The 67,663-nt window shown below is 57.1% G+C and overlaps 4 protein-coding genes across 7 annotated transcripts in view; 3 read left to right on the top strand and 1 right to left on the bottom strand.

Annotated features, from left to right (window-relative positions):
* Positions 1-759: 759 nt before the first annotated feature.
* LOC123369975 (bone marrow proteoglycan-like) lies at positions 760-3,557 on the top strand. Its single transcript, XM_045016101.1, has 4 exons — positions 760-999; positions 1,598-1,732; positions 2,252-2,363; positions 3,307-3,557. The coding sequence occupies exons 1-4, from the start codon at positions 922-924 to the stop codon at positions 3,363-3,365; spliced, it is 384 nt and encodes a 127-aa protein (XP_044872036.1). The 5' UTR covers positions 760-921; the 3' UTR covers positions 3,366-3,557.
* Positions 3,558-24,160: 20,603 nt separating this feature from the next.
* Positions 24,161-30,631, top strand: LOC123369974 (bone marrow proteoglycan-like). The gene is made up of 6 exons (XM_045016100.1): positions 24,161-24,212; positions 27,308-27,373; positions 27,816-27,997; positions 29,277-29,411; positions 29,880-29,991; positions 30,396-30,631. The coding sequence occupies exons 2-6, from the start codon at positions 27,319-27,321 to the stop codon at positions 30,452-30,454; spliced, it is 543 nt and encodes a 180-aa protein (XP_044872035.1). The 5' UTR covers positions 24,161-24,212; positions 27,308-27,318; the 3' UTR covers positions 30,455-30,631.
* A 13,661-nt stretch (positions 30,632-44,292) lies between these two features.
* P2RX3 (purinergic receptor P2X 3) lies at positions 44,293-58,993 on the bottom strand. 2 transcript variants are annotated; one of them, XM_045012241.1, is made up of 12 exons: positions 58,443-58,993; positions 55,789-55,924; positions 50,607-50,678; positions 50,293-50,359; positions 49,813-49,906; positions 48,761-48,838; positions 47,730-47,871; positions 47,329-47,465; positions 46,660-46,753; positions 45,978-46,043; positions 45,129-45,206; positions 44,293-44,668 (listed from the first exon to the last, which is right to left on the bottom strand). In XM_045012241.1, the coding sequence occupies exons 1-12, from the start codon at positions 58,580-58,582 to the stop codon at positions 44,555-44,557; spliced, it is 1,218 nt and encodes a 405-aa protein (XP_044868176.1). In that variant the 5' UTR covers positions 58,583-58,993; the 3' UTR covers positions 44,293-44,554. The 2 variants fall into 2 exon arrangements, 1 of the variants encoding a protein (XP_044868176.1); XR_006578643.1 differs by having other exon boundaries at positions 44,606-44,668; positions 46,634-46,753.
* A 1,978-nt stretch (positions 58,994-60,971) lies between these two features.
* SSRP1 (structure specific recognition protein 1) overlaps positions 60,972-67,663 on the top strand; it is a 16,276-nt gene continuing 9,584 nt past the window's right edge. For 2 of the 3 annotated variants that reach the window (XM_045016435.1, XM_045016433.1), the window contains exons 1-7: positions 60,972-61,051; positions 62,018-62,262; positions 63,472-63,657; positions 65,775-65,880; positions 66,742-66,932; positions 67,089-67,319; positions 67,629-67,663. The exon at positions 67,629-67,663 is cut by the window's right edge and continues 69 nt beyond it. In XM_045016435.1, coding sequence (XP_044872370.1) covers positions 62,209-62,262; positions 63,472-63,657; positions 65,775-65,880; positions 66,742-66,932; positions 67,089-67,319; positions 67,629-67,663 — 803 coding nt within the window. In that variant the 5' untranslated portion in view covers positions 60,972-61,051; positions 62,018-62,208. Of the gene's footprint in view, positions 61,052-61,088; positions 61,109-62,017; positions 62,263-63,471; positions 63,658-65,774; positions 65,881-66,741; positions 66,933-67,088; positions 67,320-67,628 lie in introns of those variants that run through there. The other variant, XM_045016434.1, reaches the window with a different exon arrangement.

The following is a 67,663-nucleotide window of genomic DNA, read 5'->3' as shown; positions in this document are numbered from 1 at the left end:
TGGGCTCTCTTCTTCACCCTTGCTTGGCCCAGCCCTACCTTAGCTGGGAAAGACTGCCTTGGTTGGAGGGTGGTCATCAGCACAAGGGAGTTTGGTGGTAGGGCAGGGTGCAGTGGCAGGAGGTCCCTAGGTGCAGGGGGGTCAGTGCGAGCTAAGTGGAGGAGGGGGATGGGCTCTAGGCAGGGGGGTCGGTATGGGCTCAGTGACTGGGGGAGGGGTTGGATGCGGGGGTCACTCTGTCTCTGTCTCACAGTGGTTTGCCACCCCAGGTCTGCCCGAGATGAAGCTGGTCCTGGTCCTGGCACTTGCCCTCCTGGGGGCCGTCTCTGCTCGCCAGCTCCGTAAGTCCTGGGGCCCAAGTCACCATGGCTACAGCCCCTCCCCCACCCTATGGGGAGCCTGACCTACAGCCACTGCCCTCAATGGGAACCTCCATGCCCCCCCCCGCAGCAGACACTGCACGGACCCCACGGGCTTGGGTCAGACACCAGCAAGCACAGTACAGGGCTCCGTTACCCCAGACCTGTGCTCTCACTAGCCCCCAGCCCCACTCTGTTCCAGCCACCTGGGGCGCCTGCCCTCAATAACCTCCACCTCTCTGCAGCCCGGACACCAGGGTCCCCTGGCCCCCCAGTAATCCTATGACCTGCTCCATCTGGGACACCAGGGTTCCCTAACCCCCCAGTGACACCCTGACCCCTTCTATCCCGGACACCTGTGTCCCCGGCCGCTAGATCTGCTCCCACCTCCAAGGATTGTTTGGGCTCTGGGCTGCGTCTTGCAGCTGGAAGGGCCAATTGGTGTCTCTTGCACCCAGCCTCAGATGAGGGCGCCCCGGAGCAGGAGGTACCAGCCGAACAGGGCGAGGAGGAGCCCGGGGAGCCAGAGCCACCGTGCCCCACGGAGAGCGAGAGCTTCAGGATGATAGTGCCTGGCCAGGAGGGGCACACCTGTCGCTATGTGTTTGTGAACAATTGCCAGCCGTTTTGGAGAGCCCAGGTGAGTAGGTCAGGGGCACAGGTGGTGGGGAGGACTCGCAGATGGGTCAGGAAGTGGGGTGAGAAGCCCATGGAGCTGGTGAATGGCCCATGGGGGCAGTGGAGGGAGCACACAGGTGACAGGGGGGGTCCATGGGGGAAGTGGAGGAGACATGGGGGTGGTGGAGGGGGCATGGGGTGGTGGAGGGGTGGCATGGGGGCAGTGGAGGGGGCACACAGGTGATGGGGGGCCCATGGGGGCAGTGGAGGGGCCATGGGGCGGTGGAGGAGACATGGGGGTGGTGGAGGGGGCATGGGGCGATGGAGGGGTGGCATGGGGGCAGTGGAGGGGGCACACAGGTGATGGGGGGCCCATGGGGGCAGTGGAGGGGCCATGGGGCGGTGGAGGAGACATGGTGGTGGTGGAGGGTGGCATAGGGGTAATGGGGGCACAGGCCCACCTCCCAGGGTGGAGGCAGTGGAGGAGGCGTGTGGGTGGTGGAGGCAGCATAGGGGCATGGAGGGGATGAAGGGGTGACATAGAGGCCATAGAGGCAGTAGATGGTGCATGGGGTGGTAGTTGGTGGATGCCCCATGTCCCCCTCACCCTCTCCCCACAGAGACTGTGTGCCCGCTGCTACCGCGGCCGCCTGGCCTCCATCCACAACTATGCGACCAACCATCGCCTGCGCTGCACGGCACGTGCCCGCACCAACCGGGGCCAGGTGTGGATCGGGGGCATCACCTCCCGCAGGGTAAGGAGAGTGTCCGGCCCAGCTGCCCCCATTCCCCCACTGCCTGGGCCTGGCCCAGAACCCACCCCCCCGACTCCCTCATCAGGGCCCTGCCAGCTCTGAGGCTGGCCTCCCCTCCAGTGCAGCGCGGACAGGGGGATCCATCCCCCACTGCGGCTCAGTGTGTGCCCAGCCGGGACCCCGCTCAGGGCTGCCCCAGACCACCCCTCCTTGCTCCCTGGGATGTGGGCCTGTGCGGCTCAGGCAGCTCTGGTGTGGGTCCAGCTGACCCTAGACGGCTGGGAGTCTTCTTGGGTCCTCTTGCCAGCACATGCTGGGTGCATCCTGCCCTAGTGCCTGACCCTCATCCCAGCGAATCCCGAACCCCTTACTATGGCCCCCAGCCACCAATGCATGAAGGGCTCCTGGCCCCAGCCCAAGCGATGGTCCCAGCCCCTCAGAGGTGGGGGGTGGGAGGGAGGTTCCCCGGTGCACCCTGCAGGTGGGACAGCACTGATCCTAACCCCCCCTCCCTCACAGCACCGGTGTCTGCGCTCCCACTGGATCGACCACAGTTCCTGGAACTACTCCAACTGGGCCAGAGGGAACCCCAGCCATGCTCGGCGAACGTGTGTCGCCCTGTGCACCGCAGGTGAGGAGCCCCCTGGGGCAGGACAGGGCGGAGGTGGGGATCTATTCACTGCTTAGGGAACAAGAGCCCTGGGGCAGGGGAACAGGGGATCTGTGGGCAGGGGATCCGGGGTTCATGGGGCCTGGAATAGGGGATCCAAGAGTAGGTGGGGCTGTGGGGTGTGGGGCAGGGGATCTGAGGGCAGGTGGGCCTGTGGGGTGTGGGGCAGGGGATCTGAGGGTAGGTGGGCCTGTGGGGTGTGGGGCAGGGGATCTGAGGGTAGGTGGGGCTGTGGGTGTGGGGCAGGGGATCTGAGGTCAGGTGGGTCTGTGGGGCCGTGGGGCAGGGGATCTGAGGGCAGGTGGGGCTGTGGGTGTGGGGCAGGGGGTCTGAGGGCAGGTGGGTCTGTGGGGCCGTGGGGCAGGGGATCTGAGGGCAGGTGGGGCTGTGGGTGTGGGGCAGGGGATCTGAGGGTAGGTGGGTCTGTGGGGCCGTGGGGCAGGGGATCTGAGGGCAGATGGGGCTGTGGGGCCGTGGGGCAGGGGATCCAAGAGTTGGTGAGTCTGTGGGGCCGTGGGGCAGGGGATCTGAGGGCAGGTGGGCCTGTGGGGTGTGGGGCAGGGGATCTGAGGGTAGGTGGGCCTGTGGGGTGTGGGGCAGGGGATCTGAGGGTAGGTGGGGCTGTGGGTGTGGGACAGGGGATCTGAGGGCAGGTGGGGCTGTGGGTGTGGGGCAGGGGATCTGAGGGTAGGTGGGGCTGTGGGTGTGGGGCAGGGGATCTGAGGGCAGGTGGGGCTGTGGGGCCGTGGGGCAGGGGATCTGAGGGTAGGTGGGGCTGTGGGTGTGGGGCAGGGGATCTGGCGTTAGTGGGGATATGGGGGTCTGGGGCAGGGGATCTAGGGTTTCCTGGGGGTTGCGTTCTAGGTGCCAGCGGGGAGGGCACTAACCCCTCTCTCTCTGCCAGGTGGTCAATGGAGAAGTGTGAACTGCCGGGCTCGCCTGCCCTTTATCTGCCAGTTCTGAGGGAGCTGCTCCCCGACAAGGCCCCGCTGCCCCCACCGCTCTGCTGGCCTGGGACTCCCTGCTCTGCCCTGCCGGAGGCGCCCCTGCTCCCTGGACTCGGCTCTGCTCCTGCCCCTGCCCCAGTTCCCTGCGCGGGGGGCAGTCTGCGCCCCCCCTACCCTTGATCAAAAATAAAAAGTGCTTCACTCATCACCCCCGGGTGTCGCTCCTTCCTGCCCCAGGACACTGAGGGCCCTGCACGCTCCACGGGGCTGGGCCGGTGGCGGGCGGGAGGGGGTGGGGGCGGACAAAAGGTGGCTGGGGGGGGAGGGGGCTGGGGGTTATCCCCACCCAGAGATGGAGTCAGGAGGGGGAGTTGATGCTATTACAGAGCCCCATAGCGGGGACCATGTCCAGTTCTGGGGTTCCCCTGCCCCTGGGACATTCCCAGCAAGCAAAGGGGAAGAAACGCCCAACCAGAATGAAGCTGAGAGCTGCAGCCTCCGTGTAACGATGCTGCCTTTGGTGGGACATTTCTCAAAGCATTCATTCAGGACAAATTGCTTAGAGCAGGGCAGTCACAGCCCCAGGCTGGTGGTTCTCCACCTCTAAGACACACCAAAGACACTCCAGTTTCCCAGTATCACCACCAGTGCCACTCGTTATCGGAACAAATGGTTATGAAAACCAATACCCCAGTAAAAGAAAAAAGGTTCTCTCGATCCCAAAGGACCAAGCCCCAGACCCAGGTCAATATACAAATCAGATCTTATCCACAAATCACGCTGTTGCCAGTCCTTTAGAATCTAAAATCTAAAGATTTATTCATAAAAAAAAAAGAAATATAGATGAGAGCTAGAACTGGTTAAATGGAATCAGTTACATACAGTAATGGCAAAGTTCTTGGTTCAGGCTTGTAGCAGTGATGGAGTAAACTGCAGGTTCAAATCAAGTCTCTGGAGTACATCCCCCGCTGGGATGGGTCATTCAGTTCTTTGTTCAGAGCTCCAGTTTGTAGCAAAGTCCCTTCAGAGGTCAGAAGCAGGATTGAAGACAAGATGGAGGAGCTGCAGCAGCCTTTTATAATCTCTTGCCATGTGGCCTCTGCTTTCTTTGTTTCGAAGAGACGCTATCCAGCACATGGCATGGAAAAACCTTAGCGTTCTGTCCATAGGCATGTCCCTGCATACCTTGCTGAGTCACAAGGCGTATCTGCCGTCTCTCAATGGGTCAGTTGTATGGCTGATGGTCCTTAATGGGCCATCAAGCAGGCTAGGCAGTGCTGATGCCAAACTGTCTGGGGGTGTCACCCAGAAGCAGAGCACAAGTTTGAAATACAGACAGTAAAGAGCCAATACTTATAATTTTAAATACAAAAATGATACATGCACACAGACAGCATAATCATAACCAGCAAATCATAACCTGGTCTTAGACACCTCACACGACTACCTTTGCTGCAAATATATAACACTGGTTGCAACAATGATCTATACGGTCACAGTTTATATCAATAACGTCACACCCCTGCCATAGGCCAGGAAGCGCCAGCCATTTCGCTCAGCTAAGAGCAGCTTTGCGGAGACTTGCCCCTTGTTGGGGAGAGGAGATTTCTCACAGCAGAGGCTCTTCTGTTTAGCACCCCTTTGTACAGACCCTGATACTCATGATGCCATCTGCCACTTACCTTCTGTGACAGGGTCTCACCCCGGGTGCAGTCTGGGAGCCGTGGGAACCGCTGCGCCTCTGTAAGACACCCAGCTAGGCTGGCCCTTTTCTCACACTGCTCAGTTGAGGGGTTCTCAAACTGGGGGTCGGGACCCCTCAGGGGGTCACGGGGTTACTACATGGGAGAGTCGCAAGCTGCCAACCTCTACCTCAAAACCCACTTTGCCTCCAGCATTTATAATAGTGTTAAATATATAAAAAAGTATTTTTAATTTATAAGGGGGGCAGATCACACTCAGAGGCTTCCTATGTGAAAGGGGTCCCCAGTACAAACATTTGTGAGCCACTGATCTATACGGCCCCAGTTTGTGTCAATGACGTCACAGTGGACAAGCCCCAAGACCAGGTCAAGGCCCCTCTCTGGCCAGTCCCCACCACTGAGGTTTCATTTCAACTGACCATGCTGCACTGACCATGCTGCACTAAAGTGGCTTCACACAGCCAAAGAGACTAACAAAAGACTTCTTCGGTGGAGTGTAGCTCTTCAGGGCTTTGATTTTGAGATCCAACACATTACAGGAGCCTCTAACAAAGTGGCTGATGCACTGTCCCGGGAAAGTTTCCCAGAATCAGCCATGTAAAAATGTCCCTTCATTCTAAGTCATTGTAGTCCTTGAAATGTAAAAAGTACAGTTTAGTTCTTCATGTAATTATTAGTGAAATTAGAGGTGCATGTAACTTATTAACTCTGTTTCCTAAACCTCCAGGACGAAATCCCGGTTTGTGTGGACCCGACCTGAACCAGGCTGGCCAGACCGTCTGTGATTTGGGGGGCGTGCGATAAATTAAGTGTGTGTGTGGGGGGGGGGGGGGTTAGCTCCCTTTTATGGACATCCAGCCAGTCAGTTATCTGGAAAATCCCTCTTGGTAGCTGTTCTCTGCTTGCTTTACCTGTAAAGGGGTTAAAAAGTCCCCCAGATAAAGAAAAGGAAGTGGGCACCTGACCAAAAGTGCCAATGGGAAGGTAGAACTTTTTAAAACTGGGAAAGAAACTTTCCCTTTTTTGTTCTCCGGAGAAGGAGATTCGGAGCAGCAATGCTATAAGCAGGAATGCTGTGTAAGGTCTGAACCAGGTATGAAAATGCTTAATTTTTGGAATTGCTCTTTTAAAATCTAGCAAAAGCCTAAATTCCAGATGTATTTTCTGTCTTTTTGTTTTTAATAAAGTTTACCTTTTTTAAGTGCCAGAGTGTGGAATCAGCCTTGACACACTCAGAGACAGACAGCCTATTTCCCATCTTCACAGGCTCGCCCCACCCCCCTGGAGTATAAACTAGCCATCGATTAATCCCAGTTAACTCATGCGATGAACTCAAAAAAATTAATCGCGATTTAAAAAGTAATCGTGATTAATGGCAGTTTTAATCTCACTCTTTAACAATAGAATACCAATGCAAATGTATTAAATATTTTGGATGTTTTTCTACATTTTCACAGATATTGTATTCTGTGTTATAACTGAAATCAAAGTGTGTATTATTTTTATTCCAAATATTTGCACTGTAAAAATGTGGAAGCAGAGTCAGAACGAACTCTCCCCTGACATCTGGTGGTGAGCTGTGGAAAAGGACTTCAGGGGCTGATCTCCTTTGCATGGGCTCACCCCATCCTGTCTAGCTGCTGGCCCAAATGGCCTCTTTGTCTGCCGTGGGATCCCCAGTCTCTTTGTTATCGGGGAGTAATAAAGGGTTATTATCCTGGTTGTGTGAATCAAGGACAGTAGAACTGTACTTGGCATTTTATGACTGAGGGACTGTAATGATGCTACCCTTGGTGGGACCCTTCTGAGAGAGTCAATTCAGGACAAATTGCTCAGAACAGGGCAGTTACAGCCCAAGGCTGGGGTTCCTTTGCACACCAAGGCAAACCAAACCAGCGAAACAGAGAGGACTTCGGTTTTACCCCACTGGCAAACCACAAGTCATACACGCAATTCCCTCCGACACTCCAGATGAGAGCTAGAACTGGTTAAATGGAATCAGTAACATACAGCAATGGCAAAGTTCTTGGTTCAGGCTTGTAGCCGTGATGGAATAAACCGCAGGTTCAAATCAAGTCTCTGAAGAACATCCCCCGCTGGGATGGGTCATTCAGTCCTTTGTTCAGAACTTCAGTTTGTAGCAAAGTCCCTCCAGAAGTAAGAAGCAGAATTGAAGACAAGATGGAGGAGCTGCAGCAGCCCTTTATAGTCTCTTGCCATGTGGTCTCTGCTTTCTTTGTCCCAAAGAGAAGCTACCCAGCACACAGCATGGAAAAACCTGAGAGTTCAGTCCATAGGCATGTGTCTGGCGCCCCTGCTCCCTGGACTCGGCTCTGCTCCCAGCCTTGCCCCAGGAGGGGCAGCCCCCGTCCCCTGCTCTCAGTCATTGCCTGTGACTCCCCACAATAAAACAGCCCTTCACTCGGGGGTGTCGCTCCTTCCTGCTCCCAGACCCTGAGGGCCCTGCAAGCTCCATGGGGCTGGGCCAGAGGGAAGTGGGGAAGGACGTGACCAGGCTGGGGAGGGAGGGCTGGGTCCCTAAGGGCTGCCTGTCAGCCTCTGCCTTGGCTCTAGCAGCTTCACCCCCAAGGTGGGAGCATCTGTCTGAGAGAAGGGAGCCAGGGGCAATGCAGGGGTGTGTGTGTGAGGTGTGTGTGTGTGGGGGGGGGTTGGGTGGTTGGCGGTTGGAGGCTTTAGGACAGCGGTTCTCAAACTTCACTGCACTGCGACTCCCTTCTGACAACAAAAATTACTACACGACCCCAGGAGCGGGACCGAAGCCTGAGCCCGCCCAAGCCCCATCGCCCTAGGCTGGGGGCCAAAGCCCAAAGGCTTCAGCCCTAGGCGCGGGGGGCTGTAACCTGAGCCCTGCCACCCAAGGCTGAAGCCCTCTGGCTTCAGCTTCAGCTTCGGCCCAGCAAGACTAACACCAGCCCTGGTGACACCATTAAAATGTGGTCCCGACCCGCAGTTAGAGAACTGCTGCTTTAGGGAGTGCGGGGGGCTGTAGATGACGGGGGAGTACACTGGGTGTGGGGGGTGTTGGGTGTATGGCGGTTGGAGGCTTTAGGGAGTGCGGGGGGGCTGTAGATGACAGGGGAGTACACTGGGTGTGGGGGGTGTTGGGTGTATGGCGGTTGGAGGCTTTAGGGAGTGCGGGGGGCAGAAGATGACGGGGGAGTACACTGGGTGTGGGGGGTGATGGGTGTTTGGAGGTTGGAGGCTTTAGGGAGTGCGGGGGGCTGTAGATGACGGGGGAGTACACTGGGTGTGGGGGGTGCTGGGTGTTCGGAGGTTGGAGGCTTTAGGGAGTGCGGGGGGCTGTAGATGACGGGGGAGTACACTGGGTGTGGGGGGTGCTGGGTGTTCGGAGGTTGGAGGCTTTAGGGAGTGCGGGGGGGCTGTAGATGATGGGGGAGTACACTGGGTGTGGGGGGTGCTGGGTGTTCGGAGGTTGGAGGCTTTAGGGAGTGCGGGGGGCTGTAGATGATGGGGGAGTACACTGGGTGTGGGGGGTGCTGGGTGTTTGGAGGTTGGAGGCTTTAGGGAGTGCGGGGGGCTGTATAAGAAGGGGGAGTACACTGGGTGTGGGGGGTGTTGGGTGTATGGCTGGTGGAGGCTTTAGGGAGTGCGGGGGGGCTGTAGATGACAGGGGAGTACACTGGGTGTGGGGGGTGTTGGGTGTATGGCGGTTGGAGGCTTTAGGGAGTGCGGGGGGCTGTAGATGACGGGGGAGTACACTGGGTGTGGGGGGTGTTGGGTGTTTGGAGGTTGGAGGCTTTAGGGAGTGCAGGGGGCTGTAGATGACGGGGGAGTACACTGGGTGTGGGGGGTGGTGGGTGTTCGGAGGTTGGAGGCTTTAGGGAGTGAGGGGGGCTGTAGATGAGGGGGGAGTACACTGGGTGTGGGGGGTGCTGGGTGTTCGGAGGTTGGAGGCTTTAGGGAGTGCGGGGGGGCTGTAGATGATGGGGGAGTACACTGGGTGTGGGGGGTGCTGGGTGTTCGGAGGTTGGAGGCTTTAGGGAGTGCGGGGGGCTGTAGATGATGGGGGAGTACACTGGGTGTGGGGGGTGCTGGGTGTTTGGAGGTTGGAGGCTTTAGGGAGTGCGGGGGGCTGTAGATGATGGGGGAGTACACTGGGTGTGGGGGGTGCTGGGTGTTTGGAGGTTGGAGGCTTTAGGGAGTGCGGGGGGCTGTAGATGATGGGGGAGTACACTGGGTGTGGGGGGTGCTGGGTGATGTGAGGTTGGAGGCTTTAGGGAGTGCGGGGGGCTGTAGATGACGTGGGAGTACACTGGGTGTGGGGGGTGCTGGGTGTTCGGAGGTTGGAGGCTTTAGGGAGTGCGGGGGGCTGTAGATGACGGGGGAGTACACTGGGTGTGGGGGGTGCTGGGTGTTTGGAGGTTGGAGGCTTTAGGGAGTGCGGGGGGCTATAGATGACGAGGGAGTACACTGGGTGTGGGGGGTGTTGGGTGTATGGTGGTTGGAGGCTTTAGGGAGTGCGGGGGGCTGTAGATGACAGGGGAGTACACTGGGTGTAGGGGGTGCTGGGTGTTTGGAGGTCGGAGGCTTTAGGGAGTGCGGGGGGCTGTAGATGATGATGGAATACACTGGGTGTGGGGGGTGTTGGGTGTATGGTGGTTGGAGGCTTTAGGGAGTGCGGGGGGCTGTAGATGACAGGGGAGTACACTGGGTGTAGGGGGTGGGGGGTGTTCGGAGATTGGAGGCTTTAGGGAGTGCGGGGGGCTGTAGATGATGGGGGAGTACACTGGGTGTGCGGGGTGTTGGGTGTTTGGAGGTTGGAGGCTTTAGGGAGTGTGGGGGGCTGTAGATGATGGGGGAGTACACTGGGTGTGCGGGGTGCTGGGTGTTCGGAGGTTGGAGGCTTTAGGGAGTGCGGGGGCTGTAGATGACAGGGGAGTACACTGGGTGTGCGGGGTGCTGGGTGTTCGGAGGTTGGAGGCTTTAGGGAGTGTGGGGGGCTGTAGATGACAGGGGAGTACACTGGGTGTGGGGTGTTGTGTATTTGGTTGTCATGGTTTTTGTTGCTATGGCAACTGAGTTAGATTATTATGGGTTAGCTCAACCGGTTTCAACCGGCTGAGTGAGCTCTGTATATCTGTAAATAAAATGGAGGTTTTGGTTAGCTGTTTGCTCTCTGGCCTCAAGTGATTGCATCCTACACCGGCTGCCCCAAGGATATAACACTGGCGACGAGGGTGGGATCCTGGTGCTGCTCCAGTAACAGAAGGAAGTAGAAGTCAAGGTAAAGAACAAACAAACAAAAAAAGCTGCTTGTTTGCACTGACTGTGAAAGTGAAACTAAAAATCATGGCTACTCTGACCAGGCCCCTGGAGCCTTTTGATGAGAATACAGAGCAGTGGCATGTGTATACTGAGCGTTTTGAGCTTTTTGGTATTGCAAATGACATTACAGAAGCGAAGAAGGTGCCAATATTCTTAACTGTTGTAGGGGCTAAAACCTACTCTCTGCTACGCAGCTTACTGCACCCTGTTAAGCCTGAGACTAAATCTTACAGTGACATTGTGGAAATCCTGGGGTCTCATTTCTCCCCAAAACCACTGGTAATTGCTGAAAGATATAGGTTCCACAAAAGAGACCAAAAGGAAGATGAAACAGTTGTATAATTTGTAGCCATTTTAAAAAAGCTAGCAGAACACTGTGAATTTAAAGAGATGTTAAATGATGCCCTGCGTGACAGGTTAGTGTGTGGCCTCTGCAGTGAAGCTATACGGAAGTGCCTACTGACAGAGGCTCAGCTTACATTACAGAAGGCTGTTGATATTGCTGTCTCCATGGAACTGGCTACAAGGGAGGCACAATACATCGGTGCATCCCCTAGGGTGCAAAAAGTGTCACAAGAACTGACCCACAAAACGGTGCAGAGTCAAGAATGTTACCGCTGTGGTAAGCTGGGTCACCAGGCATCAGAATGCTGGTGTAAGGACCTGGTGTGTCGACACTGTGGCAAAAAGGGACACATTGAGTATGCCTGTAAACAAAAGAAAAAGAGGCCTGTGGTCTGGCCGACAAAAAGAGGAACCTTGCATACCCTAGAGCAGACCCAGGATGATCAAGGTGACACCTCCTCACAAGAGGAAGTGCCACTGCATGTTTTGTCTTTGGCAGCGGGCTCACATGAATACTGGGTAACCCCTTTATTGGAGGGCAAACCTATACGCATGGAACTAGACACCGGTGCAGCTGTCTCGCTGGTTCCTGAGACTGTGTATAAGGAAAAGCTAAGCAAAGCAGAAACTAACTACGCCCAAATCGAACGTGAGGCATTAGGAATTGTTTTTGGAATTCGGAAGTTTCATCTTGCATCTGAAGAAGTGGGTATTCACCCACGAAAGCTCATGCTGCAAAACATCTGTTAGTCTATAAGGTGCCACAGGATTCTTTGCTGCTACTAAGGAAAAGCTACAGCATCTTCCGCTTAAGGCAACAAAAACTGTTCTGAAGACGTATACAGGTGAAGCTGTGCCCATGTTGGGCACTATTGATGTTAAGGTGGAGCTCAATGGACAGGCAGCTAAATTGTCACTGTTTGTGGTGAGAGGTGACTACCCAGCCTTAATGGGTAGATCTTGGCTTGGGAAGATTCAACTGAACTGGGCAGAAGTGCACCGGATGACTAAAGAAGAAACCAGTCTAACCCCTATTCTAAGGAAACATGCTGCTGTTTTTGGAGATGATTTGGGAAGTATGAAGGGAATCACTGTGACATTGAACATTAAACCTGACAGTCCACCAAAATATCTGAAAGCCCGAACTGTGCCATATGCCATCAGGCCAAAAGTTGAAGCAGACCTGGAGCGCCTGGTCACCAATGGAGTCCTAATACCAGTTACCCATAGCTCATGGGCCACTCCTATCGTTCCACTAGTGAAGAAAGATGGCTCTCTCCGGATTTGCGGTGATTTTAAAGTCACTGTCAACCCAGTGTTGTGTGCAGAGCAATACCCACTTCCCCGCATCGATGACCTCTTCGCAGGCCTGGCTGGGGGACAAAAGTTCAGTAAGATTGATCTGAGTCAAGCATATTTACAGATGCACGTCGATGAAAAGTCCCAAGAGCTGTTGACTATTGTGACTCATAAGGGGCTTTATCGATACTGTCGCCTACCCTTCGGAATAACATCTGCTCCCGCCCTGTTCCAGAGGGCTATGGACCAGATCTTGTGTGGCTTGTCAGGAGTTCAGTGCTATCTGGATGATATCCTGGTCACTGGAAGAAATGAAGAGGATCACTTAAAGAATTTAGAGGCTACCCTACAAAGACTGGAAGAGTATGGCCTACGAGTTCGCAAAGACAAGTGTGAATTCTTCAAGCCCTCTGTTGAATATTTGGGACACATCATTGATTCTGCAGGTCTTCAAAAGGCCCCTGCAAAAGTTAAAGCTATTGTGGAGGCTCCCCCACCTCGAAATGTAAGCCAGCTGCGCTCGTTTCTAGGACTCCTGAACTATTATGGAAAGTTCATCTCACAGTTAGCCACATTGCTAAAACCACTTCATGAGCTCCTTGGGCAGAACAAGGCCTGGAAGTGGACTGAAGCCTGTGATGTTGCGTTTAACAAAGCTAAGGATGCATTGCTAAATTCTGAAGTTCTAACGCACTTGGATCCATCCTTACCACTGCAATTGGCCTGCGATGCCTCCCCTTATGGAGTGGGAGCAGTCGTGTCACATATTATGCCTTCAGGAGAAGAGAGACCTATTGCTTTTGCTTCACGCACTCTAAGCAAAGCAGAAACTAACTACGCCCAAATCGAACGTGAGGCATTAGGAATTGTTTTTGGAATTCGGAAGTTTCATCAGTACCTGTTTGGGCGAAAATTTACTCTTCTCACAGACCATCGACCTCTGACATCAATTTTTGGACCCTACACAGGCATTCCCCCATTAGCTGCTAGTCGTATGCAACGTTGGGCATTGTTACTTTCAGCACACACATATGAAATCAAATATCGGAAATCCACTCTGCACGGCAATGCAGATGGCCTCTCAAGGTTGCCTTTGCCGGTCAAACACCAAGATAGTGCCCAAAAGGAAATCTTCTACTTTGAACAGGTAAAGAATACACCCATCACTGCTACTCAGATAAAGAAGGCAACTCGCGTTGACCCAGTATTGTCCCACGTTATGGACCTGGTGATGCATGGAAAATCTCGACAAACCTCTCCGGTCTCACCCGACCTTGTTCCCTACATGTCCAAGCGGACGGAGTTATCGGTCCAATCTGGTTGTTTGTTGTGGGGGAGACGTGTCATTATTCCACCACCACTGAGATCACAAATGTTAGAACAGCTACATTCCGGTCACTGTGGAATAGTGCGCATGAAGGAAATTGCACGAAGCTATTTTTGGTGGCCTGGACTGGACAGCGCTATTGAAGAGAAGGCAAAAGCTTGTATGACATGTCAGGGTGTGAGGAATGCACCCCAGTGGGCACCCCTACACCCATGGGACTGGCCTGAAAACCCGTGGCAACGTATTCACGTTGACTTTGCTGGCCCCCTTGAAGGAAGCATGTTCTTGGTGGCAATAGATGCCCATTCTAAATGGCCAGAAGTCTCTATAATGCAGTCCACTTCTGCAGAGAGTACTATCCAAAAATTACGAGGACTCTTTAGTCGTTTTGGTCTGCCAGAACAACTTGTGAGCGACAACGGACCGCAGTTCGTTTCTCAGGAGTTTCAAAATTTTATGAAGGCAAATGGGATACACCACATCACGTCAGCACCATATCATCCGTCCACCAACGGATTAGCTGAAAGATTTGTGCAGACAATGAAAAACGCTTTGAAATCAGCAAGGGGACAACACTCCATTCAAAAGCGTCTGGATACCTTTTTACTTTCCTACAGAAACACACCTCATGCTACGACCCACGCATCTCCGGCCTTTCTAATGATGGGACGACAGCTGCACACTTGCTTTGATCTGCTGAAACCTTCTGAACCCCGACAAATTGTGCAACATCAGCAGCAATATCAAGTCATCAGACGGGCACCCAGAGCAAAAGACCGAACCTTTAGCCCGGGACAGCCAGTTTTGGCTCGGAATTATACTTCCAGAGCTAAATGGGTTCCGGCCACAGTCATCACTCAAACAGGACCTGTTTCCTACACAGTCCGGACTGCAGAGAATCTTACCTGGCGGCGACATGTAGATCAGCTGTTGCCAGGTCATGCCAGTCCTCAGGACCCATCTGCAGTTGAGGGGTCTGACTTCACCTCTTCTAGTGAGGGACCGAATCACGAGTCACCTGTTTCTGACTGTTCTCCTCCATTACTGCCGGCGGCTGAGATACCCCTTTGCCCAGCACGAGCTGATACCACCTCCTCACCTGTTCGTGCTGCGGACCCTGAGCCCCTAGTGCTTTCGGGTGCAATAACACCAGAAGTTCGCCGTAATCCACCTAGAGACAGAAGGCCTCCTCATCGGCTGGATCTTTAGCAAGGGCGAACCCACGGTTATGGGGCAAAATAATCGCCAGGGTTTAGCCGGGAATGGAGGCAGTCTACCCTCCTTCTCTAGTCTAGTGTGTGTTTTATTTAGGGGATGTTCTTATTGGGGGGGAGGAATATGTTGTGTATTTGGTTGTCATGGTTTTTGTTGCTATGGCAACTGAGTTAGATTATTATGGGTTAGCTCAACCGGTTTCAACCGGCTGAGTGAGCTCTCTGTATATCTGTAAATAAAATGGAGGTTTTGGTTAGCTGTCTGCTCTCTGGCCTCAAGTGATTGCTTCCTACACCGGCTGCCCCAAGGATATAACATGGGGGGTGTTGGGTGTTTGGAGGTTGGAGGCTTTAGGGAGTGCAGGGGGCTGTAGATGACGAGGGAGTACACTGGGTGTGCGGGGTGCTGGGTGTTCGGAGGTTGGAGGCTTTAGGGAGTGCGGGGGGCTGTAGATGACGGGGGAGTACACTGGGTGTGGGGGGTGTTGGGTGTTTGGAGGTTGGAGGCTTTAGGGAGTGCGGGGGGCTGTAGATGACGGGGGAGTACACTGGGTGTGGGGGGTGTTGGGTGTTTGGAGGTTGGAGGCTTTAGGGAGTGTGGGGGGCTGTAGATGATGGGGGAGTACACTGGGTGTGCGGGGTGCTGGGTGTTCGGAGGTTGGAGGCTTTAGGGAGTGCGGGGGGCTGTAGATGACAGGGGAGTACACTGGGTGTGGTGGGTGCTGGGTGTTTGGAGGTTGGAGGCTTTAGGGAGTGCAGGGGGCTGTAGATGACGAGGGAGTACACTGGGTGTGGGGGGTGCTGGGTGTGTTGTAAGGTCTGTAAGAAGCAGAAAGCCATGTCGTCCCCTTCCATTTAAATTACACCAAAACAGTGTAGTATCAGGCCGTTAAGAAGGCTCCTGTCCTAAAGCACCCGCCATCACCAGCTAAAGAAACAGATCGTCAGATCTCTAAAGAAAACCTTGTTCAACACGTTCTGTCTGGCAAGAAACCACTTATCAGCAGTTGTGGTTGTGAGATCGATAAGTCTCTTGTTTTGCCATTGGGGTCCCCACTTCTCTATTGTTTATCTGTGGGGTCTGTCTGGTTCTTTGATTGTTTCTGTCTGTTGTGTTGCTGGCCCAAAAGGCCTGAGGCAGCAAACAGTGATTCGTTGCCCGGAGTGCCTCGCTCCAATTAGACACACCAGGGTGGAGAAGCAAAAAAAAAAGTTTATTTGAGATCTCAAAGCGCAGGATGCTTGGAGGAACACACCTCAGATCAAGCACACCCCAGAAAAACAGCTCTCTGTCTTTATACATGATCTTAGCTAAGCATGTCTATTACCCCCAATGCCCAGCTTTCCCCCTTCGCCCCCCTCTTCTCCCTCCTTTTTAGTTCCCATACAGCAAATACATTATGAAGCAGCAATTACTCTAAACAGGTTAGATCATTCTTGGCAAAAAACATATTATCTCGTTAGTAACTTTTCTTGACCGGTCATTCTGTTTCACTCCCTTTAGCCAGGTGCAAGCAGGCTGTATAATTGCCTCCTGGTACTGATAACTAGTTGCCACACATTCCATTCTTTCCATCTAGCCTGTGGGGTTAATTAAAGTTTAAACATGGAAGCGGTTCAGACAAGCAGAGGCCTAATACAGGGAGCCTTCATTGGCACTGTCATTTTCCACCCCTCTGTCAACACTGGGTCATGCCTGGTGCCACCAACAATTCCCTCCTTTGAGAATACTCAACAAACCTTTGGCTGAGTGTTCTCATATACTGTGGACAAAACGTAATTGAGTTCTATGGAGCTGGGGCTGTCAATGAGAGGGTACATAGGGACCTTCGGGGCACGGGGGGTACAAAGTTTACGGAGGAGCAGTTTAAAACAAGCAAGCAGGAGGAGGGTGACCAGGCACAGTATCACACCTGTGAGGAGGAGACGCACAAGGCCACTTCCCAGTCCTCCTAGGTTGGGCAACCAACTCCAAAGGGAATCAAAAATTGTGGGTTCCCTTTCCTGGGCCTTCCACTCCTCGAAAGCCTGTTTGGCTGACAGGATGTGTTCCCATAGCAAAGAGTAACATTGTGGCAAACCCTAGGCCTGGATCCATACTGGGCCAGTGATCCTAAGGCCTAACAATTACAATTCCCCAAATACCCACAAAATTACTACTACTAACAACAAGCAGATTAAAAACAAAAGGGACCAGGCCCACAGGTTAGGCTGGCCCTGTGAAAATAAACACAGCCAACGCTTAGAATGTTCACGGGGAGTGCGCTGTAACTGTCCAAAGGGGTCACAGGGCATTCCCAGCAGGCCTTACTGTCGCCTGAATAACAGCTTAAGTCCCAGATTGTCGTTGGCAGTCTTCTCCGCAGGTTGGACGGTCCACCGTTCAGGAGCTGGCACTGCTTTCAGACGGGAGTAGTGGATCCAGTTCTTGTATCCCTCAACCTTTGCTGCTGTGTGGGTGATCAGCAGGACGGTGTGAGGTCCCTTCCACTTCTCTTGGAGAGGCTCGTCCTTCCAGGTACGAACGAGAACGGAGTCACCAGGCTGCAGGGAGTGGACAGGGGCATCCAGCGGGAGAGGCTGCAAATCTTTGGTATACCTGTGGAGAGAACAGAGAACAGCAGACAGAGAGCACATGTACTGAGATAAGAAACCGCAGCCTACCTCCCACTCCCCTAACAGAACCGGTGTACCATTCATAGGCCATGCCCTCCCAAACATAATCTCGAAGGGACTAAGCCCTAACCTGCCCTTTGGGAGAGCACGAACTCGGAGCAAAACAAGGGGTAAGGCATCAGGCCACCGAAGAGAAGCCTCTTGGCAGACCTTTGAGAGATGCCGCTTGAGTGTCTGATTAGTACGTTCCACTACTCCACTGGCCTGTGGTCGCCATGGAGTGTGGAGCTTCCAGGTGATTTGTAGAACATCCGAAATCCCCTGAATGACTTGCGATGTGAAGTGTGTTCCATTGTCAGATTCCATCCACTGGGGGAGTCCAAAGCGAGGAATGATCTCCTTGACAAACTTGAGAGCCACTGTTCTGGCAGTGTTGTTTCGGCATGGGAAGGCTTCAGGCCATCCGCTGAATCGATCCACCATGACAAGGAGGTACCTGAACCCTTGGGTCCGGGGGAATTCAGTGAAGTCTACTTGCCACACCAATCCTGGCCCTGGGGTAGGTTCCAGAGTGGCTGGTGGCACTGACACTCCTGGTCGAGGGTTGTTCTTTTGACAGACTAAACACTCAGCCTGTACCTGGGAAGCCAGGGGTCTTAATCCAGAGGTTAGAAAATACTTATTCATAAGCTGGGTGAGAGCCTCCCTTCCAGCGTGAGTGGTCTGATGTAGTTTCTGTAGTACTGGCCGTATTAGGCTTTTAGGTAGGAGGATTTTTCCTTCTGTGGAGTGGAGCCATCCCTCCTTTTCCTGGAGCCCAAGGGAGTCGGCCAGATTCCTTTCTTCACGAGAGTACTGAGGGGCTGGGAGCTCACCCACTGATGGGATGAGGGCATGCACATGGGCCTCCTCAGCTTCCAATGGTTCCAGGGTGGCAGCCCGCTTGGCTTCCCTGTCGGCCCTGGCGTTGCCCTTGGCTACGTCCTGGTCTTCTCGTTGATGAGCTTTGCAGTGCACCACTGCTACCTCTGAGGGGAGCTGCACCGCTTCCAGAAGCCGGAGAATCTGTGTCCCATGCTTGACCGGGGACCCCTGAGCTGTAAGCATTCCCCTTTGTTTCCACAGACCAGCGTGAGCATGCAATACCCCAAAAGCATATTTTGAGTCAGTAAAAATATTAACCCGTTTGTTTTTTGCCAGTTCAAGTGCACGGGTTAATGCTACAAGTTCAGCAAGCTGGGCAGATGTTCCAGCAGGTAAACTCTCTGCTTCCACTGTATCGTAGAGGGTCACAACAGCATAGCCCGCCCTCCTTTGCCCATCTATGACAGCACTGCTCCCATCAGTATACCACTCACAGTCTGCATTTGAGAGCGGTTGATCTTTTAAATCTGGACGGCTGGAGTACTGGGCATCTATGATTTCTAAACAGTCATGTTTCTGCTCCTCTGTTTCTGGTAACATAGTGGCTGGGTTGAGGGAGGGGCAGGTCTGCAGGGTAACTTCAGGATTTTCTAGGAGTTTAGCCTGGTACCGAGCTACCCGAGCCTGCGTGAGCCAAAGACCACCCTTAGTGTCCAGCAGGGCTTGAACCATATGAGGGGTATACACCTGCACAGTCCCCCCCAAAGTCAGTTTCTTTGCTTCACCAAGCACTAGGGCAGTTGCCGCGACAGCTCGCAAGCAAGCTGGCCACCCCTTGGCAACTTGATCCAGTTGTTTAGAGAAATATGCCACAGGACGTTTCCAAGTGCCTAATAATTGAGTAAGCACCCCTAGAGCCACTCCCTTCCTTTCATGCACATACAGTTGAAACGGCTTAAAGAGGTCTGGAAGACCGAGTGCTGGAGCTTCCATTAGCTTTCTCTTTAACACTTTAAATGCCTTGTCAGCTTCTGAGGACCAGTGAAAGGGATCGTGGTCCATTCCCTTAACACATTCATACAAGGGCTTAGCCCACAGTCCGAACTCTGGGATCCATATTCTGCAAAAGCCTGCCATGCCCAGAAAAGCCCTGAGCTGTTTACGATTGCTTGGGATAGGAATTTGACAGATGGCTTCCTTCCTCTCGTTTGAAAGCTGTCTCTCCCCCTGTCTTATGTGAAATCCTAAGTACTGTACTTCTGAGAGGGCAATTTGAGCCTTGCTCTGAGCTACCCGGTATCCTCTGAGTCCAACAAAGTTCAGGAGGCTCACAGTGGCGTGGAGGCAAGGGGTTAATCCCACCGCCCCAATTAACAGGTCGTCCACATACTGCAGGAGGAGAATCCCGTCCGGAATATTCCACTCCTCCAGGTCTTTGGCCAGAGCCTGGCCGAAAAGCGTAGGGGAGTTCTTAAATCTCTGTGCTAACACAGTTTAGCAAAGCTGTTTCTTAACTCTTCGGTCGTCTTCCCACTCGAAGGAGAAAATCTCCTGAGATTGTGTGTCGACCGGAATTGTGAAGAAAGCATCTTTCAGGTCTAGGACTGAAAAGTGGGTGTACTGCCCCCCTATAGATGCCAACAGTGTATATGGGTTTGGAACAAGGGGGTGCAGAGTCTTAACCCGTTCATTAACTGCCCTCAGGTCCTGGACCAGCCGATAGGTGCCATTGGGCTTTCGAACAGGCAGGATGGGGGTGTTCCAGGCTGACTGGCATTCTCGCAGTACCCCGTACTTCAGAAACTGATTTATAGTTTCCTGCAGCCCTTCTCTGGCCTCCCTCTTTATCGGATACTGCTTGATCCGCACCGGACTTTTTCCTGGCAGGAGCTGAACTTTAATGGGGGTGTGATGTACTGCCTTTCCTGGGACCCCCGATGCCCATACTAGAGGAAAAACCTGGTCCTCCCACTGGCTCCACTCTGGGGCTTGCATGGCTGAGGGCTCAACTGCAAGAGTCATTATTCAGGCATTCTCTGGGGGCAAGGTGAGGGTGATTTCATCTTGGGTGAAGTGCAGGGTGGCACCTAAGCGACAAAGCAGATCCCGTCCCAGTAGAGGCGTTGGGCAGTCGGGGAGGTAAACCAGCTTGTGGGAGAGAGTTCTGTCTCCCAAAGCACATTCTGCTGGGGCATACACTGGACATTTGATTCCTTTTCCTGTAGCGCCGACCACAGTGAGGGAATCTGCCACAGGCAGCTGGAGGGGTTGATTTACAGCGGTTTGAGCTGCTCCAGAGTCTACTAAAAAGTCTATTTCAGAATTTCCCACCCGCATTTTTACTCGGGGTTCCGGGGGCAGGATAGTCCGTCTCCCCTGACACCCCTAGTCTTGATTCTCTGCTGCCATCATAGGGGTATCTTCCCTCTCGGGGCACTCATTTTTCCAGTGTCCCTCCTTTCGGCATATGGCACACTGATTGCGTCCCAAACGCCTTTCCTGTGAGCCAGGGCGCCCACGTCCACGACCTCTCATCCCCCGGCCCCTTCCACCACCTTCCTGAAACTTCCTCTTGTCACTGGCCTGTACTGCTGCAACCATCATCTTCACTTGCCTTTTTTCTTTTCTTCCTCCCTAAGGCTGTAACCTGATTCCTCTTCACTTCAGACAACAGGGTCCTCATAAGGATATTACAGTCATCCCAGTCAGGCTTGTGACTGGCAAAACATCCCTCAAAAACCGAAATAAACTTGCTGGGATTCGTGGAGAATTCCCCTGCCTGTGCCTTAAAGGCTGCTAAGTCCACTGGGTTAAAAGGCACATGTGAGTAAACTAGCATAGTAGTGGCCCGGCGCCCCTCTGCTCCCGGGCGAGCCACCACAGTCTCAGTAATCAACGGATAAAATCCCACTGAAGGAGCAATCTCTGAAACCTGAGGCACCTGGTCTTTATACGGTGGGGGTGTAGGAGCCGAAGGGGACACCGACTCTGCCATTACAACCGGGGAGGGGTTCGGGGAACTAACAACAGTGACTGCCGAGCCTGTCGGAGTCAGATTACACTCTTGCAACAGATCTGACCTATCTCTCAACAACATAAACAACTGTGCATACATAAATTCATTCCACTTATTCATTCGCTGACAAAACAAAGCTAATTGAAGGATCGTGTTGTAATTAAGTGATCCCTCCGGTGGCCACCTTTCCTGGCCCTCTAGCTGGTACTGAGGCCAGTTTACTGTACAGAATCTTTTCAGTTTACTTTTAGTCAATGGATCTTTTTCAAACACTTTCCAATTCATCAGAATGCATTCTAAGGGTGTACACCGTACCCTGCCTGTACTCTGTCCCTGCCCCATACCTATGGGAAGACACTGGGCGTCCCCAGGTCTTAACAGGCAAACAAAAGGTTAACAGCACTGGACTGTTCCTACCTTATCCACGAGACCGGTTCCCCACCGTCGCCCGTAGCTGCTTCTCCACTATCTGAGCGCGTTGCACCGTAGTGCCCTCCGGGGTCGACCACACTGCGTCTCCGCCGAGGCCCCCGATGAAGTCACCGGTGCGCGCTAGGCATCGGTCGTCGCCGCAATCCGTCGACCTCCAGGAGGGGTCCGGGCAAGGCTAAATTTAGCCTCAAGCCCACCCAGGGACGCCAAAACTGTTGCTGGCCCAAAAGGCCTGAGGCAGCAAACAGTGATTCGTTGCCCGGAGTGCCTCGCTCCAATTAGACACACCAGGGTGGAGAAGCAAAAAAAAAAGTTTATTTGAGATCTCAAAGCGCAGGATGCTTGGAGGAACACACCTCAGATCAAGCACACCCCAGAAAAACAGCTCTCTGTCTTTATACATGATCTTAGCTAAGCATGTCTATTACCCCCAATGCCCAGCTTTCCCCCTTCGCCCCCCTCTTCTCCCTCCTTTTTAGTTCCCATACAGCAAATACATTATGAAGCAGCAATTACTCTAAACAGGTTAGATCATTCTTGGCAAAAAACATATTATCTCGTTAGTAACTTTTCTTGACCGGTCATTCTGTTTCACTCCCTTTAGCCAGGTGCAAGCAGGCTGTATAATTGCCTCCTGGTACTGATAACTAGTTGCCACACATTCCATTCTTTCCATCTAGCCTGTGGGGTTAATTAAAGTTTAAACATGGAAGCGGTTCAGACAAGCAGAGGCCTAATACAGGGAGCCTTCATTGGCACTGTCATTTTCCACCCCTCTGTCAACACTGGGTCATGCCTGGTGCCACCAACAGTTGCATAACTAATTTTTCAAGATTTAAATCAACTAAGGTGGTGGGGTCTGACTGGGTGAAGAATTGTTTCGTAATGGGCTGGGATCGGTGAAAAATACCGTTCTGTAGGACTTCCGTTTACAATGACTGGGTGAGGGACAGCTGAGCAGGACTCAAGTTTCACTCACTGCAGAAACTGGCCACCGGGCTCATAGGGGAGGCTGCAGAGATGACTGTCTCCGACTTTCCTCCCCCCCACCGCCCACATGGGAGCCAGGGCCCTCAGGGCTGCTCCTGCCTGGGGCTCATATGGGCTCCGAGCTGTGACACTGTTGAGGGTGTTAACAAGGGTGTTTCCCCACCACATGTTTTGGGGGGCTGCCTGAGCACGGGGCTCTGGTACAATTCTCCCCCTTCTCCCTCCTCTTTTCAGATGGCAGCAGGGAGGCCCTGCCTCTCGGCACTGTTAGCAATTGGTTGCTAACACTGAAAGGTGACTGGGGTAGGGGCGTGGGGGGTAAATCCCTGGGATTGTAGAATGCTTCTGAGAAGGTTTTAGTAACAGGCAATGTAGGAACAACGACCTCTGAGCTTAGCTAATCAAGCCCACGTCCTTCATTACTCCTGACCGCCTTGAACGCTGTCACAGTATTGCCCCTGCCCAGGTGACAGAGGCAAGTCTGATCGGGCCGGTACAGTCTGATCCAGACGCTGTGCTGCTGTAGGGTTGTAGTGTAGACACTTGCTAGAAGGATGGAAGGGATTTTCTGTTGCTGGAGTTAATCCGCCTCTCCGAGAGGTGGGAGCTAAATCGACGGAAGAATTCTTCCACCAGCCTCCCTGTATCTACACCGGGGGTTAGGCTGTCTTAACTATGTATCGCACGCGCGTGAATTTTTCACACCTCTGAGCGACGTGATTTCAGTCGACCTAAGTTTTAGGTGTAGACCAGGCCTCACTGGCGAACATAACAGCCTTCAAACCAAGCTGGCCATGTGGAGCAAAAAGTCCACGGTTACTAATGGGCATAGAAGACTTTTGGCCCCTAGATTGCAGGTTCAAATCCAGCCAGGCTTGGAACTCCAAGCCCACACCACGTGATGGCTGTTTGGTGGATCATGGGGGGCGGAGGCGGGAACAGGGAGAGGGGCTCACATATACTTTATAGGGGCACTGCTCCTCAGGACACCTCATGTCACCATCACAGCTCTGCCAAGCAATTGCAGCCAAGCTCTCCATTCAGTACAGTGACACCTGCCCAGTGACTGCAGCCGGAGCGCGTGCAGAGAATTGCCAGTGATTCCAGCCAGCTCCGGGGGGCAGAGTTAAGGTTACATGGACATTTATCTTCACACTGTGACTCCTGATTTTCTAATATTTAAGATTGGCTGAATTTGCCGTTCTGGACAGGCCCAAACTCCCACCAGGCAGAGGTCACTGGGCATTGATTGTCAGCGAATTCGCTCCACCTTCAGCCTGGCTTTCCCAGGCCGACCTACAGCCCCTCAGAGGCCATGGACCAGTGACTGCGCAATGTCGGCCTGTCCTAGTGGGCTGGGGTGCGTCCCTGCCGAGCCCCACAGCTTGCAGCGCACCCAGAAGTGGCAGGAGGCTCTAAACAGTGGCAGCATTTTCACTCACTGTTGCCCCACAGGGCGAAACGGGGAGGGGGTGGGGGTGCTGCAGCCTGAAGGCGCCGGCTCAGAGTCGGAGAGCTGCAGAACTTGCCCTGGGGAAAAGCTAGGCCTGGGGCCTGGCAAGGAACAGGGGCACTGCCAGGAACCTGGACACAGGACCCCATGGAGAGATCAGGCCTCATTGTGCTGGGTGCTGCATATACAACAAGCAAGAAAGAGCCCCAAAAGAGTTCACAGTCTATATGGAGAACGGTGGGCAGGGGAAACTGAGACACAGGGCTGGGCTGTGACTGACCCATGGTGACATCACAGGTGGGTGCAAAGCCAGGCGAAGAACCCAGGTGTCCTGGCTCCCACTTGCTGTACTGCCCACTGAGTCAGCTAAACCCCATCTTAACCTCCCCGCTTGACGATTCTCCCAGAATGCACCAGGCCAAGGCCCGGCCTGACCAGGCTACTCACTGGGGAGGTGCTGGGAGGTGCAGGGGTAACCCCGGCACTCACAGCCCTGGGGACAACTCCCCTGGGGGGAACAGGGAGATGCTCCGTCACTCAGATACTTTCAGTCCAGGCTGGGGTCTCCCTCCAGAGGCTGCGCTCTGGCTCGGTCGGGGCGGGAGGCAGGAACCCCTGGGCAGGGCCGGTGACCCAGGAGCGCAGACAGACGCAATGGGCCTGTCTGCTCTTCAAGTCTATGAAACTCTGCTTGGCCTAAAGGCAGCTCCATGGCAGACCCCCCTTCTCAGCCCCCACGTTCTCTAGGGAGGTGCAAGCGGGGCTCATGGGGCCAGATGAACTCTGCAAGGAGCATCAGGGGGGGGAGGGGCACTATGGGAAGTGAGGGGAGCCCATTTGTGCCCCAGGGCTCAGCACTGGCCAGTCCCCCCCAGGCTCGGGGGTCCCAGCGCCCCTGCTCACTGCAGGCAGGGAAGAGCCACGCGCCAGGCTCTGGGTGATCGCCCCACTCCAGTCCCAGCCCCACTGGGAAGGGTCCTGTGGCAGTGGGAGGGGGGCCTGGCTCTGAGAGTGCCAGTGGAGGAGGGGAGGGGACTGCCCCGTTCTCTGTGGCCGGGTGCCCAGCGCAGTGGCCTGTGGAGAAACAGCCCTGGGGTTATCGGGGTGGCCCAGATGCGGGGTCTCAGCTCGGCCACTACTGTGTGAAATGCCCTTGTGAAACCTGCCCAGCGCGGCGCGGAGACGCTTATCTAGTCAGGGCGCGGCTAGTCCTGGGGGGTGGGGGCAGGCGGGATGTGTGTGGGGACGGGAGAGCAGGTGCATGCAACTGACAGCAGCGCTTATCTGTCCTGACCTGCAGCCCTTGCTAGCCCAGCCCTGGCCTCCCCCACCCCACAGCTCTGCTGATGCACCTCTGACACGCAGCACCCTGTGGCACTGGCTTCTGAGGAATTGCCAGAAGTCAGCGAGTTGGGTCCTTCCAGCCCACTGCCCACTGTGCCATGCTGCCCACTACCAGGCAGGGTCCTGCCCCGCTGACCAGTGTGGCACTCTACTCGGTGTAGAGTGAACTGGGGGCGTTGCCTGAGGGTGGGAAGGGTGGGAGTGTGTTGAGGCCCCAGAGAAGGCAGTCCCCTCCCCATCCTTCAGGCCGTGGAACTGGCCAAATCACCAACTACACTGGTGCTTTAAGGGACGTCTCAGCCCCTGAATCCCTCACCTGACAACATGGGACATCGGCCCAGCTTGAGTCAATGAGCCGGATCCTAGTTGGTGTCAATCGGCCATAGCTCCATTATCACAGCATCATAGAAGAATCATAGAAGATCAGGGTTGGAAGGGACCTCAGGAGGTCATCTAGCCCAACCCCCTGCTCAAAGCAGTACCAACTCCAACTAAATCATCCCAGCCAGGGTTTGTCAAGCCTGACCTTAAAAACCTCTAAGGGTGGAGATTCCACCACCTCCCTAGGTAACCCATTCCAGTGCTTCACCACCCTCCTAGTGAAATAGTGTTTCCTAATATCCAACCTAAACCTCCCCCACTGCAACTTGAGACCATTGCTCCTTGTTTTGTCAACTTGCCGGCAAGTTAATGGGCCAGATCCCAGCTGGTGTAAACCATCTTTAGCTCTGTTGACCCCAACCTCCCAATGGGGCGGGTCCCACTGAGTTGCTGTGATGTGTGTGACATTCCCCTCCACAGCTGGGCACCCGGCGCATTGGGCAGAGGCTGCTGCTGTGCCGGGGCTGGTTCCTGAGCGGCTCCAGGTCAGGTCACAGGGCTGTAGGGTTTAAGACCAGAAGGGTCGATTTGAACCATCCGCTACAGTCCCTGGCATCACCCACGGCAGGGGCCCCCAGCCACTGCTGCCTCCTGCCCAGAACACCAGGGACGCCAGGTCTGGAGTCAGATCCCAGGGCCAAGGATCCCACATGGCTCACACAATGCCCCTCAGTCCCAGTCCCCCCCGCCCCCGAGCTCAGCGCCAAACCTCAGAGCCAGCCCATCCCAATCCTCTTGCATGCACCCTCTACCACCAGCGGTGAGCTGCAGAGAGCCCAGGTGATGCCCTTCAATCCCAACCCACAGCCCTCTGCTAGCCCAGGCCTGAGCTCCCCCTCCAGCTCTGCCGGTTCCCTTCAATCCCGAACCGCAGCCCCCTGTTAGCCCAGCACTGGGATCCCCCGATCATACCTCTGCCAGTGCCCCTCAGTCCTGCCACACAGCCCCCCGCTAGCCCAGCCTTACATCCTGGGCCTCTCTAAAGCAGGTCCCCGAGTGGCTGGGAACCCAGCTCTCTGCTACCATTAGGAGGGAGGTGAACCCAGAACCCCGTATGGTCTATGGGAAGTTGGGGGCTCTTTGTAGACCGCTGGTTTGTAGACCCACCCCCCAATGAGGGGGGGAGGGAGAGCTCAGTGGTCTGAGCATTGGCCTGCTAAACCCAGGGTTGTGAGTTCAATCCTTGAGGGGGCCATTTAGGGAACTGGGGTAAAAATCTGTCTGGCGATTGGCCCTGCTTTGGGCAGGGGGTTGGACTAGATGACCTCCTGAGGTCCCTTCCAACCCTGATAGTCTATGGTTCTATGATGGCCCCTAGGAGGAGACATGGGCAGCTTGTGGGTCACAGCCCAGGCTGGGGCTGGGGGTGTCACAAGCCGTGGGGTGCAGGTGGCAGGAAGCACAAGGGGCTGGGAGCTGATAGTGGCTCTTTCTCCATCCCCAGCTTCCTGCTCCAGCCCAATATAAGGGGCAGTGGTGGCTGGAGGAGGAAGTCAGAGATGAGAGGTGAGGAGGGAGGAGCGCTAAGTGCAGAGGGTCAGTTTGGGCTCGGTGGGGGGCTCCAGGCTGGGGGGGTCAGTGTGGGCTCCACGGGGGGTGGCTCTAGGCAGTGACTAGCTGTATGTGGGTTGGGGGGTGTTAATCTGTCTCATGGTGTCTCCCCCAAGGTCTGCCTGGGATGAAGCTGTTCCTGGCGCTCGCCCTGCTGGGGGCCGTCTCTAGTCGCCGTCTCTGTAAGTCCTGGCGCCCCCTGGATGGAGCCCCTCACTCAGCCCTGGGGGGAGCCTGACCCACAGGCCACTGCCCCCAAAGGGGACCCCCTACAGAGGGCTACTGCATGGGCCCCATGGGCTTGGGTGAGACCCCAGCCCGGACAGTACAGGGCTCAGTTATCCCCAGCCGTGTGCTCTCACTGGCCCCCAGCCCCGCTGCATTCTGGACACTGGGTCCTCTGACCCCCACCCTTTTCTGTCCTGGCACCTGGGTCCCCCATCTCCCACTGACCCCCAGCCATGCTTTGTCTCTGACCCAGACCCAGTGTAGGTGCCCCCCAGCCCCTGCCATTGTACCCCCTGGTCCCGGCAGCCATGGGGGCATCTCTCCTCTCCCCGGTCGTTTGCGGTCTGGGGTGCACCATGGGGCTGGAAGGGCCCATTGGTCTCTCTCGCCACCCAGCTGAGGGCCCCCTGGAGCAGGAGGTACCAGCCGAGCAGGGCAGCTCCGTTCTGGGGGAGGAGCCTGGGGAGCTGGAGCCACCGGGACCCGAGGAGGGCAAGAGCTTCATGGGGAGAGGCACACTGGGCCGGAGGCTTCGTTACTCAGTGGTGATAAAGGACCAGACCTTTCATGGGGCCATGGTGAGTAGAGGGGAAAGGGGGCAGGGAAAGGTGGTGCATGAGGGCAGTGGATGGTCTATGGGGCTGACAGATGGTGCGTGGGAGAGGTGGATAGGATGTGGGGCTGGTGGATGGGATGCACGGGGCAGTGAATGTGCCATGAGGCTGGCTCATGGTGCGTGGGGGTGGTAGATGGTGTGTGGGGCTGGCGGATGGAGCATGGGGGGCAGCAGATGATACATGGATCTGGCTCATGGTGCGTGTGGGTGGTGGAGGGTGTGTGGCATGGCTGACAGGGGCTGTGGATGGTGCATGAGGCTGGAAGGATAGGGTGTGGGGGCAGAGGATGATGCGTGGGGTTGGCTCATAGTGTGTGGGGGTGGTGAATGGTGCGTGGTCCTGGAGGATGGGGTGTGGCGAGTGCTGGATGGTGCATAGGGCTGGCTCATGAGGTGTTGTAGCGGTGCGTGGGGCTGGAGGACGGGGGGCAGCGGATGGTGCGTGGGGCTGGAGGACGGGGGGCAGCGGATGATGCATGGGGGTGGAGGATGGGGGGCAGCGGATGGTGTGTGGGGCTGGAGGATGGGGGGTAGCGGATAGTTCGTGGGGCTGGAGGACGGGGGCAGTGGATGATGTGTGGCGCTGGAGGATGGATGTCAGCGGATGATGTGTGGGGCTGGAGGACGGGGGGCAGCGGATGATGTGTGGGGCTGGAGGATGGGGGTAGCGGATAGTTTGTGGGGCTGGAGGACGGGGGGCAGCGGATGATGTGTGGGGCTGGAGGATGGATGTCAGCGGATGATGTGTGGGGCTGGAGGACGGGGGGCAGTCGATGGTGTGTGGGGCTGGAGGACGGGAGCAGCGGATGATGTGTGGGGCTGGAGGACGGGGGCAGCGGATCGTGTGTGGGGCTGGAGGACGGGGGCAGCGGATGGTGTGTGGGGCTGGAGGACGGGGGGCAGCGGATGATGCGTGGGGCTGGAGGACGGGGGCAGCGGATGATGCGTGGGGCTGGAGGACGGGGGCAGTCGATGATGTGTGGGGCTGGAGGACGGGGGGCAGTCGATGGTGTGTGGGGCTGGAGGACGGGAGCAGCGGATGATGTGTGGGGCTGGAGGACGGGGGCAGCGGATGATGCGTGGGGCTGGAGGATGGATGTCAGTGGATGATGTGTGGGGCTGGAGGACGGGGGCAGCGGATAGTGCGTGGGGCTGGAGGACGGGGGGCAGTCGTCGATGGTGCATGTAGCAGCAGCCGTGGGCCGGTCTGTGGCTGCACCTCACCCTCTCTCTCCCCACAGAGCGAGTGCAGTCGGATCTTCAGCGGCCGCCTGGCCTCCATCCACAGCAAATCGGCCAACGAGCAACTGCGCGCAGCAGCGTGCGCCCACACCAACCAGGGCCAGGTGTGGGTTGGGGGCATCACCTCCTTCACGGTAAAGTCATCGCCTGGCCCTGCTGCTCCACCCACCCCGGCCTGGGCCGAGCCCGGGGCCCCCCAACTCCCTGTTTTGGGGGGATGACCCATCCCCCACTGCAGCTCTGTATCTCCAGCCAGGACCCCGCTCTGGGCAGCCCCAGGCCACGCCCCGCCCGCCCCCCGTGAGCCAGCCCTGGGGGACTCTGGCAGTTCGGGGCTTGGTCCCAGCCCTCTCCGTGCCCGGGAGTCTCCTTGGGGGCCATTGACCCTGGCTGCCCATGAGGTGCCTGGGGCCAGTGCCAGGGCACAGACTGGTGCCAGTGTGTCCTGGGAGTGTCCTGCCCCCCACCCAGTGAGCCTGCAGCCCCCGGCTCTAGCCCCTGGACTCCGCCGGCTAAGAGATGGCCCAGCCCCCTTGGGAAGGTCCCCGGGGTGCCCTGCAAATGGGGCAACACTGATCCTACCCAGCCCCCCCCCCTTGCAGGGTGGACGCGCATTCTCCCGCTGGATGGACCACAGCCCTTGGAACTACACAAACTGGGCCAGGGGGAACCCCAGCCGTGCTGGGCAAAACTGTATCGCCCTGTGCACCGCAGGTCAGGGACTGCTGGGGCTAGGCGGGGCCCTGGGGGCTGCAGTGGTGGGGGGAGCCTGGGTTAGGGGGGGCCCTGGGGGCTGGGGTGGAGAGGGGGTGTGTGGAACAGGGCTAGGTGGGACCTCGGGCCGGGGGGAGCAGGGGATAGGTGGGGCCCCGGGGTCTGGGGCCGGGGGGGAGCCGGGCCTAGGTGGGGCCCCTGGGTCTGGGGCCGGGGGGAGCCGGGCCTAGGTGGGGCCCCGGGGTCTGGGGCCGGGGGGAGCCGGGCCTAGGTGGGGCCCCGGGGTCTGGGGCCGGGGGGAGCCGGGCCTAGGTGGAGCCCTGGGGTCTGGGGCCGGGGGGAGCCGGGGTTTGCTTGGTGCCAGGTGCCGGCCAGGCGGGCACTAACCCCTCTCTCTCTGCCAGGTGGTCATTGGAGAAGTGTCAGCTGCAGTACTCGCCTGCCCTTTATCTGCGAGTACTGAGGGGCCTGCTCCCCACAGGGGGTCCTGCTGCCCACACCGCAATTGCTGGGACTCCTTGCTCCACCCTGCCGGAGGCGCCCCTGCTCCCTGGACTCGGCTCTGCTCCCAGCCTTGCCCCAGGAGGGGCAGCCCCCGTCCCCTGCTCTCGGTCATTGCTTGTGACTCCCCACAATAAAACAGCCCTTCACTCATCACCCCCGGGTGTCGCTCCTTCCTGCTCCCAGACACTGAGGGCCCTGCACGCTCCATGGGGCTGAACCAGAGGGAAGTGGGGAAGGACGTGACCAGGCTGGGGAGAGAGGGCTGGGTCCCTAAGGGCTGCCTGTCAGCATCTGCACTGGCTCTAGCAGCTTCACCCCAAGGTGGGAGCATCTGTCTGAGAGATGGGAGCCAGGGGCAATGCAGGGATGTGTGTGTGAGGTGTGTGTGTGTGGGGGGGGGGTGTTGGGTGTTTGGAGGTCAGAGGCTTTAGGGAATGTGGGGGGCTGTAGATGATGGGGGAATACACTGGGTGTGGGGGGTGCTGGGGGTTTGGAAGTCGGAGGCTTTAGGGAGTGTGGGGGGCTGTAGATGACGGGGGAGTACACTGGGTGTGGGGGGTGTTGGGTGTTTGGAGGTCGGAGGCTTTAGGGAGTGCGGGGGGCTGTAGATGATGGGGGAGTACACTGGGTGTGGGGGGTGTTGGGTGTTTGGAGGTTGGAGGCTTTAGGGTGTGCGGGGGGCTGTAGCTGATGGGGGAGTACACTGGGTGTGGGGGGTGTTGGGGTGTTTGGAGGTTGGAGGCTTTAGGGAGTGCGGGGGGCTGTAGATGACGGGGGAGTACACTGGGTGTGGGGGGTGTTGGGTGTTTGGAGGTTGGAGGCTTTAGGGTGTGCGGGGGGCTGTAGCTGATGGGGGAGTACACTGGGTGTGGGGGGTGTTGGGTGTTTGGAGGTTGGAGGCTTTAGGGAGTGCGGGGGGCTGTAGATGACGGGGGAGTACACTGGGTGTGGGGGCTGTTGTGTGTGTTGTAAGGTCTGTAAGAAGCAGAAAGTCACATCCATTGTCCCCTTCCATCTAAATTACACCAAAACAGTGTAGTATCAGGCTGTTAAGAAGGCTCCTGTCCTAAAGCACCCGCCATCACCAGCTAAAGAAACAGATAGTCAGATCTCTAAAGAAAACCTTGTTCGACACGTTCTGTCTGGCAAGAAACCACTTATCAGCAGTTGTGGTTGTGAGATCAATAAGTCTCTTGTTTTGCCATTGTGGTCCCCACTTCTCTATTGTTTATCTGTAGGGTCTGTCTGGTTCTTTGATTATTTCTGTCTGTTGCATAACTAATTTTTCAAGATTTAAATCAACTAAGGTGGTGGGGGCTGATTGAGTAAAGAATTGTTTCGTAATGGGCTGGGATCGGTGAAAAATACCGTTCTGTAGGACTTCCGTTTACAATGACTGGGTGAGGGACAGCTGAGCAGGACTCAAGTTTCACTCACAGTAGAAACTGGGCTCCAAAGGGAAGTTCTCTGAAACCCAACTCCAGGACCCAGCCCAGGATCAGAGCTGCCAGACCCAACACCCTGCCAAGCATAATCGTGCAGAAGCTGGAGTCCCCAGACGATCTACTCTTGACTGGCCACCAATGGTGGTGGTGTGCAGTGTAGGGTGGGCTGTGGGAGGGTGTTTGTGATGTGTTTAGGGAGAATCTCTATCTAATCTATGCTGGCAACAGGCAGTGTGGCATAGGGTGGGGAGACCGAGCGGATCTTTATCCCTGGAAGATTCCTGGTGCCTTCTCATAGAGCTTGAATCTCCCAGGGAAACAGGGAGACCCAAAGGGCAGTGGGAGTGAGGCGCCGATCCACACTCACCTAGTCTCTGTGGTTTGTCAGCGGCTTAGCTCAGACCACAGAAACTTTGTGCGTGTGTGGAGAGAGTGTCTCCCCTCCACAGGTCGGGTCGGGACTGGAGGCCTGAGAGCATAGAGATGATGGGGTGTGTTGGGGCCAGAGTGTCTCATGAGGTGCAGTGCAGCAGGGGCTGGGTCACGGGGCTCATAGGGGAGGCTGCAGAGATGACTGTCTCCGACTGCCCTCCCCGCCCCCGGCCACATGGGAACCAGGGCCCTCAAGCCTGCTCCTGCCTGGGACTCATACGGGCTCCGAGCTGTGACACTGTTGAGGGTGTTAACAAGGGTGTTTCCCCACCACACGTTCTGGGGGGCTGCCTGAGCACGGGGCTCTGGTACAATTGTCCCCCTTCTCCCTTCTCTTGTCAGATGTCAGATCTTGGCACTGTTAGCAATTGGTTGCTAAGACTGAAAGGTGACTGGGGTAGGGGCGTGGGGGGTAAATCCCTGGGATTGTAGAATGCTTCTGAGAAGGTTTTAGTAACAGGCAATGTAGGAACAACGACGTCTGAGCTTAGCTAATCAAGCCCACGTCCTTCGTTACTCCTGACCGCCTTGAACGCTGTCACAGTATTGCCCCTGCCCAGGTGACAGAGGCGAGTCTGATTGGGCCGGTACAGTCTGATCCAGACGCTGTGCTGCTGTAGGGTTGTAGTGTAGACACTTGCTACAAGGATGGAAGGGATTTTCTGTTGCTGGAGTTAATCCGCCTCTCCGAGAGGTGGTAGCTAGATCGACGGAAGAATTCTTCCACCAGCCTCCCTGTATCTACACCGGGGGTTAGGTTGTCTTAACTATGTATCGCACGCGCCTGAATTTTTCACACCTCTGAGCGACGTGATTTCAGTCGACCGAAGTTTTAGGTGTAGACCAGGCCTCGCTGGCGAACATAACAGCCTTCAAACCAAGCTGGCCATGTGGAGCAAAGAGTCCACGGTTACTAATGGGCATAGAAGACTCTTGGCCTCTAGATTGCAGGTTCAAATCCAGCCAGGCTTGGAACTCCAAGCCCACACCACGTGATGGCTGTTTGGTGGATCATGGGGGGAGGAGGCGGGAACAGGGAGAGGGGCTCACATATACCTTACAGGGGCACTGCTCCTCAGGGCACCTCATGTCACCATCACAGCTCTGCCAAGCAGTTGCAGCCAAGCTCTCCTCCATTCAGTACAGGAAGCTCTAAACAGTGGCAGCATTTTCACTTGCTGTTGCCCCACAGGGCGAAATGGGGAGGGGGTGGGGGTTCTGCAGCCTGAAGGCGCCGGCTCAGAGTCAGAGAGCTGCAGAACTTGCCCTGGGGAAAAGCTAAGCCTGGGGCCTGGCAAAGAACAGGGGCACTGCCAGGAGCCTGGACACAGGACCCCATGGAGAGCTGTAACTGCTGGGTGCTGGGGACTGCCCAGACCCTGACCGAGATCAGGCCCCATTGTGCTGGGTGCTGCATATACAACAAGCAAGAAATAGCCCCTACGCGAAAGAGTTCACAGTCTATATGGAGAACGGTGGGCAGGGGAAACTGAGACACAGGGCTGGGATGTGACTGACCCATGGTGACATCACAGGTGGGTGCAAACCAGGTGAAGAACCCAGGTGTCCTGGCTCCCACTTGCTGTACTGCCCACTGAGCCAGCTAAACCCCATCTTAACCTCCCTGCTTGACGATTCTCCCAGAATGCACCAGGCCAAGGCCCGGCCTGACCAGGCTACTCACTGGGGAGGTGCTGGGAGGTGCAGGGGTAACCCCGGCACTCACAGCCCTGGGGACAACTCCCCTGGGGGGAACAGGGAGATGCTCTGTCACTCAGATACTTTCAGTCCAGGCTGGGGTCTCTCTCCAGAGGCTGCGCTCTGGCTCTGTCGGGGCAGGAGGCAGCAGTCCCTGGGCAGGGCCGGTGCCCGGTGTGACACAGGAGCGCAGACAGAGGGCACAATGAGCTGCCTGCTCTTGGAGTCTATGAAGCTCTGCTGGGACTAACAGCAGCTCCACAGCAGAGGCCCCACTCAGCCCCCACTCGGTGCCCCCAGGCCTCCACGTTCTCCAGAGGGTTGGAAATGGGGCTCACAGGGCCAGATGAACTCTGCCATGGGCACCAGTGCCAAGTGTGTGTGTGCTGGGGGACACTATGGGAAGTGGAGGAAGCACATTTGTGCCCCAGGGCTCAGCACTGGCCAGTTCTCCCCAGGCTGAGGGGTCCCAGCGCCCCTGTTCACCACAGGCAATGAAGGGCCACACGCCAGGCTCTGGGTGATCGCCCCACTTCAGTCCCAGCCCCACTGGGCAGGGTCCCATGGCAGTGCGGGGATCCCTGGCTCTGAGAGGTTGCCCCCAAGGGGCAGGGGAGGGAACCCCAACGCTGGCACTCAGAGAGTAGATGGCACCAGCCCGTTGGCTACTGCCCCATTCCTTGTGGCCGGGCACCCAGCGCTGCGGCCTGCGGTGAAACGGCTCCAGGGTTATCAGGACGGCCCAGGTGCGGGGTCCCAGCGCAGCCGTTACTGTGTGAAATGCCCTTGTGAAACCTGCCCAGCGCGGTGGGGAGATGCTTATCTGCAGGGCCGTCCTGAGCCAGTGCCCGGCTGGCCCTGGGGGGAGGGGCAGGGGGATGTGTGTGGGGAGAGGAGAGCAGGGGCACGCAACTGACAGCAGCGCTTCTCAGTCCTGACCCGCAGCCCTGGCCTCCCCCACCCCACAGCTCTGCCGAAGTGCCTCTGACACGCAGCACCCTGGGGCATTGGGCACTGAGGAATTGCCAGGTCAATGAGCTGGGTCCTTCCAGCCCACTGCCCGCTGTGCCATGCTGCCTGGTACCAGGCAGGGTCCTGCCCCACTGACCAGTGTGGCACTCTCCCTGCTGGGGGAGTTTCCCGAGGGTGGGGGGGAGTGTGTTGAGGCCCCCAGAGAAGGCAGTCCCCTCCCCATCCTTCAGGCTGTGGAATTGGCCAAATCACAAACTACACTGGCACTGTAAGGGACGTGTCAGCCCCAGAATCCCGCATCTGACAAAATGGGGCATCGGCCCAGCTGGGGTCAATGGGCCGGATCCCAGCTGGTGTAAAGCATCTTTAGCTCTGTTGACCCCAACCTCCCAATGGGGCGGGTCCCACTGAGTTGCTGTGATGTGTGTGACATTCCCCTCCACAGCTGGGCACCCAGCGCATTGGGCAGAGGCTGCTGCTGTGCCGGGGCTGGTTCCTGAGCGGCTCCAGGTCAGGTCACAGGGCTGTAGGGTTTAAGACCAGAAGGGCCAATTCGGACCATCCGCTACAGTCCCTGGCATCACCCACAGCAGGGGCCCCCAGCCACTGCTGCCCCCTGCCCAGAACACCAGGGACACCAGGTCTGGAGTCAGATCCCAGGGTCAGGGTCCCACATGGCTCACACAGTGCCCCTCAGTCCCAGCCCCTCCCTCCCCCAGCTCAGCACCACACCTCAGAGCCAGCCTGTCCCATCCCTCTTGGATGCACCCTCTACCACCAGCGGTGAACTGCGGAGAGCCCAGGTGATGCCCCTCAATCCCAACCCACAGTCCCCTGCTAGCCCAGCCCTGGGCTCCCCTGACCACAGCTCTGCTGGTGCCCCTCAATCCTGACCTGCCACACCCTTATAACCCAGCCCTGAGCTCCCCACCCCCCAACAGCTCTGCTGCTCCCCTTCAATCCCAACCCACAGCCCCCTGCTAGCCCAGCCCTTGGCTCCTCCTGCCTCCTAGCTCTGCCGGTGCACCTCAGTCCAGACCCACAGACCCCTACTAGACTAGCCCTGGGCACCTCCCCCACAGCACCAGCTCTGCCGGTGACCCTCTTTCCTGAGCCACAGCCCCCTGCTAGCCCAGCCTTTACATCCTGGGCCTCTCTACAGTGGGTCCCCGAGTGGCTGGGAGCCCAGCTCTCTGCTACTATTAGGAGGGGGGTGTAACGATGCTGCCTTTGGTGGGACACTTCTGAGAGTATCAGTTTAGGGCAAATTGCTTAGAGCAGGGCAGTCACAGCCCCAGGCTGGTGGTTCTCCACCTCTAAGGCACCAAACCAGTCAGACAGAGAGGACTTCGATCTCAGCCCACTGGCTAACCACAGGTCACACAAGCAATTCCCTTAGACACTCCAGTCTCCCAGTATCACCACCAGTGCCACTTGTTATGGGGACAAATCGTTATGAAAACCAATAACCCAGTAAAAGAAAAAAGGTTCTCCCGATCCCAAAGGACCAAGACCCAGACCCAGGTCAATATACAAATCAGATCTTACCCACAAATCACACTGTTGCCAATCCTTTAGAATCTAAAGGTTTATTCATAAAAGGAAAAAGATAGAGATGAGAGCTAGAACTGGTTAAATGGAATCAGTTACATACAGTAATGGCAAAGTTCTTGGTTCAGGCTTGTAGCAGAGATAGAACAAGCTGCAGGTTCAAATCAAGTCTCTGGAGTACATCCCCCGCTGGGATGGGTCATTCAGTCCTTTGTTCAGAGCTTCAGTTTGTAGGAAGGTTCCTCCAGAGGTCAGAAGCCAGATTGAAGACAAAATAGAGGGGTTTTCAAGGCCTTTTATACCTTCTATCATATGGAAGGACACCCCTCCCTTCTTACTGTGGAAATCACAGCCGCAAGATGGAATTTGGAGTCACATGGGCAAGTCACATGTCCTTGCATGACTCAGTTCTTTACAGGCCGACACCATTGTTTACATGTTAGTTTGAACGTTCCCAGGAAAGCTCAGATGTGGGTTGGCGTCTCCCAAACTCCATTGTCAGTGAAGTGTTTCTTGATTGGGCACTTACTGAGAATAGTCCCTTCTCAAGAAGCTGTCCAAATGCTTCACTGAGGCTACTTAGAATCAAAACACATTGAGATACAAGTACAGAGCCAATATTCATAACTTCAACTACAGTAATGGTACACACATACAGACAGCCTAATCATAACCAGCAAATCATAACCTTTTCATAGACACCTCACACGACAACTTTTGTACAATATTCGCTGAAAATATATAACAGTGGTTGTGACAATGATCTATACGGTCACAGTTTATGTCAGTAACGTCACACGGGGTGAACCCAGAACCCCGTATGGTCTGTGGGGACTTGGGGGCACTTTGAAGACAGCTCGTTTGTAGACCTACCCCCTGGTGGCCCCTTGGGAGCGACATGAGGCAGCTCGTGAGTCAGACTCCAGGCTGGGGCTGGGGGTGTCACAAGCCGTGGGGTGCAGGGGGCAGGAAGCACAAGGGGCTGGGAGCTGATAGTGGCTCTTTCCCCTGGGGGCCGTCTCTAGTCGCCGTCTCTGTAAGTCCTGGCGCACCCTGGATGGAGCCCCTCACTCAGCCCTGGGGGGAGCCTGACCCACAGGCCACTGCCCCCAAAGGGGACCCCCTACAGAGGGCTACTGCATGGGCCCCATGAGCTTGGGTGAGACCCCAGCCCGGACAGTACAGGGCTCAGTTATCCCCAGCCGTGTGCTCTCACTGGCCCCCAGCCCCGCTGCATTCTGGACACTGGGTCCTCTGACCCCCACCCTTTTCTGTCCTGGCACCTGGGTCCCCCATCTCCCACTGACCCCCAGCCATGCTTTGTCTCTGACCCAGACCCAGTGTAGGTGCCCCCCAGCCCCTGCCATTGTACCCCCTGGTCCCTGCAGCCATGGGAGCATCTCTCTTCTCCCCGGTTGTTTGCGGTCTGGGGTGCACCATGGGGCTGGAAGGGACCATTGGTCTCTCTTGCCTCCCTGCTGAAGGTGCCCTGGAGCAGGAGGTACCAGCCGAGCAGAGCAGCTCCGTTCTGGAGGAGGAGCCCAGGGATCCGGAGCCACCAGGGCCCGGGGAGAACAAGAGCAGGTTGGACAAACGCCTTTCAGGGATGGCCTAGATAAGTCCTGTCTTGAGTGCAGGGGACTGGACTAGATGACCTCTCAAGGTCCCAACCAATTCTATGATCTACAACCCCCCCCACTCCCTAAAGCCTCCAACCTCCAAACACCCAGCACCCCCCACACCCAGTGTACTCCCCCGTCATCTACAGCCCCCCGCACTCCCTAAAGCCTCCAACCTCCAAACACCCAGCACCCCCCACACCCAGTGTACTCCCCCGTCATCTACAGCCCCCCGCACTCCCTAAAGCCTCCAACCTCCAAACACCCAGCACCCCCCACACCCAGTGTACTCCCCCGTCATCTACAGCCCCCCGCACTCCCTAAAGCCTCCAACCTCCAAACACCCAACATGCCCCCCACCTCACACACACCCTCCCCTGCATTGCCCCTGGCTCTCAGGCAGATGCTCCCACCGTGGGGTGAAGTTGCTACAACCAGGGCAGATGCTGACAGGCAGCCCTTAGGGACCCAGCCCTCTCTCCCCAGCCTGGCCACCCCTGCCCCATCCCTCACTTCCCCTGGCCCAGCCACATGGAGCTGAAGAGCAGTTGCAGCTCTGGTCCTGGGGCGGGAAGGAGCGATACCAGGGGGTGATGTGATTTTTTACTGCAGGGTGTCACTGGCAATCACTGAGAGCAGGGGAGGGCGGCTTCCCGCCCCCCCCCCCCGCCATGTGGCCGGGAGCAGAGCCAAGTCCAGGGAGCAGGATGGAAGGGCTTTTTCTGTTGCTGGTCCACATGACAGTCTCACTCTCTCACTGGCCAACATGACAGTCTTCAAACCAAGCTGGGAATGTGGAGCAAATAGTCCACGGTTACTAATGGGCATAGCAGACTTTTGGCCTCTATTGTTGGGTCGAATCCAGGTTGGCTTGGAACTCCAAGCCCACACCGTATGACAGCTGTTTGGTGGATCATGGCACATGTGATGAGTTTGGCGTCTTGTGTCAGGCCTCAGCAGTTGAGTGTCTACAGCACAAAATAGCTCTTGGCAATTAGTGCTAATCCCCTTTCCCGCACACACACATCTTCTCCTTGCTGGCGATCTGTTCTTGCACCTTCCCTTGAAGCATCTGGCACTGGCCGATGATGGGGTACTGAGATAGATAGATGTCGGATCTCACCCAGCTTGGCCCTAAGAGGATTGAGTTTGGGTCACGGGCCCAGAATGTGCATTTGTGTCCACCGTGCTGGACAGAGGAGGCAGCTTGCTCCCTGGGAGCATTGGCAGTGCTGCTATCTCTCCAGACATGAGGATGCATATTTTCATATGTGGGGGTTTCTGTTCCAGCCCAGTTCCTGGAATTAGGTGATTCTGTGGAGCTCCCGGCATCCATTTAACAAGGAAGAGAAGTCTCACCCTCGCGGCTGCCCAGAAAGGCTTGCAAACGTGACTGCAGACTCCAGACGTAGAGGAGAACTGAGAGTCCAACCTTAAAAAATCTCATGATCGTTAAACCAATCTTAGGAGTTTTGGGGGAGTGGAGACCCTTTTTGAATGCTTCGGGGTGACAATATTTCATAGATTCGAAGGCCAGGAGGGACCTTTGTGGTCATCTAGTCTGACCTCCTGTATAACACAAGCCAGAGACCTGCCCTGAAATCATTCCTAGAGCAGAGTTTTAGAAAACCAGCCCATCTCTTGACTGAAAAATTGCCAGTGGTAGAGAAGTCACTGGGACCCTTGGTCAATTGTTCCAATGGCTAACTACCCTCACTGTCAAAAACGTACACCTGATTTCCAGTCTGAATTGTCCAGAGTCTGTTGCAGCCATTGGAATAACCTTGGTATTGCTCAGCCCACATATTGTAGAAATACCACTGGCTGACTGATTGTGGCACCAGGAGCATGTATTTTTTCCCTTGGGGTAGGTCAGGGCCAAGATATTAAATGAAGAGTGAAATAGCCTCAGGGACTGAGGCCTGCTCAATGCACAGCTTGTACTGAGGTATCTCTGGGATGAACATGCCAAGCAGGCACCTACGATTCCCATCAACCCCCTCCTCACTGGCCAGGTAGGAGGAGAGGGCAAAAAATCCATGAAAAGATCCTGCCGCAAGTGACCGAGTTCTGTTGGGAAGTCGGGTGGCCAGGTGGCCTGGAGGTTTCCTCACATGACAGAATCTTTAATTAAAGATCAGAGGGGTAGCCGTGTTAGTCTGGTTCTGTAGAAGCAGCAAAGAATCCTGTGGCACCTTATAGACTAACAGACGTTTTGCAGCATGAGCTTTCGTGGGTGAATACCCACTTCTTCGGATGCAAGATTCTTCGGATGCAAGAATACCCACTTCTTCGGATTCTTCTTTGCATCCGACAAAGTGGGTATTCACCCACGAAAGCTCATGCTGCAAAACGTCTGTTAGTCTATAAGGTGCCACAGGATTCTTTGCTGCTTTTAATTAAAGATTCATCTTTAATTCCTGGAGACTCCAGGACAATCCTATGAAGCAGTGGCTGCCTGGCAGCAGGGAGCTGCAGAGAAGCTGGATGCAGAGAGGAACACCCAGGAACTGTACCCAGGGCCGTGTACGGGACAGGCTGCAAGTGCCAGACAGTACGGCTGGGTGCAAGTCTGTGCGCGGCAGCAACTGAGGAGCCCCAGTGAGAGATGCTGAGCCTGGCATGGAAACCCGCACGCTCCTGTTTGCTTCACCGGAGACTGGAGTGGTGAGCCCTGCCTGTCCCCAAACAGGAACCTCTATTGCTCATGGTGGGCTGTCACAGCTTATGCCTATTGACACCCATGGGGGCGAGTGCCTCCCAGTCCTAGCTGCTGATGCATCGACAGTGCTTGCCTCCAAGTCCTGGCATGGTGCTGGCACCTCCAAGGGTTGGGGTCGCCAGCGCTGAGCAGCCCCAATAATTACCATGGCTACGGCTGTGGGTAATTTACTGGCACACTTATACTGGTACCACCCCTAGGGCAGAAGTTACAAAGGTGCTATGATAGGGTGGCATGGCCCTTTAAGGGCCAGACTCCTGCTATCACGTGACCCCACTTAGTCCTGCTCTCATAGACTGGGAGGCCACTGATTATGGTACTGCCTGGGCTGATTGAACCAGGGCTGGCTAGACCGGGCCTCCTGGCCTTAAAGGGGCAGGCACCCTCAAACCAGGGGAGCTCACTCCCCTTCCCAAACAGGGGTCGCTGTCTCAGTATAAAGCACCATGACGCTGGTCTGGCTGTGACAGGTACAACAATAGCCCGGACAAACCTTACAGAACGAAGTTGAACCTCATTGAATTAAGTGTCAGTATTTTGGGAGGCCGGTGTATTGAAAAGGCAAATGTTTCTGCTCTATTGGGACATGGCATAGAGGGAAGGCCACGTCTAATGCAATCGTGGGAAGACATTAGGGACGTCAAAGGACTTTTGGGGACAATACGTCTGAAGTGGATTTGCTGGGAAATCCACAGAAGGGAAGGAAAATGCAAATGACCCACCTCAAAGCCCTCCTGATCCCCTCCTTTTGCAGCAGCACGGTGAGCAGTGACCCACTGTCTGGCTGATGGCCTGCTCAGGATCTCTTCACAGGCCCAAACGGGAGCAATGATTGAGTCAGAGTCACGGGTTGTTCTCTTTCTGAGCAAAGTATGACAAATGTGTAATGCCGGGGCAACCCCTGGGTGGGGGCTGCTCCCGCCAGCCCCACACTGGAGGGGTTGAGCTCGGATGAGCTGAGTAGCAGGCATGTAGGTTCTTTTATTGGTTTGAATGTTTTCCCTGTAGTGCTTTTACCATAAGAATAAAATGCGCTTGCTTAGAAGAGCTGAGCGGTACCTTCTGTGGGCAGTTACGCTGTTGTTGGCCGACGGAGGGAGAGCAAGCAGGCCTACTTAGGCAGTCTGTACCCGAAAGGATCGGCCAGGACACGTGAAGGGGAAAGGTGGGGAGAGCGCTCTTTGCTGGGGGACGACTCCCTTCCCTGGGGTGCCTCTCTCTGCACGGGGAGGGAGTAACCCTGTGCTTGCCTGGCAAGAGGAAGACAGACATGGGTCTCCCCCTGTGAAAGGCAGTGGCTGGGGAGCTAAACAGGGCCGTCCCTAGCTATTCTGGGGCCCTATGCAGCCCCCCCGTGGGGGGGCAGGGCTGGCTTGGGGGGCAGGGAAGAACCACCCCCCCAGCATCACCAGCAGCACGGCTGGGGCCAGGTTGCTGCACTTCCCGCCACCGGTGAGTGCAGACCCGGCCCTGCTTCAGTCCTCAGGGGAGTGGGGGCAGGGCTGGGGCGGAGCAGGGGTGGGACTGGGGCGGTGCGGAGGCTTTGGGGAAAGGGTGGAGTGGGGGCAAGGCTGGGGCGGAAAGAGGTGGGACTGGGGTGGGGACTTTGGGGAAGGGGCAGAGCAGAGGCAGGAAGAGGCAGGACTGGGGTGGAGCAGGGGTGGGGCGGGAGGCTTTGGAGAAGGGGTGGAGTGGGGGTGGGGCTGGGGCAGAGCAGGGGCGGTTGCCCCGACCAGTAACACTAACCAGGTCCACACTGGTGGGGCCCGTGCCAGGACTGGTACAACTTCGGCTGTAGCCGAGGGCTCAGAAGCTGAGGCTACGCCCCAAGGAGAGCCCCAGCCCAACACGGGCTAAGGTGTTTCTGCTAAGCAGAGGTACAACCGCTTCCCCGAGCAGGGGGGGTCTTGGTGCTGAAATCTCAGCAATCTCCCTAGCTGGGCAGGAACAGACGAGCCCCGGCTCTGGCCAATCCGGCGCTGATCGGTGGTGATGGTAACACCGGCCACACAGAGCAGGAAGCATCGGTTGCGTGTGCCTGCCACCTCCGTGTCCCCCAGCAAGCCCTGGAGAGAGCCCCAACCTGCGCGCCTGCCCCAGCCCAGCCCAGCGGGACACTGACGAGAAAGTGAGTTTTATTGATTAAAAAGCCCTGGCGTGGGAGAGTGGAGTCAGCACTGGAGGGGGGTAATAGCACGTCCCTGAGCCCGGATGTCCCGTCACGCCCAGGACTGCTTCCTCCTCCCCCCTCTGGAATCTGGGAATCTGCCAGGATGGAAATAGAGGCAAAGGTGGGGAGAGCACCCTCCGCTGGCGAAAGGAGACCCCACACTCCCACCACTGGGGTGCCTTTCTCAGTGCTGGAGAGAGCACCTGAGCTGGAGAGAGCGCCCCCTGCTGGGACAAGGGAGCCAATCCCATCCACTCCTCAGTCCCAAGGGTGCCCGCCCGAGCTCTCAGCACCCAGCCAAACCCAGAGAGCGCCCCCTGCTGGGACAAGGGACCCAATCCCATCCACCCCTCAGTCCCAAGGGTGCCCTCCCGAGCTCTCAGCACCCAGCCAAACCCAGAGAGCGCCCCCTGCTGAGGTGCACACACTCCCCAGGGTGAGGAGTGCTGCCCATTTCTGGTACAGCGCCAGGCATGCTGGTAACCGAGTGGTGCCGGTACCAGCAGCAGCCATGTTGGCCCCTGCCTGCCATGCCCAGGGCCGCCCAGAGGATTCCGGGGGCCCGGGGTCTTCGGCGGCGGGGGGCTCTTCCGTTCCGGGACCCGCCGCCAAAGTGCCCCGAAGACCCGCGGCGGGAGCCCCCCGCCGCCGAATTACCGCAAAAGCGGGACCCGCCGCCGAAGCGCAGCCCGGTTTTCGGCGGTAATTCGGCGGCGGGGGGGGGGAGGGTCCCCGCCGCGGGCCTTCGGGGCACTTCGGCGGCGGGTCCCGGAACAGAAGGGGCCCCCCGCCACCAAAGACCGGGCTGCGCTTCAGCGGCGGCGGGTCCCACTTCCCCGCCCCGGCCCCAGCCTCAGCCTCTTACCTGAGCGCGTCTCCGGCGGGGCCTGAGCTCCGTCCCGCTCAGAGCCGCGTGGTGAGGGGGCGGGGCTGGGAGCTCCACGCCGAGCGGAGGCAGCTGCCCCGCCCCCTCCCCACGCCGCTCTGAGCGGGGCGGGGCTCAGGCCCCGTTGGAGCTCCCAGCCCCGCCCCCCCACCACGCGGCTTGGCTCGGGGCGGGGCTCAGGGGCTCGGCCGGAGACTCGGCGCTTGATGTGCTGAGGCTCCAGGAGAGGGGCGGAGGCGGGAGCCTCCGCTCTTCTCTTGGGGGCCCCTGCGGAGCCCGGGGCAAATTGCCCCCTTTGCTCCCCCCTCTGGGCGGCCCTGCCCAGGTTCGATGGGGAGGGAATGGTACATGCTTCCTGAGGGAGACGGCAGCGCTTTCACGAGGACGTGCCGGAGGAGAGATTTCCGCCCCCTTGGCGAGGGGGCCCATGACCGGTGATGAGGAAGAAGCAGAGGATCACAGGAGGGGGGTGTACAAAAGATGCCCTTGCCAGTGAGCAGGGGTGAGGTGCCTGCGGCAGCAGGGGGCGGGTAGGAAACTGTCCAGTCGCCAGGGCCAGGGGCGCTAGAGGCCGATGGAGTAGGCCCCCGAGTCGGTCGACTGCTTCTCGTCGTTCCGGCCTCCCAGCATCTGGCTGCTCCTGTACACGGGGCTGTGGCGCAGGGTCACATCCGTCACCTGCAGGGGGCACAGAGCCGGGTCAACGTCCACCACAAGGGCACAGAGTGACCTCCCCACAGGCAGCACCCGTGGCAGGGACTGTCAGGCTATTGCCACAGCCATGCTGCACCCCTTGCTGGTAGGAGTCAGGAGCCTGCCCCCCCAGCCAGCGCTCCCAACCCCACTCCCCACAGTGCCCCCTGCTGGGAGAGGCTGGTACTGGAGCAGCTGGGAGCTCCCCCGTCAGCCAGCGCTCCCAACCCCACTCCCCACCGTGCCCCCTGCTGGGAGAGGCTGGGACTGGAGCAGCTGGGAGCTCCCCCCACAGCCAGCGCTCCTGCCCTGCTCCCTGCAGTGCCACCTGCTGGGAAACACCAGGACTGGAGTAGCCAGGAGCACCCCCCAGATCCAGCACTCTGCTCTCCGTTGGGTGTGCCAGGCTCCGCAGCACCTTGGGCTCCGCCTCCCTTGCACTCACCTCTTCGAACTTCTTTGCCTTGTACTGCTCTGCGCCCTTCAGGAAGTTGAGGAGGATGATGTCACACAGCACAGTGCCCTGCCGGGGAGGGGAGACAGGCTGAAGGGGGGCCCAGCCAGGCTCAGCAGAGGGTGGGGCCTTCCTTTCTGGGTGTGGGGCTGTCCCCAGTCACCTGGGGATGACAGGGCCCAAAGGCAGCAGGGCAGGACCCACAGGCCTCTGGGTTCATGGCGGGGGGGCTCTGGGAGCGGGAGGCTGGACATGGATCCTGAGCTGAGAGAGGCTGATGAGCTGGCCTAGCCCTTCCCCTTCAGAGCGGGGCTGAGCGCAGGTGCCCGGGCTCGTGTGTTCAGACCCCGCACTGCTGGAGCGTCAGTAACCCTCTCTGGGGTCCGGCCAGCATGAGCAGGGACAGAGCCCTACACCAAGTGGGGTGGGTGACACTGCTGAGTGCAGGCTGGAGCACCTCCCGTGGCATCGCCATGTTGCCATCTTGGATTCCCCCTGGGCCATCACCATGCTGCCATCTTGGATTTCCCCTGCATCATTACCACAGCCCTGTCTTGGATTCCTCCCACCCTGTTACTATGGCACCATCTTGGATTCCCCTTGTGTCATCACCATGGTGCCATCTTGGATTCTCTCTGCGGCTCTGCAGTCCCTGGCAAGCCTGGATTTGACCTTTGATTCAGGGCTTCACTAAGCAGCAAGGAGGCCTGTGCCCAGATGAGCAGCTCTTTGCTCCGCCCAGGGCCTCCTTTTTCCCTGTAGCCTGGGGCTTGCTCACCCCGGCTCCTGTGGAGTGGGCAGAGGGGAAGGAGGAGGTGGCGGAGAGACCGTTGCACTCACCACTCCGACGGAGGTGAAGGCTGCCACAGTGTTGATCAGGGTTGGGATGATGTTGAATTTCCCAGCCTGAGAGGAAAGAGTGTGGAGTTAGTGTTTGGGGGAGGGAAGGTTTGCCCCTAGGATGCCAGATGAGGGCCCCCCCTCCTTCTCCTGTATAGGGTGGTGTAACCCCCTCTCCACACCAGCCTCAGGATCTGTGCCCCCTCCCCTCCTGCCTTGTAGCTTCCATTGGGCACGTGAGTCTTGGGGCTCTTGTCCTCCATTAAACATGGCCACCAGGTGGTGCTGCATCTCCAAGCGCATGACCACAGCCAGCCAACTCCTCCTACACCCCGTGGCGCTTCAGCAGGGGCCTGAGTCCATGTGGGGGAGTCCTCTGCACTCATTGCATGGGGTGGAAGGACAGTGAGGGGCCAAGCTGGAACCTTCCTCACCAACAGGAGGTGGGTGGCATGGAGAGTCAGGCACATGGGGGCAGTCCCAAGCCTGGGCCTGCACATGGAGGGGAGGAGCCCCAATGCTCTGATTGGCCAAGAGCTATACATGCCCACGGGGTGGTCTCTACGAGCCTTGTATGGACCCCTCATACACATTGGTGATTCCCCATCAACTCCCTTCCCCTATCCTAGGGCTTCAGTGCTGGCTCCCTCACTGACCCTGCCGGCTGCCTGGCCGTACGTACGTTCCCGTAGACCAGCACATCGAAACGGATGCCAAAAGCCTTCATCAGGGTCCGGTACTCAGTGCCGTTCTCCCGCCTGTAGTACTTGGCATACCTGGGGGACAGGGAGAGGGGCTGTGACTTGCCACCCCCTGGTCCCCGGTGCACGAAGGTGTGCACACCGATGGGCGGCTGTGTGTGTGGGGGGGGGTGACACACAGTGTGTGGAAGGAAGGGTCTGGCATGAAGGTAGTGTGTGTAGCGGGGAGGGTGCATGTAACTGGGTGAGTCAGTATGTAGGTGTGGGGATGTAACTGGGAGAGTGTGTGTAATAGTGTGTCTGGTGTGTCAGTGTTGCTAGAGGGGAGTGTGTGTAATTTAGTGTATTTGGTGTGGAACTGGAGGGGAGTGTGTGTAGAGTCGGGTGTATGAGGTGTTTGTGTGTGTATGTGGAGGGCAATGTGTGTTATGTGTGTAGTTGGGTGTATCTGGTGTGTTAGTGTGTCTGTAGAGGGCAGTGTGCGTAGTCGGGGTATGTGATGTGTCTGTGTGTAGCTGGAAGGTGCTGTATGCCCGTGTGAGAGGAGGGACATGTGCCCCGAGCGTGTCCCAGCGAGTGAGTTAACCCCGGGGTCTCACACAACTTTTTCCGTGTGTTCGCGGGTGTGCGTGTACACCCGCTGCGCTTGCCTGAAGTTGTAGCCGGGAGAGACACTGTTCTTCTCGGAGACACTGTCGAGGCGGGTGAAGGTGTAGCTGGGCACGCAGTGCTCCCACGAGCGATCCAGGTCACACACCCACCCGATCTTGATCCCCAGAATTCCTCCCTGTGCACAGAGATGGGGTGTTAGGCCAAACTACCCCAGGCAGCACCATAGAGGGGCCACTACGCGGTGTCACTGGACGGACCCCTTCCCCCATTCTAAGGGACTGACCAAGGCCCCAGAGTCCCCTGCAGCTGCCCCCTTCTGCTGTGTGTTGAAGGACGCCCCCTGGAGATGGTCCTAATTCACATGCGCCATCACACGTGTGCTCTCTCCTGGCATGTGGCTGTCAGGCCAGAGCCCAGCGTGAGGAGTCGCGAATCTCACCGTGGAGGCCAGCTTGGAAAAATCCTGTCCAGCAAAGCGGACGATGTCGCCCAGGCGCAGGATGGGGCAGAAGGGCTGGGTAACTGGGTGGAAGCGGCACGTCCGGATGTCCTGGGCCGTGAGGTTGGGCAGCAGGTTACCTCTTGGAGGGAGGGAGACACACAGAGGGGACTGTGAGAACAGGGTCCCATGGGGAAAACCCATCAATAAACCCAAAGCCTACTCCCAACCCTAACCCCCTTCCATAGCCTCCAACCCTAACCCTAATCCCTTTCCATAACCCCAACCCTAACCCCCTGGCTGGCTCGGCCACAGGCTCCCCTGCTGTTATTCCCAGCTGCAGGGAAATCTCGACCATCACCAGGAGGAGGGTGGCCCCAGGAGCTGGGAAGTCCTGTTTATCTGCAATGCGGCCGATTGGACGAACACAGCCTGGGGGCGTGGCTCTCTGTGACCCTGAGGGTCCGATCCTCAGCTAGCCAGATCCTGTGCTTGGGGCAGGCTCAGATGGGGAGGTAAAGGCGCTTCAGACCTGCTTTGCACTTGCCATACTCTGGGGGCCTGCCTGGTCCTCAATATCAAATAGAGCAGCCTCAGGGCTGCACGGACTTAGACCCTACTTTCCATGGCCCATGGGGGGCAGAGAACAGCCCCAGTCACGACCCTGCTCCATCCCCTAGGGGCCCTGGGGGGCAGAGATTAGCCATTATGCGGTTCCATCTGGCCAAGCCCCCCACTCCACCCCCGTGGGCCCTGGGGAACACAGAATAACCACAGTGCAGCGCCGCCTGCCCCTGATCCAGTGTCTGAGAGCAGGGTGAGTGCAGGGCCCTTGCCCCAGCCCCAGGCCGGCTGGGGAGACTCCTCCACCATGGGGTCTCGGGGGTCATTTCCACCCACCTCAAGGTCCCGCTACGCTGCCAACGCAGGGCAAAGCAGGTTCCGTGTCCCTGAGCGTCGGGCCCTGACCCCAGGAGAGCTGAGGTGGAGGGGGCCTGTACACACCCCATGCAGCCGCCCCGAGTACTCACTTCTCAAAGTCAAAGAGCGGGAAGCGGATGCTGTTCTTAATGAAGAGGGTGAAATTCTCTGCCTCCAGCATGATGGGCCTGCAGGGAGAGAGCCCCGGGAAGTCACCCACACGGGACATGGGCAGGGGGCTGGGGCCTGGGGCCTGCCTGGGTGGCCACGTCCCATCCCCATCTGCCCCCCTGCTCCTGGCTATTTACCCACCGCAGCTTAAGGCTCTCTGTGTCTGTGGAGTCTGTGCAGCGCCTTGCACAACCAGGGAGAGCCGTGCATGGCCTGGCCTGAGGGGCGCTGCTGTGACTGAGAATAATCCTGTCGGGCTGGATGGGCTCTGAGCCCAGGTACAGTGTGGGTGGCAGTAGCCTGAGCTCAAGGTGACTAAACAGTAAATACCCCTATGGGCCCTGTGGGGCAGAGCATAGCCACACCACAGTGCCATCTGGCCACAGCCCCAATCCACCCCCTATGGGCCCTGTGGGGCAGAGCATAGCCACACCACAGTGCCATCTGGCCACAGCCCCAATCCACCCCCTATGGGCCCTGTGGGGCAGAGCATAGCCACACCACAGTGCCATCTGGCCACGGCCCAATCCACCCCCTATGGGCCCTGGGGGACAGAGAATAACCACAGTGCAGTGCCATCTGATATACCACCTCCCTTATGGGCCTCATAGGGCAGAGAATAGCCACAGCACAGTGCACCCTGATCCACCCCCTATGGGCCCTGTGGGGCAGAGAATAGCCTCAGCACAGTGCCACCAGGCCACGGCCCCAATCCACCCCCTATGGGCCCTGTGGGGCAGAGAATAGCCACAGCACAGTGCGCAGTGGGGTCCCCCCTCCATGTCGAGAGCTCAGGATGTGGGAGGTTCCCCACCCCTGGCCATACGGAGCAGGTGACACAGCCAAGCACAACTGCCACCAGGAGGTAGCCCTGGTGCGGCGCCCCAGACTCCTCTAGGTGCCAGTGACTTCCAGGAGGGCTCTCAGGCTGGGGACAGAACAGGACGCTGAAGCAGGGGAAAGGGGGTCTGCCCCGAAGGGCCCAGCTTACGCCTGGACGGTGTCCACCTCAGCCGGGCACCAGCCCTGGATCTCACAGGTCCGCAGGCTCCTGTTGTAGTTCACACACTGGCCAGTCAGGATCCCTGCGAAACCGCCCCCTATTAGCACCACAAGCCCCATTCCCAGCCCCTCCACCCTGCCTCCTGTGCCCACATGGCTCCCGGCTGCCACCCCCACAGAGCCCGGATCCTGCAGAGAGGTTTGCATTGGCTACCACCTCCCAGCTCCTGATTTTCCATCCGGAAGAGGCAGGTTCAGACACCGCCACGCATCAATCCATCCATCCACCCCTGCTTCTTCCACTCATCTACTCCTCACTCTCTCCTTCCTCACCGATCCCTCACCCCCACCACACAGCCTGACGCTGCTCCCTCCCGGCCATCGCACCATGCCCGGGCATCCGTCCACCATGCCCACATGCTAGGTCCCAGCCTCCTGTTGGAGCTGCTGTGTGGTTCTGGGTTCTTACCGCTTCCCGTGGTAGGGACGGGCCTCTGGCAGTCGCTGTCAGACACACAGCTGTACTTCACTTCACTCTGGAAAAGGAGAGCAAGGGGGAGGCAGACAGAGGGAATGAGTCCCAGGGACAGACAGGCAGGCACATAGATAGCTCCCCCTCGCCTGCCACCACTTTGATGGCAGAGGGGGACCCCAGATGCCCCAACAGCAGGTACCTCAAGGGAACCTCTCCAGAGAATAGCTTCACTCTCAGCTGGGGAAGATCAACCCTCCTCCCTCTTCACAAGCCCTCCCACCATTCTCCCTCGCTCCTCATCTGCTTACCTCAGGGCAGAAGCCTTGCACCTGGTTCTCCGTGACAATCTGCTTAGTGATGATCACGAAGACGGACGTCCCCTGCAGAGTTGGGATGGGGTCAGAGAGATAGGATAGGGAAGGATGCAGAGATGAGACAGAGTAAGTGAAACAGTTAGAAGCTGGGGTATGTTGAAAACTGTTAAAATTGTGAGCGATCACTTTAAATTCTCTGGGGATTTCCCAAGCCTGCATGCGATCAGCATCAGTCTGCAGAGAGCCAGCCTAGAGTAAGGTGGGGTGAGTTGTGCTAGGGAGCAGCCTGCTTTGTCTCACTCTGCTTTTGGTTTTAGTGTGTTAAGGTTCTGTGTTCTAAGAAATAAAATCCTGTTATGTGGCAGCCTTCCAACAAGAACATTTGATATTTTTATTAGGGCTGTCAAGCGATTAGAAAAAGTGCCGCAGGCCGAGGGATGTGCTGGCCGCAGCTTCCCGCCACCCCCATTGGCCTGGGACGATGAACCACGGCCAGTGAGAGCTGCGATCAGCCGAACCTGCTGATGCGGCAGGTAAACAAACTGGCCCGGCCCACCAGGGTGCTTACCCTGGTAAGCTGTGTGCCAGAGGTTGCCGACCCCTGGTTTAGACATTTGCGCAGTGAAACCTTTCCATCTTTTCAGTGCGGAGCAGATTTTCCTTTCAAAACTTCCAACAATTGTATTTTCTAAAAATTATTTAAAATCCTCTCGCAATCAAAACAAAATGTTTTATTCTACCCAAAATGATTCCCCCCCCCTTCAATTCACTGAAAATTTCAAAATACTTCATTTTTGGTGGACCTGAAACAATTTCTCCCCCGGCCCCTACTTTTCCTATTTGCCAAGGAACCCAAAATGTTGTTGGTTCCCCAAGGTAACTTGTGTGGGAGGGTGTGTTCCTCCCTGGAGACAGGCCTCACAGCTTGCTCCTGACCATGCACGTGTTGCATCTGATCAGCCCTGATCATGTCTTGCATAGCTGGAATCCTGCCCCCCAAAGCTCCCCCCCGGAGCTCTGGGATCTGTATGAGGCACCATGAGTGGGTGGTGGGCTCAAATCCTAAACCTTGTATATTCTGAGCAGGGCTCTGTGTTCGATACAGAAAGCTGGTGGAATCATAGTTCATTAGGGTTGGAAGGGACCTCAAGAGATCATCTAGTCCAACCCCCTGCTCAAACCAGGACCAATCCCCAAATCCCTAAGTAGCCCCCTCAAGGATTGAACTCATAACCCTGGGTTTAGCAGGCCAATGCTCAACCACTGAGCTATCCCTCCCCCCGAACACAGAACCTGCATGGCCTGGGTTTGCTGTGGTCTCTACTTACCAGGCCAGTGGGCAACTGGGTGCTGTATGAGCGGGAGTTTCCATGTAGGTTTTCCTACCAACCCCAGCTGGCTAAAGATGCACTGTGGTCTCTATAGCACAACCTCTGGGCAGGGATCCTGTCCGAGCCAGAGAGCACATTAGCCGTAACAACCGCTGTTCTGCAGCATTCTCAACCACCGAGCCCAGTGCACATTACAAGGGGGTCCCTGCCAGGGGAGCGGTAAGCCCTCATGTGTTTTGATTGTGCAAAGATGATCCAAAAGGGAACCCCAGTTTGTTCCCCAGGCTGCTGGGTCAATTGCACAAGGATTACTCTCAGCACGCTGGAAATTGAGGCTAGATGCAGACAACTTTCGCACACCCAAGGGTTTAGTCTTCTCCAGATTGAAGCTAGGGCTCATCCACCCTGTGATATGAGAGAAGCAAAGTGATTCCAGACAACATGAGTGAAAACTGTGTTGTACCAGAGTGTGTGTTGTGTGTGTGAACTTCCCTTTGATATACGAGCCAGGGTGTGACATTTTTTGAGAGCAGTAACTGAGACCGGAGCCCTGTTGTGCCAGGCGCTGCATAGACACACAGCGAGACACAAGCCCTATCCCAGCTGAGATCAGAGCCCTGTTGTGTCCCTGCCTTAAAGTGCTACAATCTGAGAGACAAAGGGTGGGAGGAGAAACTGAGGCACAGATGGGGCAGTGACACGCAGAGGACACTTAGCCTTCAGAATAAGCCCAGCAGCCAGCCATCCCAAGCCTGTCTCACTATGCATTCAGCAGGGGTTGCCCATCATGTTCAGCTGTGAAGTCCAGAGAACCAAGCGCGTCTCACATGCCCACTGAGCACTCCCCTGGCCTGCCCTCCATACGGAGCTATAGCAGCGACCTCAGGGCAGTAGGCGAGGCTGGGACACAGGGGCCATTGAGGAGGGCTTGGCCAGCCCACTCTGCCCCCTGCCTCTCAGCATGAGGCCAGTAGCCCCGTGGCTAGCGCTCCCTGGCGCTCGCATGAGTGAAGGTGACTGAACGGCACTGACCTCCTCTGTGACCAGCCGCCTCACCAGCCTGTCAGGACACACCCACAAGTCCTTTTGGGAAGGGTTAATGGTCCTGGCCCCTTTAATGACCAGAGCAGATGACGGGGCTGGTGGGAAATGAGCGAGTTGCTTATTGCAGCTGAGCAGCCAAGCCTCAGGGTAAGGTCAGCCTCAGCATAGCTGCAGCTACAGCTTTTCAGTGTGCGTGTGTATTGGACGCTGGGCCAGATCCTCAGCTCGCGTCAATGGACCATGACTCCACTGGAGTCAATGGGCCAGATCTGCAGTCCCAGCACTAGGGGCTCCTTCTCCTAGAAACAGCGGGGCTGAAAATGCCTTTTATTTCCACAGGAAATTTTGAGTTGTTGGCAAAAATAACTAGAAATCAAAATATTTCCATTTGGAAACATCACTGTGGTGCCTCATGGGAGCTGTAGTTCCAGTGCCTCACGCACCCCAACCCCCTCTCCGTTCTCCTCTCTAGGCCACGTTTCTTAGCCAGACTACATCTCCCATGATGCACTGCAGTCTCCCCTCATGGTGAAGGGCGGTGGGTGTGTATGAAAGCCCCTAACCTTTCATGGGAAATGTAGTCTGGCCAGGGAGCCCAACCCACACAGAAGAACAGGGACAAGAGGCAAATGAACAACAATTCCCATGAGGAATGAATGAAGTAATTCCTGATTGCAATATTGTTTTGAGTTTGGGGTGTTTGGTCTTTTTAACGAAAAAAATCTACATTTTCTGAGGAAAGTGGGCACCTCTCTCAAAAAATGCGTTTAGTTGAAAACCCCATTTCCACTAAAACACAACTTTAATGGAATTTTTTCAACCAGCACGTCTCTTAGATCAAAGCACCTTGATTCGATCCCTAGGCATGGCCCTTTTCATAGAGCCAGGAGAATTATTATTTTTTTTATTGACAAACAGATCTTTCATCGAAAAATGCATTTTCCAGCATCCTCCCCCACCCCGAAAAGTCAAAACATTTCATTTCAAGATGGTTTGTGTCATTTTTCACTTTGCTTTTTTGAATTCAAATGTGCCCCATTTTTTTCAAAATACGCAAAAAAGGAGAAATCCACCCAAAAAACAGGTGATTAGAAATGAACAATGTAAACAGAATTTCATTTGACTCACCCAGGATCTGTAGACTAAAAAGCATGAGCCCCTCCTATCTCAGCTAACAGACCTGAAGATGAGCTCTGGGCAGTTTGAAAGCTTGGCTCTTCCACCAGCCGAAGTTGGTCCATTAAAAGATATGATCTCACTCACCTTCTCTCTCAGCTATGTTAGCTCTCAGCCAGCAACAGGCTTTACATGATGCAGCCACCAGAGGGAGAAACCGCCCCATACTGAGTTCTTGTGGTTTCTCCGGGAAGAGCGTGACCTAGGGGTTAGAGCAATTATTGCTCCCCTCCCAATTCAACTAAAATTTTTGCTCAGTTCTAGTTCTGTATCCTTCGTCTTCCTAATTTACTCTGCACCTGCTCTGGGACTTTCCAAGCAGGAGAGCACTGCGTTGTATGTCCCTGTTTGAAGCTGGGGGAAGGAGCAGTAGCTACAATGCAATGTCAAGGCCGGTCTGTTTATCCTGAACACTGTGTGCTTGTGCTCACAGCTTGTAAAGGGGACGAAGGAAAGCTGCTGACGGCTCAGGAAAATGCTGTCTTTAACCTTCTATGCCCTAGGCGGTTCTACGGAGGGATCAGATGTTTTGCTTTATGATTCTGATGAGGCCAAAGTAAAGGAACAAAATTCCTCCAGCTCATGGGTCCCTTCACAGATCCTCCGTGGGGAGGAGTGTCTCCCCCTCTATATTCATAAAGCTGCTGCCTTCTCCTTTTTCAACCCCCTCCTCTGCCATGACGCTCACAGATCTCTCCCTGTTCTGATCTAGGGTCCTCATCCTCTCACAGAAGGGGTACATAGGGGACATTCCCTGCACTCGGGAGTACACAGGCCAACAGCTGCTTGTTTAATTGAATAAGGCAGGTATCAGGGATACAGTTCTTTGACTTCAAGCTTAGAGGCTGAAGCAGCAGATAGCAGGGACCAGTATTCATTATATCACTGTAGCATCAGCCAAGATCGGGGTCCCCACTGTGCCAGGTGCTGCACACATTAATGAGAGAGAGTTCCTGTCCCAAAGCGATAGCTAGATAAGATTAGACAAAGTATTATTTATCTCCTCATTTTCTCAATCATGGCAGGGCCTGTCTCTCGCTGTGTGTCTGTGCAGCGCTTGGCACAACGGGGCCCTGATCTCAACTGGGGCAGGGCCTGTCTCTTGCTGCGTGTCTGGGCAGTGCCCGGACCCATGGGGCCCTGATCTCACCTGGGGCAGGGCCTGTCTCTCGCTGTCTCTGTGCAGCGCCTGGCACAACGGGGCCCTGATCGCAGGGCCTGTCTCTTGCTGCGTGTCTGGGCAGTGCCCGGACCCATGGGGCCCTGATCTCACCTGGGGCAGGGCCTGTCTCTCACTGTCTCTGTGCAGCGCCTGGCACAACGGGGCCCTGATTGCAGGGCCTGTCTCTCGCTGCGTGTCTGGGCAGTGCCCGGCCCCAGGAGGCCCTGATCTCGGCTGGGGCAGGGCCTGTCTCTGCGTGTGTCTGGGCTGAGCAGAGCCCAGCATGACCGGACCCTGATTGCAGCTGGAGCCTCTGGACACATACTATCATAACATGAATAATAGCAGTAATAATCAAGTCCCTCCAGCCCTTTTTGGCATCCTTAGCTCCCATCGCACAATACCCCAGTCCTGACTATTTTTAGCCACTCCTCTGGTATTGGCTCTCCAGCATGAGGATTACCTGTGGGGGTGTAACGTAGTCTGCCGTGTCCATGACCCTGTTGGTGTATTTGCCGAAGCCCTTGACCTTGGTCACCACAGAGGACTCAATGGAGGTGTCCCGCACCTGGTACGCCTTCTCATGGAGAAACACCCAGCTGTGGGGAGAGAGGGACAGAGACCCACATTAGCCTCTCATCAGAGGGGCAGGTTGGGGAAACTCCCCCACAATTCGCCAACCTGGGACAGGTTCAGGAGACAGCTGTGAAGATCCCTTTGCATTGTCCCCAACTCTTGGGATTTTATTGGGAGTGTTTGCTGGCGTTGCTAGAGCCCCACCTCCTGGAGTCATGGGATTTAATGTGTCTAAATGGAAACGGTTTTGTGTTCGGGTTAACTTTAGTTTTCTTCAGCCTAAACTGCATTGGGTCCACACACGTGTCCTGTTTTCAAACGAACCAACGTCTTGCGCTGCATTCATCAATCCGTTTTGGAAGCGGGTGAGCTCTTTCAGACTGAGTTCCTGGAATTCCAGTGTGGGTGGACGCATCCCCTTTCAAAAGGACCATTTTGCTCCTGACCACCCTCCTGCTGCCATCCCACACTGCACTGCTGCCCACCTGGGGCAGCTCGTCCGTTTACCTTCGTTCCTTGCTGCGGGGGGATCACCTCCCTGTTTAAATGCTGGCACACAGCCATCAGAGCCCCTTGGCAAGCTGAGGTCACGCACTTTGCTTTCATCAACAAAAACGAAATGCAAGTGTCTAGCCATGCTGATTACCAAGAAGAACATGATAACAGGACCCCCATGTCCCCTACTGGCTCAGGACCCAGAAGGCAAAGAATTTTATAAGACAGTCGCCTGATTTTGGAGGTAGGTTGATTCAGTAACCCCCGTTACTGAAACGACACTTCTTTCTGAAAAGTGGCAGCAAATGTTAAAATATCCCTTTAAAATAACGAGTGAGCGGAGCGGGCTCAGAGCCAGCCAGGATGTAAAAGCCACACAGAACTCTTCTTCCTAAACATCTCGTGCCACCTAGTGGCCCCCTGCAGATTCTTCTCTGCAGTTGTACCCCCGCTACCTTCACTGCTTTTTCTTGTTGCTCCGTGGTAGATTTTCCCAAAGTGCCCAGGTAATGGAGGCTCTAACGTCCCAGGACTTAGGAGCCCAAAAAAGAGATTTTCAAAAGAGCACAAAGTCAGATTTTTTTTTTTGCAGTCACCCTGCACACAACGGGGGCCAAATTCACCAAGCACACGATGGCTCCTGGTGCAGCCCAACTGTTTACAAGAACTCAGGGCCAATCATCAAGATAGTTTGGAAATCTGGGCTTCTGTTTGGGGGCATGAAAGGGAGTGAGAAGCTTTTGAAAATCTGGCCCTGAACCTCATTGGAAATCACGGGGATTTAGGATGAAATAATCCAAAGCATCTAAGTGATTTAGGAGCACAAGTCCCATTTTCAAAAGTGCCAAAGAGGTCACTGGGGCAGGGGGTGAAGGAGAGGGGCTGTGTGGATGTCACTGGGCTGGGGGACCATGCACCCGGGGGGAAGGGGTGGCATGGGAGCCACTAGGGTTGTGGTGGGGCCAGAGGGGGCGCTATCCGTGGTACAGCAACCCTTTTGGGGAAGGGCTGCAGGTTAATTCCCTTGGCTCTTACTGACGGTGGAGAAAGTGCCCCACCCTCCGTGTATCCTGCCCATCAACCCTCTGCTCCGTCTTCCCAGCCCCCACCTGCTCACACAACCTGTGATGCACCCCTTCCTCCCAGCACCCCCCTGCACAACCTCCCCCCGCCCTCACTCCTCAGATCCACACACAGCCCTGCCCCTCCTGTTCACACAGAGTCACACACACACCAGCCCTGCCCGGACACCCAACCCAACGGCTGTCTCTGCACTCTCCCGCAGGGAGGCTGATGGGCGGGGCTGGGCACTGTCAGGCTGGACAGTGTGTACAACCAGGCACAAAAGGCTTCTCCAAAGCCAGCCTCCCACTCTTTAATTCGGCACATTGGTGGCAGAAGGGGATAGCTGCCTCTCTAGGAGAAGCTGTCTGGCCCCAGTGGTTAGGGCCAGAAGGGCTTGGACCTCTTCTGTCCCCCAGCACAGCCCCAGCTGGCAACGCCCATCAGCAGCTAGGAGCAGAGAGACCCTTGTGGCTGGACAAGCTGATTACATTCCTTCCAGAGAGCATATCCCCACCACCCCTCCTCTGCAACCCACATGCAGGGTCGGGTCAGTGGGCAAATGGGGCTCTTTAGCCTTGGGAGTTAGTCTGTGCCAAGGTGAGGTTGGCTCATGCCCCAGCCTCCTTCCTCCAGGAGTGGGGTCTCTGGAGATCAGTGTATGATGGTATGCACCCTGGAGGGTAATTCTCCTGGTCCTCTGGGACTCATAGAAGATTAGGGTTGGAAGGGACCTCAGGAGGTATCTAGTCCAACCCCCTGCTCAAAGCAGGACCAATCCCCAGACAGATTTATTTTTACCCCAGTTCCCTAAATGGCCCCCTCAAGGATTGAACTCACAACCCTGGGTTTAGCAGCCAATGCTCAAACCACTGAGCTATCCCTCCCCCGCAGATCCCCCCAGATGACGAGGCCCAGGGGGAAAGGGGTTTGGCCACGAAGCCCAAGTACCAGTGAGACTCCCCTGGCCTGGGGGCCACTCACCCGATGAAGTATGAGATGATGAGCAGCTGCACAGCCCGGTTGATCACGCCAACGGTCCAGCTCTTCACCACCACTGACTTGGTGGTCTCGTAGGTGAAGAACTCGGCTACGCAGTTCATGCTGGAGGAGAGCATGGGCATCGGGAGCAGGGAGTGGGCCACCAGCCCAGGGCAGATGGGATGCCTGGACCGGAGACTAGGGGGCAAGGGGTACCCCAGGGGGTGACGGATGCTCAGAGCTAATTGGGAGGGCTGTCACTTTAAGACAGGGAACAGGAGTGGAGTCTTCCTGTGTCCTGCGGCTACTCTGGGCTGCCTGGAGCCAAGGGACCCCTGTAATATACGCCTCCTCCTGCCCCCCCCCACCCCACGGTGATGCCATCCGGGAAAGGTGGGGCTTCCTAGCCCATCCATTACCAGTTGGAGTCTCTGGGGTGTGGGGGAGTGGGAAGGTCTTTAATGCATTCCATGAGTCCAGAAAGGAATCTGCTGTCTGCGCATTTCATCTCAGCTCTCATCCTTCCCCCCCACAGCTCTGCCGGTGCCCCTCACTCCCAACCCAAACCCCTATCTCCACCATGGTCTCCCCCACCCCACCCCACTCCAGCTCTGCTGGTGCCCCTCGATCCTGACCTGAGTCCATGTCCTACCACAGCTCTGCCAGTGACCCTCAGTCCTGACCCAAATGCACATGCTAGCCCAGCCCTGGGTTCCCCGCACTAGCTCTGCTGATGTCCCTCAATCACGACCCACAGTCCCCAGCAATCCAATCCCACCCCCACAGCTCTGCTGGTGCCCCTCAATCTTAACCTGCAGCCCCTGGCGATTCCATCCCTGGCAAAACACACAGGCAGCAGTGGAAGTATAGCCAGAAAGGAGAGAGCCAGCTAAACAAATACCACACTGATTTTTCTCTGGAGACAAATTAGCAGCTGGTGGAAGATGCTGGGCAGTGGCAGTTCCTGAGCCTGAAGTTCTGTACTTATCTTCAGAGCATGCACAGTATGGCAGGGCCAGTGCAACCCATTAGCTGACCTAGGCGGTCGCCTAGGGCGCTAGCATTTGGGGGGTGGCATTTCGGGTCCTTCGGCGGCGACCGCAGCGGCCGGATCTTCGGCCTCCCTGGTCGTTGTCAGTATTTAGGCGGAAGGACCACCTGCAGCAAGTAAGGGGGGGCGGCACGCAGGGGAACTCCCTGCCTTAGCTCACCTCTGCTCCGCCTCCGGCTCTGCTTCTCTCCCTCCCAGGCTTGCGGTGCCAAACAGCTGATTGGCGCCGCAAGCCTGGGAGGTGGGAGAAGTGGAGCGGCGATGGAGTGCTCGGGGAGGAGGCAGAGCAGAGGTGAGCTGGGGCAGGGAGCTGCCGCACGGCTCCCAGGGCCAGGGGGAGCTGCTGCAGGGGTGGGGGGAGGTGCACCTCAGGGCAGGGGGGGGAGCTACTGCGGGGGAGCGGGGGGCAGAGAGCTGCCACAGGGCTCGGGCGGGGGAGGCGCAAGGTGGAAGTTTCACCGAGGGTGCGAAACATCCTTGCACCCGCCCTGCAGCATGGGCTGACACAGGGCCCTTGCTTGGCTTCCCCTGGGGACCCATCTCTGGGGGGGGGGGGGGCGTGAGACAGATCCCCATCCCCCAAGGCCCAGGCTATCCTTGGCCCTGACCCCTCTGCTTAGGCTGCCAAGAAGGGAGTCACCTGAGTAACTTGCGCCCGTGGGCCTGGTGGCTTCTGCAGTGTCTGACACCCCCATTCTGCTCGAGAAGAGAAACGACCCCTCACCCAGTCATTTCCCACAGCCCGGGGGGGGGGGGGGGTGGATTTTCCAGGCCCGTTGGGGAAGGATGTTGCGGAGAAATGCAAACCCCACCAGGCCCCCTCCAAGCAGCAGCCGCCCACGGACTCTCCAGTAAGGTTTGCTCCTCCGGGGCACTGGGCGAGCCGGAGCGGCAGCGTAAGCGCCGGCCAGGCTGCCCAAGCGCCCTGCCATGGGGGCAGGCGGCTGGTGTGACCCCCCCCCCGCCCCGCCCCGCCCGAGGTGCCCCAGGCCTTTGCAGAGGGGGCGCAGCCCTGGGGAGCTGTCAGTCAAGCTGGAGCAGCTTGCGGGGCCCCGGGGTGACCAGAGGTCCCGGTTTTATAGGGACAGTCCCGATTTTGGGTCTTTTTCTTATCTAGGCTCCTATTACCCGCCCCGCCCCCGCCCCGCCGTGTCACACTTGCTGCCTGGTCCCCCTACGAGCCCCCGGTTTGTGGGTCACCCAGCACGGGGCTCGCAGCCGCCGCCGCAGGGTCCCTGGCGGGGCGACGCGCTGCGGGGCGGCCAGAGCTCGGACCTGGGCTAAGCGGCCGCTGAGCGTCAGGGTGGAGGTGGGGGAGGGGGTCTAGGGGCGGGGCCTGGCGATGAGGGGGGGGGGGGGGGTCGCTCCGCGTGCGCGCGCCGCCAGACAGCTCGGGAGCGGAGCCGGAACCGCCCCAGGGGGCCCCGTCTAGCCGAAGCCCCGCTGGGACTCTATGGTAGGGGCAGTGCGCACGCGCCTGGGGCCCTTCACGGCCGGCGTGAGCCGGAAGGCGGATGCGGGGGGGGGGCGGCTTCCGGTGGGGAGGGAGGCTCCGCATGAGGTTTGTGCTGCGCAGGCGGGAAATTGACCCCCGGGGGGGTTGGTACCTGGGGCAGAGGTGGGGTCAGGGCCTGGGGCAGGGGGGCTCTGGGGCAGGGATGGGGGGGGGGTGTTGGTGTCTGGGGGAGGATGGGGCAGGGGGTCCTGGGGCAGGGAGGGGGTTGGTCTCTGGGGCAGGGATGAGAGGGGGGATGGGGAGGGTCGGTGTCTGGGGATGGGGGGGTTGGCAGTGGGTGGGGGTGTGTTGGTGTCTGGGGCAGGGCTGGGGGTCGGTGTCTGGGGGAGGATGGGGCAGGGAGGGGGTCGGTCTCTAGGAGGGTCTGGTGTCTGGGGGAGGATGGGGCAGGGAGGGGGTCAGTCTCTAGGAGGGTCTGGTGTCTGGGGGAGGATGGGGCAGGGGGTTCTGGGGCAGGGAGGGGGTCGGTCTCTAGGAGGGTCTGGTGTCTGGGGGAGGATGGGGCAGGGAGGGGGTCAGTCTCTAGGAGGGTCTGGTGTCTGGGGGAGGATGGGGCAGGGGGTTCTGGGGCAGGGAGGGGGTTGGTCTCTAGGAGGGTCTGGTGTCTGGGGGAGGATGGGGCAGGGAGGGGGTCGGTCTCTAGGAGGGTCTGGTGTCTGGGGGAGGATGGGGCAGGGAGGGGGTTGGTCTCTAGGAGGGTCTGGTGTCTGGGGGAGGATGGGGCAGGGAGGGGGTCGGTCTCTAGGAGGGTCTGGTGGCGGGGTGAAGACAGGGATGAGGAGGGTTCTGTCTGATCCTTCTGCTGGGGCTCAGCCTCCAGCCCTTGGAGAGCTCTGTAATGCTCTCCAGCTGCCCAGGCCCGGCTGGGTGAGGCTCACTGGGTGGGTGGGAGCCTGCCCCTGTATCTACTCTGTGGCTACCCCATGGGTTCAGTCTCTGGGGGGCTCCTGAGTTGGCTCCCTGCTTGGCCTCATCCTACTGATGGGGTCATCTCTCTCCTCTCCTCCCCAGGTTCTTGGCTGTTTTGACACCCACCCTAGTTACAGCTTCCTCCCCTCTGTGCTACCCGGGCATGCGGGACTCGGGAGGGGACTGAAGAACTTCTTCATCTCTGAAGAGCTTCCTGACTGAACCTAGTTTCCAAAGCTCTCCCAAACCCATCTCTGGGAGACAGACCCTGCCAGAGTGGGGGAGGGGCCATCATGGCAGACACGCTGGAGTTCAACGAAATATACCAGGAGGTGAAGGGGTCCATGGTGAGAGACGCAGGAAACCTGGAAAGCCATTCCTTCCTGGGGGTGGGAAGCAGAGAATCTGGGAAGGTGGTGGTGTTGTGGCTGATGGAGTGGTGTATCTAGGGCTGAGACAAGGTGCTGAAGTGTGGTTCCGCTTTCATTACAGCTCTCAAGCTAAGTGGGGGTCACAGCTGGAGTGCCACCCCAAAGTAAAACCTAGAAGCTGTAAGTGACTTGGGGGAGGGGTGTGTGCTTTTTCCCTGAGTCATTACTGAGCCCACAGATCAAGCAGCATGCTAGGAGAGCAGGGCTGCATCATTCTGATGAGACAAAACATGGCCAGACCCCCGTAGGTATTAAAGATCCAGTGACAATTTCCTGGGTGTTGGGGAGTTAGCGCCAGTGTTTTGGCTGCATTCCCGCTCTGGTAGGTAACACTCGGCTGACCAAAGTTCACAGCCCATTGGACTTCAGGGAGCAGACTCCTTGCATTTTGTTCTAAAATGTTGCATGGTGTCACCAAGTGCTGTGGGAATTGATGGGTGGCCTAGCCTGAAAGGCTCCCAAGTTTCAGCCATTCAGAAAATGCAGTGCAAGATTCTTTTTATTCCCAGACATGAGTGTTTGCCAGTTTACAGCGAAGGTGCATGGTGCCCTGAGCTTTATAAATGAGTCGGTTCCCATGCCAAGAAATCCAAATCTTTGGCTGTTGCTCATGATGGTTACACTGGGGAATGTTGTCCCTACATCTGTGAAATGCCCTTGTTTGGGCTGTTGCTCCTAAGTGGCCAGTCAGTCCGTCCTCTAGCTAAAGCGAATAAAGGCTTGACGGTGCCCCTCTGGCTGACGTAAACTGGAGAGCTGGTGCTATGGCCCTGTGATGCATGGGGGGCAGTTGAAGTGGGAGGCGAGGGGATCTTGGAGTGAAGCTTGCATGAGGGCGAGGGAGGGTGTTTGGGGTGAGTTTAGTGGTGTGTGTTAGATATGGGGTGCATGCACCCCTGTGTGGGAGAGGAGAGATGGTGGGGTTTCTGTTTTACATCCATGCGGATGGGTGTTAAGTAGCCTTTTCCCTGGAGGAGGAAGTGTGTTGCTGGCTGATGTGGGGTTCCGGGTGTATTCTGTGACCCCATTCCAGAGGGTCACCACTGCTGTTCTCCCCAGCGTGTGCACTTAGCTCTTGGAGCGTTGTCCCTGTGCCCCCTACCAACCCCTGTCTCTCTCTGCCAGAATGATGGGCGACTGCGGCTGAGCCGCCAGGGCGTCATCTTTAAGAACAGCAAGACAGGCAAGGTGGACAACATCCAGGCCTCAGAGCTAGCGGAGGGCATCTGGCGCCGGGTGGCACTAGGCCATGGCCTCAAGCTGCTCACCAAGAATGGACACGTGTACAAGTATGACGGCTTCAGGGAATCGGTGAGACCTTTGGCCTGGCCGGCTCCCCCTTCTAGAAGCGCCCACCCCACCAGTGCCAGGACTCCCTGGGGGAAGTGACGTGGGTGGGCATCCCCAACCAGCTACAAGGTGACAGTTGCTGGTCAACCTCCTGGATTTGCCGCTGTGGCATTAGTGCCTCAATGCAGCCCACACCCTCGCAAGCCCTGGATCCCGTCTGGCTCTGTGTAAACACCTCCCTCGTCCTGCCCTAAGGATCCTGTTCTTGGCTCAAACAGTTTGCCATGAGTTTTAGCTTCAAGGCTCTCTCCTAAGAGTCTTTTTTTAATTAATTGTGTTTATTACGGTAATGCCTAAGGGTCAGCTGAGAATGGGTCCCATTGCCCTAGGCTCTGTACAGAGTAGTAGATAGTCCCTACCCTGAAGAACTTCTAGTCTAAATAGACCAGACAGACACTGGGTCGGGAGTAGGAGTGGAACACACAAGCCCAGTGAAATATGTGATGGCAGCAAGTGTCTTGCTGGTGCCCTGGTATTCTTTTCTGGTGGGTGTAGTTGGGGGGCGGGGGATCAGCTGAAGGGAAGCAGGGGAGAGAATGGAACAGGTGTTGAGGGAAGTTGAGGCAAAGAGACTGAGCGAGGGGCAGTGTTCCCTCTAATTTTTCCCACCTGTGTGTGGAATGAATTTAGTTATGTGCACCAATATGGAAGTGAGGTGTGACTCATCATCTTCGTATTGGTGCACATAACAATTCATGTGTCGGGGGTGTGTGGGACCAGGGATGAGGGGCTCAGGGCTGGGGCAGGGTTGGGGTGGGCGGGATGAGGGTTCCAGCTGGGGGGGTGGACTCGGGCAGGGCCATCCCTAGGGGGTGTGGGGCCCGGGACAAATCAGCCTGTATGGGCCCCCCTTAACATTTTTTATACAGATGCAATCTGGTGTGGGGAGGGGACACCGGTGCTGGGGGGGCAAGAGATGATGGAGAGTCAGAGGGTGGCACCTATGCTAGGGGCGAGGGGGCCCCCTGTGCTGGGGGGTCCTGCAAAAGGAAGGGGTCTGAGGAGGAAGGGCAGTGGATGGGGTCACCCTGGCACTGGCATATTCCATTGGCACTAGGATGCTGGCAGTGTAAGAAAAAGAAATACAACGTGCGCTTCCCGCTGGTGAGTGCGGGCCCCACCCCTGCTGCTGGCGCCAAGCCCCCTGCTACCTCCCCGGGCTGGCCTGCACCCCCCAACCCCACCCCTCCTGGGCCGGCCTATCGCCCCCTGCATGACTCATTCACACTGAAGTGTGGAGCCCGGAGCAGTTGCCCCGATTCGCCATACCCAAGGGATGGCTCTGGGGTGGGGCTGGGGATGAGGGGTTTGAGGTGCAGGCTGGAGTACTCCCCCCAGCATCACCTGGGCTGGCGGGGAGGGGTGCCTCTCCCTTGGCCGTGGCAGGTCCGGGCCAGGGCTGGGTTGGGGCCGGGGGAAGAGCATCTCTTCCTCGGCCGTGGCAGGTCTGTGGCTGGGTTGGGTCCGGGGCCGTGGGAGAGGAATCTCTCCCCACCGCAGCCCTGAGCGTCTGCGCAGCGCTTAATAGGCTGCTGCGTGGCCACGCAGCTGAAAGGGAAGTTAGACGCGTGGGAGGGCTGGAACAAACAGCCCATCAGCACCAGGTAGAGAAAGTCCAGTCAAACTGCAGGGAGTTCTTTGAACGTGTAAGTGTCCCTGCTTTGGCTGAGGCTACTCTGACCGGCTGGGGTCTCTGACTGGCTCCTCTGCAGTTGCCAGTCGTGTACTGGGGCGTATCCCTACGAGAGGTTTCAGCTCCACACGAGTGTCCAGCAAAGATGCGTGGCTGGTAACTCCTCGCTCTCCCTTAGCTCTGTGGTCATAGTTCTCCTAGCGGCTGAGTCTTTCCCCAGCTCACTTGTTTCCTGGCACGTGCTGTGTGTTGCATGAGCCATCCTAGATGGGAGAGCGCTGGAGCTCCTTGCTGGGGGACTGGGGGGTACTAGCCCTGGCCGGGTCTCTCTGGGAGGGAAGGAGCCCTGAGGTGATCGGGTGGGAGGAGGGAGGATCCCTGGGATCACGGCTCAGGCTGCTGGAGTATGGTGGCTTCTGATGGCCATTCTCTACTTCCCACTCAGGAGTTTGACAAGCTGTCGGAGTTCTTCAAGTCCCATTATCGTCTGGAGCTGGCAGAGAAGGATCTGTGTGTGAAGGGCTGGAACTGGGGGACCGTGAAGTTTGGAGGTGACTCTGGGGCTGTGTCTTCGCTGCTTGTGAAGCATGGGACACGTTTACCCGCGGTAGCCTAACCCGTGACAGTGCAGCCACGTTTCCCCTGCTGTGACACCCGTGCTGGCGCTGTATCTGGCCCTGGCAAGCAATAGAGCCAGCCCAAGGTTCATAGCATCACAACTCCCTGGGGCATTCTGCTCGTAATCGCGGGGCATTGGGGCCGACTTGTCTGGACGCTCATCCCCGGGCAAGTTAGCCAGCCTCCCCCTCTAACAGACACTGGAGATGGAGGCTAGTGGAGAGGCTGCAAATGGAGAGCCGAGCAGAGGCAGACAGACAGTTGGCTTCTGGTCAGGGGGCTGATGGGAAGGGATTGGAGGCCCTCGTGTCTCAATGGGTGTGAGCACCTGTGGCTTTGTCTCTTAACTGCATCTACCTCGGGGTAGCAGTACGTGTTAACAGCCGCCTGCAGTTGGGGAGTGCTGGCTGCAGCGCTGTTAGCGGCGTGTGAACACAGAGCATGTTGGGAAAGAACCCGTGACTGAGCTGGAGTTAAGCCTGCGGTGAAGGCCAGCTCTGGGAGTGTAGAGCAGGGAGAGGAGCACAGGATGTGGGGGCTGGCGTTGGGAGTGGATGGCTAAGTGTGCAGCGGAGAGGGAGTAGCTTGTAGCTCCACCTTCTCCTGAAGGGGGCGCTTTGTTGTGGGGGAGCTCTGAGTTGCTCTTGTCTGCCCAGCACCACTTTGTAGCTGCTCAGCCCTGTCCTTGCCATCCGGGCTGCCGGCTGCGGAAGTTGTCTGACGGGAGGAGTGGCTGGCTGCACGAGGTGGTCCACTGCCCCCCTGCCGACCCACGGGGTTCCCCCTCCCCGCAGGCCAGCTCCTGTCCTTCGACATTGGGGAGCAGCCCGTGTTCGAGATCCCGCTCAGCAACGTGTCCCAGTGCACCACGGGCAAGAATGAGGTGACGCTGGAGTTCCACCAGAACGACGACGCCGAGGTGTCGCTCATGGAGGTGCGCTTCTATGTGCCGCCTACGCAGGAGGATGGCGTGGACCCTGTGGAGGTGCGTGTGGGCCGAGCTGGGGGTGGAAGAGGCGTGGCCCCCATGGAGGTGGGAGTTTGTGGGCTGGGGGGAATGGGGCTGTGGCCTGTGTGAAGGGGATGGGGGGCTGCATTCAGCTGTCTGGAATAAAGGCCCCCTGTCCTCCCCCACCCTTAGGCCTTTGCCCAGAATGTGCTGTCCAAGGCAGACGTGATCCAGGCGACCGGGGATGCCATCTGCATCTTCCGGGAGCTGCAGTGCCTGACACCACGTGGTCGCTATGACATCCGCATCTACCCCACCTTCCTGCACCTGCACGGCAAGACCTTTGACTACAAGATCCCCTACACCACCGTGTTGCGCCTCTTCCTGCTGCCCCACAAGGACCAGCGCCAGATGTTCTTTGTGGTGAGGAGGGGGACGAGGGGCTGGCAGATTCCCCCCCACCCCCCCCCACCCCCCCCCACACACACTGCATTCGGGGGAAATGGGGGGGCTGGCAGATCCCACTCCAGTGAGCCTGGGGGGCGGGGTAGCCAGCGGATCAAAAGGCCCAGACCAGCTACTTCTGTTGGGGGCTGAGAAATGGGAGGGAGGGGACTGCCCTGTGGTACTTGGGAGGGATATTGCATGGAGGTGGGAGCTGGAATGGAGGAGATCCCTGATCTTGGGGTCCTGGGATCCCTCACCTGTCCATGTCCTTGGCTTCCTTTCCAGATCAGCCTGGACCCTCCGATCAAGCAGGGCCAGAC

The sequence above is a fragment of the Mauremys mutica genome, chromosome 4 (assembly GCF_020497125.1).
Source record: "Mauremys mutica isolate MM-2020 ecotype Southern chromosome 4, ASM2049712v1, whole genome shotgun sequence".
Lineage (NCBI taxonomy): Eukaryota > Metazoa > Chordata > Testudines > Geoemydidae > Mauremys > Mauremys mutica.
Note: the sequence above shows the minus strand (reverse complement) of the source record. Positions and strands in the feature narration are given on the sequence as shown.

What these genes read in the sequence shown, in the direction of transcription:
- LOC123369974 (XM_045016100.1), top strand. Translation starts at nt 27,319, where the DNA reads ATGAAGCTGTTCCTGGCGCTCGCCCTGCTGGGGGCCGTCTCTAGTCGC. An exon ending in CGTCTCTAGTCGCCGTCTCT is followed by an intron (nt 27,374 to 27,815) that starts GTAAGTCCTGGC and finishes CTCGCCACCCAG; the next exon opens with CTGAGGGCCCCCTGGAGCAG. An exon ending in TATCGCCCTGTGCACCGCAG is followed by an intron (nt 29,992 to 30,395) that starts GTCAGGGACTGC and finishes TCTCTCTGCCAG; the next exon opens with GTGGTCATTGGAGAAGTGTC.
- LOC123369975 (XM_045016101.1), top strand. Translation starts at nt 922, where the DNA reads ATGATAGTGCCTGGCCAGGAGGGGCACACCTGTCGCTATGTGTTTGTG. An exon ending in GGGGCATCACCTCCCGCAGG is followed by an intron (nt 1,733 to 2,251) that starts GTAAGGAGAGTG and finishes CCTCCCTCACAG; the next exon opens with CACCGGTGTCTGCGCTCCCA. An exon ending in TGTCGCCCTGTGCACCGCAG is followed by an intron (nt 2,364 to 3,306) that starts GTGAGGAGCCCC and finishes TCTCTCTGCCAG; the next exon opens with GTGGTCAATGGAGAAGTGTG.
- P2RX3 (XM_045012241.1), bottom strand. Translation starts at nt 58,582, where the DNA reads ATGCCCATGCTCTCCTCCAGCATGAACTGCGTAGCCGAGTTCTTCACC. An exon ending in TGCAAGGCTTCTGCCCTGAG is followed by an intron (nt 50,360 to 50,606) that starts GTAAGCAGATGA and finishes CTCCTTTTCCAG; the next exon opens with AGTGAAGTGAAGTACAGCTG. An exon ending in GAGGTGGACACCGTCCAGGC is followed by an intron (nt 48,839 to 49,812) that starts GTAAGCTGGGCC and finishes CTCTCCCTGCAG; the next exon opens with GCCCATCATGCTGGAGGCAG.